This window comes from Pan troglodytes, chromosome 6, assembly GCF_028858775.2.
Source record: "Pan troglodytes isolate AG18354 chromosome 6, NHGRI_mPanTro3-v2.0_pri, whole genome shotgun sequence".
Taxonomy (NCBI): Eukaryota; Metazoa; Chordata; class Mammalia; order Primates; family Hominidae; genus Pan; species Pan troglodytes.
Genome location: NC_072404.2, coordinates 71,659,583 through 71,712,034, shown reverse-complemented (window position 1 = coordinate 71,712,034; position 52,452 = coordinate 71,659,583). Strand labels below are relative to the sequence as shown.

At 39.5% G+C, this 52,452-nt stretch overlaps 1 protein-coding gene across 1 annotated transcript; it reads right to left on the bottom strand.

Annotated features, from left to right (window-relative positions):
- Window positions 1–7,342: 7,342 nt before the first annotated feature.
- On the bottom strand, window positions 7,343–47,171 carry ZNF727 (zinc finger protein 727). Its single transcript, XM_016946078.4, has 4 exons — window positions 46,977–47,171; window positions 23,576–23,702; window positions 22,985–23,080; window positions 7,343–15,327 (listed from the first exon to the last, which is right to left on the bottom strand). The coding sequence occupies exons 1-4, from the start codon at window positions 46,977–46,979 to the stop codon at window positions 14,054–14,056; spliced, it is 1,500 nt and encodes a 499-aa protein (XP_016801567.1). The 5' UTR covers window positions 46,980–47,171; the 3' UTR covers window positions 7,343–14,053.
- Between the last annotated feature and the right edge of the window lie 5,281 nt (window positions 47,172–52,452).

The window sequence follows — 52,452 nt, the reverse complement described above, 5'->3', positions numbered from 1 at the left end:
AAAAGCACATGCCATCACTCCCAGCTATTTTTTTTTTTTTTTTTTGAGACGGAGTCTCACTCTGTCGCCCAAGCTGGAGTGCATTGGCACAATCTCAGCTCACTGCAACCTCCGCCTCCCAAATTCAAGTGATTTTCCTGCCTCAGCTTCCTGAATAGGTGGGATTACAGGTACGCGCCACCATGCCTGGCTGATTTTTGTATTTTTAGTAGAGATGGGGTTTCACCATGTTGGCCAGGCTGGTCTCAAACTCCTGAGCTCAGGTGATCTGCCTGTCTTGTTTTAAAACAAAATGTTTTTAAAATTATCTGGATATAGGGCCAGGTGCAGTGGCTCATGCCTGTAATCCTAGCACTTTGGGAGGCTGAGGCGGGTGGACTACAGACGTGTGCCACCATGCCCGGCTAATTTTTTGTATTTTTAGTAGAGACAGGGTTTCACCGAGTTAGCCAGCATGGTCTCAATCTCCTGACCTCATGATCTTCCTGCCTCAGCCTCCCAAAGTGCTGGGTATACCGGTGTGAGCCACTGTATCCGGCCAGATTTTTTTTTTTTTTTTTTTGAGACAGAGCCTCGCTCTGTCGCCCAGGCTGGAGTGGAGTGGCACGATCTTGGCTCACTGCAAGCTCCGCCTCTCTAGTAGCTGGGACTACAGGCACCCGCCACCACGCCCGGCTAATTTTTTGTATTTTTAGTAGAGACGGGGTTTCACCGCAGATTTTTTTAAAATAGAGATGGGGTGTTGCTATATTGACCAGGCTGCTCTCGAACTCCTGGCCTCAAGAGATCCTCCCGTCTTTGCCTCTCAAAGTGCTAGGATTACAGGTGTGAGCCACCATGCTCAGCCCATATATATATATATACACACACACACACACACACACACATACGTGTTTATATCTACAGAGATGTCACTTGATATTTTAATTGCTATTTAATATTTTAATATCAATACCATGACAACAATTATCAAGCAAAATATCCAATTAGAGTAACAGGCATTTCCGATCCTCTGGCCTCAGCCGCCCTCCTGCGTGGTTTTTGAGGTTAAAGGTTTTTTGGTTTTGGGGTGTTTTTTTTTTTTTTTTGGCAAGGTCTAAAACTAATCTCTTAATTCTGAATGTCTTCAAAGACCGCCCTCCCCTTTGTATAAATACTTCCATGGACTGTTGTTTCATTATTTAAAATAAACTTTATTGAAGTATACATACAATAAAATGCATCATTTTAAGTGCATAGGTTTTTTTTGAGACAGGGTCTCACTTTGTGCAGTTTGATGAGGCTTAGCAAATGGATATACCTCAGTACCCACTGCCACTATCAAGATACAGAACTTTCTACTGGGTGCAGTGGCTCATGCCTGTAATCCCAACTTTGGGAGGCTGAACCGGGAGGACAGCTGGAGGCCAGGAGTTCCAGGACAGCCTGGGCAACATAGGAGATACGTGGCTGCAATTTTTAAAAAAAAATTAGCCAGGCATGGTGGCATGCACCTGTGGTCCCAGCTTCTCAGGAGGCTGAGGCAGGAGGATCACGTGAGCCAGGAGTTGAGGGCAGCAGTGAGCTATGACTGCAAAACTGCACTCCAGCCTGGGTGACAGATCAAGATGCTGTCACAAACAAACAAACAAACAAACAAACAAAATTTAAGGCCAGGTGCGATGGCCCATGCCTATACTCCCAACACTTTGAGAAGCCAAGGTGGAAGCATTGTTGACCCCAGGAGTTCCAGACCAGCCTGGGCAATATAGTCATATATCATCTCTACAAAGAATATTTAAAAATTTAGCCAAGCATGTTGGCAAAGGCCTGTGGTCCCAGCTACCTGGGAGGCTGAGGTGGAAGGATCACTTAGGCTCAGGTCAGGAAGGCTGTAGTGAGTTGAGGCAGAGCCACTGCACTCCAGGCTGAGCAACACAATGAGACCCTGTCTCAATACAAAAATACAAACAAATCAACAAAAAAAAACTTTCCCTAGGCTGCTGCGGTGGCTTGTGCCTGTAATCCCAGCACTTTGGGAGGCCGAGGCAGGCTGATCACCTGAGGTCAGGAGATCGAGACCGCCCTGGACTACATTGTGAAACCCCGTGTCTACTAAAAATATAAAAATCAGCCAGGTGTGGTGGTGCACACCTGTAGTCCCAGCTACTCAGGATGCTGAGGCAGGAGAATTTCTTGAACCTGTGAGGCAGAGGTTGCAGTGAGCTGAGATCGAGCCACTGCACTCCAGCCTGGGCAATAAAGCGAGACCCTGTCTCAAAAAAAAAAAAAAAAAAAAAACTTTCCCATTACTCCAGGGAGTTCCCTCTGACCCCTCCCAGTCAATCCACCTTCCACCCCTGACCCAGGCAACCACCGATCTGCTCTGTGTCACTGTGGATTAGGTTTGGTGTTTCTAGAATTTCACATCAATAGAATGATATGGAATGTTCTTTTGGGTCTGGCTTCTTCCACACAGCATGTTTTTGAGATTCATCCATTTCCTGCATGTTTCAGTATCTTGTTCCCAAGTACCGTTTTTAGCAACAGAAAACAGAACAAATTTCATGAGTATTTGAATTACACACCTTATTCAGATAAGATTATTTGAACCAATTTTATGACATGAAATGGTGTCTACCACTTTGCAGCTTCTGAAAAGAAGAAACATACCCTCTTTTTTTTTTTTTTTTTTCCTTTTGAGATGGAGTTTCACTCTTATTGTCCATGCTTAAGTGCAATGACACGATCTCGGCTCACTGCAACCTCCACCTCCTGGATTCAAGCGATTCTCCTGCCACAGCCACCTGAGTAGCTGGGATACAGGCATGCGCCACCATACCTGGCTAATTTTTGTATTTTTAGTAGAGACAAGGTTTCACCATGTTGACCAGGCTGATCTCAAACTCCTGACCTCAGGTGATTCACCCACCTCGGCCTCCCAAAGTGCTGGGATTACAGGCGTGAGCCACGTGCCCAGCCTCTCTTTCTTGTCCCCCTGAAATTACCTTTCTCCCACAACATTCCCAAGCTCAGTAACAGTTTTCCATAAGCAGAAAAAAAAAGAGAGAGAGAAGGCCAAGGAGCTCAAAACCTAACATATGAAAAGGGAAAAGGCAAGAAGGGAATTACAAACAGGAGGAATGAGGGGCACATAATGTGTTTCGCGGTTTTACCTGATATAAATTTGTATCTGTAACCTGGGCAGCATAGCAAGATCCCGTCTCTACAAAAAATACAAAAACTAGCCAGGAATGCTGGTGTACACCTGTGGTCCCAGCTACTTATGAGGCTCAGGCACAAGGATCTTGAGCCCAGACTGAGGCTGCAGTAAGCCGAGATCACACCACTGCACTCCAGCCTGGGTGACAGAGTAAGACACTGTCTCTAAAAAAATAAATTAGCACGTGTTCCACTCAACTTCTGCTAGGGATGGGCCCCCAAATTTGGCCATAAACTGGCCCCAAAACTGGCCATAAAAAAGTCTCTGCAGCACCATGACATGTTCGTGATGACCATGATGCCCACGCTGGAAGGTTGTGGGTTTACTGGAATGAGGGCAAGGAACACCTGGCCCACCCAGGGTGGAAAACCGCTTTAAGGCGTTCCTAAACCACAAACAATAGCATGAAGGATCTGTACCTTAAGGACATGTTCCTGCTGCAGATAACTAGCCAGGCCAATCCCTTTGTTTCGGCCCATCCCTTTGTTTCCCGTAAGGAATTCTTTTGGTTAATCTATAATCTGTAGAAACAATGCTTATCACTGGTTTATATGTGGGCAAATCTCTATTCGGGGCTCTCAGCTACGAAGGCTTTGAGTCCCCCGATTCCCCACTCCACACACTATATTTCTGTGTATGTGTCTTTAATTCCTCTAGCACAGCTGGGTTAGGGTCTCCCCAGCTGAGCTGGTCTCGGCACCTTCTCACATCTCCCTGATTAATCTTTGAAATTTAGCAAATCCAAAATTACCACTGAGCAGGTGTGAGTGCTCACGCCTGTAATCCCAGCACTTTGGGAGGCTGAAACAGACCCTGAAATTGTGGTTCAGGGTGACCAGGCTGAGGCTGCCCTTTAAAAGACAGAACTGCCAGGTCTATGTCTTATTTGCCTTGTCATTCTAATGTATCTTTTGGTATGGAGACCAGAAAAAGAGTCTGAGTATGTGACAGCCCTCCTGCTAGACTTGGTACTATTTATACATGACTCTTAAGAGTCAAGGTAGGTTGAGAGATCTCTCTTTCTGGCACAGCCTGAATAGGCTAGAGCACTGTGACCCTTAAAGCTTAGCTCATGCAGTCTTCAGAGGAATTTCAAAAACCACAGGATGTGGGGGGTAGAGAAAGAGCTGGTACAAATAACAAGTTGCAGGTGAAATAATTGGAGCCAGGAAGAGAACAGGACTTGCTTGGGACAATACACACACTGCCTGGGTGCAGCTGAACAGTTAAGCCAGTTTTCTGATTTGGGCCTTGTGCCATGGAATTAACAGGCCCACTTCTGTTCTGGCCTGGGTGCTGAACTCTTTGGTTCTAGAACCAAATGTGAATTCTGGACCCTGGAATTCCAGCTGGGTTTCACAGGCCACTGGAGTGAGGTTGCCCAGGTGGGCCCACAAAAGTGGCTGTGGGTGGGCTTACCTCACATGATTGGCTGCTTCTACGCCTACACTCACAAGGAAGAGGGATCTTCTTCCTCAAGGCATGCCTAGGGAAGCCTGAGGCTTATAGGAGCCAGTGAAGAAAAAAGGTGATGCCTCAGCCCAGTGCTTTTGCCCCTCCCAACTTGTGCAGCTCCAGGTACAGCCTGTGCTTCAAAAGGCTGGGGGATCTCTAGGCTGAGCTCAGGGCCCTGAGAGGGTACTCCCCTTCAGGAACCGCTCATGCCTACCCCTCTGTGCCTACCCGACAGCTCAGCATGTCTGCTGTATGCCACCCTTATTGCCTGCTCTTGCCAAGTCCATGTCTCCCCAGACTGGCTAGGGGTACATGCTCACTGAAGCCCAGTCGACCTGTCCATCCTTCTTCCAATGCACAGCCTCAGGCAGGTGCCACCCAGGGTACCTCCTAGAATGTGATCTCAGGGGGTCACAGCCACACATTCTGCTCTTACTTATTGACTAGTTAATCAGTAAGTTACTTAATGTGCCAAGATGAGTGTGGGCCTTGACACTCTTGATCTCCTTCCTCTAGTGGGGCTGCACTGAGGATTGCCATCCTGATTTCTGTGGAAAAAGCTAGCAGGTGAGGCAGGACTTAAGGGCCAGGGGCAGGACTTAAGGGCCAGGGACAGGACAGAGCACCTAGGCTGGCCTCACCCAGGGCCCTCTGAGGCCCCATGCAGGCAGGAGGGCTCAGTGGAGCTCCAGGCCCCTTTTCTAGGATGGTGCCCATGGCCCCTTCCTGGACCTCCAAGAAGGGCCCACTCTTTCTGCAACCTGCACCCACTGGTCTCTAGGAGGTGAGCACCCATTTATCTTTGTGGACATGGCCTTCTGCTTCATTTCCATTGATGTTCTCCTGGAAGAAATGCCTAGGGAATCCTGGGCCTGTGCTGGAGGTTCTCTAAGTGCCAAAGTCAATAAGAAAGTCTCAAGAATATAATTAATAGTACTTTCTGCACATTACTATCTCAGTGCTACTTTTGTGCAAAAATGTGTAAAAACAAATATTAAGATTTTTATCCTTTACATTATTTTAATTAGGTCATCATACAAACCTTTTATTTTCCTGAGATTTATTTTCATGCCAATCATTGAATTTTTGTTTTCCTCTTTGTTCAAATTGTTACCTGTTTTAGAGGCAAAATCTTAAAAATATATATGCTTCACAAATACTAACAGGTGACAGCAATTTATTTAAAATGTAATTAGATTTGTTAAATAAATAATTTAAGAAAACATAGTTTATATTACTTGTATGAATTATTTTTACATCTTCAACTTAAAATTTTTTAGCTAGGTATGCAATTCAAAATTGACATATTTTAAAAATTATTATTTTAAAAAATCACCCAATTCATAGTCCAAAAAAATACCAATCTTACTGGATTTTACTACTAGCAGAAGCTGAGTTGCCTTAGGACCTGATGCAACATAACCACTCTATCTATATATCACCCAATTGCCCAAAATCTACCCAGAACTGAAGGCTGATTCTGCCAGTTCCTAAGAAGACAGTCTTAACACACACCCAATTTTCATTTAGGATCGTTTCCCACTTCTACCTTCTAGTAATTTCTGCCAGAACTACACTTCTGACAGCCCAGGACAGCAGGGCAGAAATAAAATCTCCTTGAGCTATAACAAATGTTTGGTTTTGTTCTTCCATATCACACAGCTTTTCTATTCTTGGAGACAGTAAGTTGAGGATGTGCTGTGTCAAGATCTAGAACCAAGGCTGGGTGCAGTGGCTCACACCTGTAATCCCAGCACTTTGGAAGGTTGAGTCGGGCAGATCATGAGGTTAGGAGATTGAGACCATCCTGGCTAACATGGTGAACCCTGTCCCTACTAAAAATGCAAACAATTAGCCAGGTGTGGTGGTGGGCGCCTGTAGTCCCAGCTACTTGGGAGACTGAGGCAAAAGAATTGCTTGAACCTAGGAGGTGTAGGTTGCAGTGAGCCAAGACTGTGCCACTGCACTCCAGCCTGGGCAACAGAGTGAGACTCCATTTCAGGAAAAAAAAAAAAAAAAAAAAAAGATCTAGAATCAAATCCACTTGAAATAGCTTGATAATTCTGTCTAAGCCGGAATATAGAGGAGGAAAACTAAAACCATATTTTTGTTAATCTAAATGAAAAGAGTTCAGGGCATTTTAGGCATCAATACCTGTGGAGCATACCTTTAACATCTGTCAGCAATTCCAGGTTTGAACTGCATAGAATTGGCCTCTACCTCCCCCAGTAGATGTTTAAATGTAGAAACATAATCCGAAAATTTTACAAGGTTTTCACTTAGTTTTGCTAAAATGTCCATCTCTTTATCTTGTTTCAATTGTGAGAGTCAATTGTGCAGCATGGATACGATTATACTCTCTTCATATGCAGAATGTCACCACTATAGATACTTTCAATTTTTCACCTGAGACAACAGGCTGATTTCAAAAAGAAGTTATTTCTAATTATGTAGCTTCTATTACATAGCTAGTATTGCTTTTGTTGGTTTATTTCATGTATATGCCAAAATAAAATGTTCAACTCTTTACTTGAATAAATTGACCCAATAAATTTAATAAAATCAATTATATCAATTTTACAAAGTAAAATGATCAATAACTAAACGAAAATTGGATTAAATAGCATTCTCTAATTGAAACAAAATGTAAAATATACTAAATAACACACAATAATACACTCAGTGTGAAATTACATGTGAAAATTATTTTATGAACACCATTAAATTTTATCAGTCACTTTCATAATCTCTGAGGGGATAGTACAAATAATGTTTTCTGAAATTAGATGACGAGAAAATGATATATTATGCCTATGGTGAACAACAAGAAAACAGACAAACAAACAAAAAAAGAATTTGCAAAAGATGATTCTAAGTCAGGAGCAATAACATTTTAGATAAATGAATTTAATACAAAGCAGAGAAAACAGATTTTCTTTCAAAATCTTTGAAATTACTGGTTTGCTGGCAAGATATCAACACATGTAAAATTATCTGTTTCATTCTAATATTTTTCTTTTCTTCTCAAAATAGGTATACAACCATAAACAAATACGAATACTTTCTCTATAAATCTGTTACACTTAAAGTTTATTTTACAGTGATACATTTGTATATTTAAATTGATGTAAATCAAAACTAAAGGTCTGTACGTGTTTAGCAGACGAGAGAAGTCATATTTTCAACAGAAAAAAGTAGGATAAAATTTTGTAAATAGTTGTTCAGAATTCAGAAACATATAGCTCCATTATACTTATCTTCATTACAAACATCATAATAACCTGTAGTTACAAGAAAAACAAAAATGTTAATTTGTAGGAATCATATTCTCCAAATTATGTTAAGTTAAAGACCACCGACAAATCACTAGAGATGTTATTCCACAGTCACACAATAGTATATTGTTACCATCTGTTGACCTACAACCTTGGGTAAGATGGGATAAGTTAACATTAGTGGCAAGATACACATTCAATGTAAAATAGCCTTAACTCAATAACAATAATTTTGGTTTATTAAAATAAATTAAGTTCATACATTGTCATTAAAAAGGCATTTTGAAATTCACTGTATTTTAATTACCTTAGTTTGCAAATGGTAAAGCAATTTCCTTCTAAAATTCAAATTGTTTCTCTTACTATGCAGAATATTATCCTAATCACTTACCACACTTCTATCACCCTGTCACTTATAATGCTGTTGTAAATCAACCACTAAGTGGCCTTTCCACTTAGAATTTCTTCATGTATCTTAGATTTCAGTTCTCTTAATCTTCCATAGGAAAGTATATAAATCTTTTTATCTGATACGGAAGAACTTCTCCTAACTCTGGTGCAGCAACCATTGACCATGTTCTTTCACATAAATTCTAGAATGAAGACATAGCATCAAATGTGAGAGTTAAATTACATCAATATTTGCCTTTGAAAATAAATTATTTTAATATAAAAAAGTAGAAGGAGCTAGACTGTGTAGCTCTCACAGAGAAGAATGCAAGGTGTGCACAGATACAGCACCTTCAACTGAAACATCCAGGTACTTGCATTGGAACTAATGAAAGAAACAACTTAACTTACGGAGAATGGAGTAAAGCAAGGCAGGACAATGGGCCACCAGGGAACAACATGGAGCCAAGGGAACCTCCCCACCCAGTAAAGCAGTGAGTGCATGTGTGACCCTAGAAACCCATGATTCTCCCACAGATCTCTGCAACCTTCGGGTGAGGAGATACCCTCATGAACCCACTTCACCAAGGCCTTCAATTTAACACACAGAGCTACATGGAGTCTCAGCAGAGCAGCCACTGAGGCCTGTGCAGAGATTCAAGAGCCTCAGATACTCTGGCTTTCCAGGCTTCCCAGAAAAAGTAGCTGCAACTCAGCAAACAGGAGGTTATAACCTTGTACATACCCATAGGCAAGAGGCGAAATCCAGGGGGCTGAGCAGTGATGGTCTGCAGGACCCACTTCCACAGTGCCCCACAGGGTAAGAACTACTGGCTTAAAATTCCAGCCAACCATTGGTAGCAGTACGGTACCTCCCTGGGATGGAGCTACCAGAAAGAGGAGTGGGCCGCCATCTTTGCTTCTTGGGCAACTTAGCCATTCCAACCTTCATGTGTTGAAGAGCCCAAGCTGACCGGGGACAGAAAGGATCTCCTAGCACAGTACAGGCGCTCTAAAAAGACATGGCCAGACTGTCTGTTAAAGCAGGTCCCCAATCTCATTCCTCCTCACTGCAAAGCAGTTCCCAACCAGGGTCTCCAGCTACCACCACAGGTGCTCTTTGATCAATGGAGTTTTGAATCCTCTTTGGGATACAGCTCCTAAAGGGAAGAGTGAGCAGCCATTTTTGCTGTTTGTGTGACTTAGCTGTTCCAGCCTTCTGGCTTTGAAGAGTCCAAATAAACTGGGGGTGGAAGTGGTACTTCTGCACAGCAGAGCTGTCCTACAAAAATGTGGCTAGACTGCATTCTTTCTTTTTTTTTTTTTGAGACGGAGTCTTGCTCTCTCACCAGGCTGGAGTGCAGTGGCACAATCTCGGCTCACAGCAACATCTGCCTCCTGGGTTCAAGCAATTCTCCTGCCTCAGCCTCCTGATTAGCTGAGACTACCGGTGCATGCCGCCATACCTGGCTAATTTTCTTTTCTTGTATTTTAGTAGAGGTGGGATTTCACCATGTTGCCCAGGCTGGTCTTGAACTCCTGAGCTCAGGCAATCCACCTGCCTCGGCCTCCCAAAGTGCTAGGGTTACAGGCATGAGCCACTGCGCCCAGCCTACATTGCTTTCTTAAGTGGGTCCCCAATCATGTTCTCCTCACTGGGTAAGACCTTTCAACAGGGGTTTCCAGCTACCTCCTACAGTTGCTTTGGGGCTGGAAACAGGTCTATACCTCCCTTAGATGGAGCTCTTAGAAAAAAGGGCATGCTGCCATTGTTGCTGTTTTACAGTATTCACTGGTGATAATGTCGTCAGGTACTGGAAAATCTGAGGTGACTAGAAACTGCAGTGGACACCCAGCATACTGCAGCAGCCCTTCAGAAAAGTGGCCAGACTGTTACGTGAGTGCCTGTTCTCATATATTCTCACTGGGCAAGTTCTCCAGGCCTGGGGCACTAGCCAATCATTGCCAGAGCTATTGAGCCAGTAGCAACTTCGCGACTCCCTAGACAGAGCCTCCAAGAGCAACTGAAAATATTTTTGCCATTGCCTCTGCAGTAGAACTGTCCTTGCTACCCTCAGACTAATGAAAAATCCAACACCCTAAGTGCCTTATTCACACCTCAAACGAGCTATAGTTTACCCAAGGAGAGAGGGCCAGTCCATCCTCCATGGGTCCCACAAACTACCCACTGCTCATTACCAGTGAACCCCTAATTTGGCCAAAAGCACAGATCCTCCATCCTGGTCGGACTGCACTGAGTGATTGCTGGCCTACACGTCTCTGAGATGCAGCAACCAGAAGACAGGCAAAGAGGTGGGGCAGCAACCCAGCTCATGTGGTACCCAGAGGGTTTAGTGCAAGAGCACCTGTAGTAGAGTGTGGCCATTGACGGCCATTTCCATAGGCTCAACTTTCTCCCATAAGAGACTTTAGCCCTAGGGGAACTGTTGGACCTAATTTCTGCAGGATGGTCTTGCAAATCAGAAGAAGCTGATCCAACTGAGCACTCCTTGGTCTGCTGGCCTCTCCCAGGGATCCAGTCTGGCCACAACTGCTTACAGGGCAGTCTCAGGTACCCTAGGAGCCCATACCATAGCATCTGCACTGGTGGGCCATGCCTGACCCATGAAGAGCTCCAGCAAGGCAGCCCCTGTGACTGTACCAGCTCACATGTTTCTTCCCTGTACTCCAGCTTCCCCCAAGACCATGGCAACTCCCCATATTACTTTGCTGGCACATGTCTGCAAAGGTGAGTTTGGCTTTGCTTGCCCCACCAGCAAATGGAAATGTAGTATGCCCCTGCCACTCCCAGCAATTGCCATTGTAGATGAAGCTTTGGTGGGTAGAGAGCCAGAAAGCCCCACCCTGGCCTTTGTGGTAAAACTGTGCGGAGAACAGGGTATCCTCCCACACTCTGAACAATCATTCCTTCTTGGGGGGCACAGAGAAGGCATCAAAACCTTTACTGGCCAGTATCCTGCCCCAAGCCAACACTACCTTTAGTGAAATAGCACACAGTCTCCAGCAGGTAACCCCCACTCCCCTCCCAGCTGCTTTGCTCCTGCCACTGAAGTGAATACCCAAAGACAGGCAGAAACCCCATATCCACTAGCACTCTGCAGCAGCTGTGGCACCTTAGTCCCACAGAGTGGCAGACTCCAAATCACAAGGAGCCAGAGAACACAGTTGGGGCTCAATACAACTCCCCCAGAGTTAGAGTATGCAGACTCTAAGTTGTGAGCTGAGCATTTAGAGTATGCAGCCTCTGAGTTGTGAGCTGAGCATTGCCCCCTCCACCACCATAAAAAAAAACAAAAACAAAAACAAAACAAAAAAAACTCCCAGGAACAAAGCCTGTTGGCTGAATCCACCTTTTACCACAATCAAATACTCAAGACCATCAAATAGGATCAAAAAAACCAAACCCCATTCAAAGTTCAGCAACTTTAAAGATAGCCCACAAAGATGAGACAAAATCAGTGCAAAAATGTTGAAAACACAAAAAGCCAGAGTGACTTCTTTCATCCAAATGACCAAATTACATTACCAGCAAGGCCTAAGATGACAGAAGCAGAATTCAGAATATGGGTAGAAGCAAACTTCATTGAGCTACAAAGGTAAGTTGCAACCCAATGCAAGGAAGAAAAAATAATTGCAGGAAGTGATGGAAAAAACAGCCAGTCTAGAGAAAAATATGGCCAACATGATAGAACTGAAAAACACAATACAAAACCTTTATAATGTAATCACAAGTGTTAATAGAAGAATAGGCCAAGCAGAGGGAAGAATCTCAGAGCTTCAAGACTGGCTTTCTGAAATAAGACAGACAAGAATAGTGAAAAAAGTATAAAGAGGAATGAACAAAACCTCCAAGAAATAACAGATTATGTAAATAAACCAAACCTATAATTAAAGAGAGTGCTTGAAAGTGATGGAGAGAATGAAAACAACTTGAAATACATATTTCGGGATACCATCCATGAGAATTTCCCCAACCTAGAGAGGCCAACATTCAAAGGCAAGAAATGTGGAGAACCCCAATAATATACCCCACGAGAAGGTCATCCCCAAGATACATAATCATGAGATTCTCCAAGGTCAAAATGAGAGAAAAAAATATGTTAAAGGCAGCTAGAGAGAAAGACCAGGTCACCTCTAAAAAGAAGCTCAGACAACAATGAACCTTGCAGCTGAGATCCCTCAAGTCAAAAGAGATTAATGGCCAATATTCAACTTTCTTAAAAAAAGAATTCTAATCCAGAAGTTCACATCCGGCCAAAGTAAGCTTCAGAAGCAAAAAATAAATATGATCGTATTCAGATAAGCAAATGCTGAGGAAATCTGTTACCACAAGACCTGCCTTAAAAGATCTTCTGAAGAAAGCCCTAAATAAGAAAAAGACTATAAACAGTCACTACAAAAACAAACTAAAGTACACAAACCACTGGCACGATAAAGCCACCACATAAACAAATGTGCAAAATAGCCAGCTAAGATGATCATGACAGAATCAAATCCACACATATGAATACAAACCTTAAATGTACATGGGTTAAATGCCCAAATTAAAAAACAGAGTGGCAAATAAAGAACCAAGATCTAATGGTATGCTGTAATTGAGATACCCATTTCAAATAAGCTCAAAATAAAGGGAAAAGTCTACCAAGCAAATAGAAAACAGTAAAAAAGCAAGGATTACAATCCTAGTTTCTGACAAAACAGACTTTAAATCAACAGATTTTTTTAAAAAGACAAAAAATGGCATTACATAATAGTAAAGGGCTATATACGCACCCAACACAAAAGCACCCAGTTATGAAGCAAGTTCTTAGAGACCTTCTAACATGTTATTAAATGTTCTTCAAGTCATTACCTTTATACTACATTTGTTCAGTAGTAAGTCTCTGATGTTGAACACAATATGATGAATTGTTAAAGGCTTTTCCACATTTTTAACACTTGCGGAGCTTCTCTCTAGTATGAATTGTCTTACGTCTAATGACGTGTGAGAACGAGCTCAATACTTTGCCACATTCTTCACATTTCTAGGGTTTCTCACCAGGGTGAATTCTCTTATGATTAGTAAAGTCTGAGAGCCACATAAAGGTTTTGCCACATTCTTCGCATTTGTAAGGTCCCTCTTCCATATGAATTCTCTTGTGGTTAATAAGGATTGAGGAGTAGGTAAAGGCCTTGCCACATTCTTCATGGATGTAGGGTGTCTCTCCAGTATGAATTCTCTTATGTTTTCTAAGGGCCGAGATCCACATAAAACCTTTTCCACATTCATTACATTTGTAGGGTTTCTCTCCAATATGAATTATCTTATGTTTAGCAAGGTCTCAGAACCACCTATAGCCTTTGTTACATTCTTCAGATTTGTAGGGATTCTCTCCAGGGTGAATTCTCTTTTGATTAGTTAGGTCTGAGACACACAGTTTTTGCCGCATTCTTCACATTTGTAAGGTCTCTCTTCCATATGAATTCTCTTTTGATTAGTTAGGTCTGAGACACACAGTTTTTGCCGCATTCTTCACATTGTAAGGTCTCTCTTCCATATGAATTCTCTCGTGGCTAGTAAGGGTTGAGGAGCGGATAAAGGCTTTGCCACATTCTTCACAAATGTAGGGTTTCTCTCCAGTATGAATTCTCTTGTGTTTACTAAGGGCCAAGAGCCACGTAAAAGCTTTTCCACATTCATTACATTTGTAAGGTTTATCTCCAGTATGAATTACCTTATGTTTAGTAAGGTCTGAGAACCACCTAAAGGCTTTGCCACATTCTTTGCACTTGTAGGTCTGTCTCCAGTATGACTTCTCTTGTGTTTAATAAGGCTTGAGGAGCAGGTAAAGGTTTTGCCACATTCTTCACATTTGTAGGGCTTCTCTCCAGTGTGAATTCTCTTATGATTAGTCAGGTCTGGGAACCACTTAAAGGTTTTGCCACATTCTTCACATTTGTAAGGTCTCACTTCCATATGAATTCTCTTGTGTTTAATAAGGTTTGAGGAGCAGGTAAAGCTTTTGCCACATTCTTCACATTTGTAGGGTTTCTCTCCAGTGTGAATTCTCTTATGATTAGTCAGGTCTGAGAACCACTTAATGGTTTTGCCACATTCTTCACATTTGTAAGGTCTCAATTCCATATGAATTCTCTTGTGGCTAATAAGGGTTGAGGAGTAGGTAAAGGCTTTGCCACATTCTTCACAAATGTAGGGTTTCTCTCCAGTATGAATTCTGTTATGTTGACTAAGGGCCGAGATCCACATAAAAGCTTTTCCACATTCATTACATTTGTAGGGTTTCTCTCCAGTATGAATTCTCTTATGTTTAGTAAGGTCTGAGCAACACCTAAAGGCTTTGTGACATTCTTTACATTTGTAGGGTTTCTCTCCAGTATGAATTCTCTTATGTTTAGTAAGGTCTGAGCAACACCTAAAGGCTTTGTGACATTCTTCGCATTTGTAGGGTCTGTCTCCAGTATGATTTCTCTTGTGTTTAGTAAGGGCTGAGGAACAGGTAAACGTTTTGCCACATTCTTCACATTTGTAGGGTTTCTTTCCAGTATGAACTCTATTATGTTCAGTAAGGTTTGAGAACTTTTTACAGGCTTTGCCACATTCTTCACATTTGTAACTTCTATCTGCAGTATGAATTCTCTTCTGTATGGTAAAATCTGACAACCTACAGTCTTTGCCACATTCTTCACATTTGTAGCATTTCTCCCTGCTAAAAATTTTCTTATGTTCAGTGAAGATTGAGCACAACCCAAAAGCTTTGCCACATTTATTATATTGACAGGTTTTGCTATGGGTACTTGACAAACATTGATGAATGCCATTATAACTGCTTTTCTGCCCCTTGCAATTACCCACACGTTGGTAGTCTTTCTTTAAACGTAAAGTATTAAGGTCACAGCTTCCAGATTTTCTCAGAATCACTTTTTGAAATGAATCGTTTATGTCATGCTCCAGCAATATCTCTGCAGTAAAATGCAAAGAGCCAGCTGAAAAAAAAAAAAAGAACCACAAAATTTCTCCCTCATCAGACTTAGGTGAATACACTTTACAAATATATAATTATACAAAGCACATTAACAAGGTGACATAATAAAATACCACAGGCTCTACTTCCTTTATAGACATATAAGCTTAACAGAAATATACTGACCAAAATGCCTTTGTGAGAAGTGTAAGAACCAGTTAAGCATTTGCAGCACCTCGTGAGAAAAATGCCAAGAACCACATAGAAGTGTAATAAAAGTATTTCATATTTACCCACCACAGCCATTCTTCATCCCATGATGACTTTAAATATAGACTCCCAATTCCTGTCTTCCCCCTCCAAAAATAAATAAAACAGTGGTACATGTGTTCATGTTTCTGGCTTTTTGAGACCTTACCAAAGACTAATTTCTGTATTCCATGACAGTGTTGAAAATAAAGGTGGTATACTTTGACAGTTTCAGACAGCAGAGACACTTCAGTATCATAGACAGAGAATGGGTATAGCAAGTGACTACAGGCAGAAGATCAAAGAAGTAAAGAAATAGAAACTGGAACAGAATTGCAAACCACCTAGAACTCTCTACTCAACAATACTAGAACACACATTCTTCTCAAGTACATATGGCACATTCTCAGAAGAGACTATACAACACATAAAATAAGTCTCCATAATTTTTTTTTTGAGACACAGTCTCTCTCCGTCACCCAGACTGGAGTGCAGTGGTGCAATCCAACCTCCATCTCCAGGGTTCAGGCAATTCTCCTGCCTCAGCCTCCGGAGTAGCTAAGATTACAGGCGTGCCTCACCTGGCTAATTTTGTATGTTTACTAGAGATGGGGTTTCACCGTGTTGGCCAGGCTAATCTTGAACTTCTGACCTTGGGTGATCCGCCCGCCTGGACCACTCAAAATGCAGGGAATACAGGTGTGAGCCACCACGCCTGACCCTTGTAGTTTTTACAATTAAGAATAAAACAATCATTGACTAATAACCAAAAAATAAAAAAGTAAATATACAAGTCATAAAATAGGAGTAATATTTTACACAGGCAAACAAACACATAAATAATTATAATGGCAATATACGTATGACTGATTCATATCTGACTTCTGTCCGAATATTGTTTTAATGTGTACAGAGTTGAATATTGGCATAAAAATTATACACAAATAAAAACTAAAAGCACAATTAATTAATGTGACATAGCCAACTAAAACATGAGCCACTAAAATATAAAATAGTGAAACAAAATTTAACCAAAAAATTAACCAAAAAATATTGAATCAACATAGTGTACTACTAAAAAATAATTATTCTAGATAGCCATGCATTTTAAATGTGACTGCACATTTATAAAGAGCACATATTTTGGTATTTTTGTTCAATTTCAACTTTTCCTACATGTTCAAAGGCTACATGTCTAGGTCTGTTACATTGGTATATTATGTACTGCGAAGTTTTGGGATATTGCTACTACTACTCAGGTAGACGGCACAGTACCCCATAGGTAGCTTTTCAGGCCTTGTCTCTTTCCTCCCTTCCTCCAGCATCTATTGTTTCCATCTTTATATCCATGTATACCCAATATTTAGCTCTCACTTGTAAGTAAGAACATGTAGTATTTGGCTTTCTGTTTTTGCATTAATTTACTTAAGATAATGGCTTTCAGCTGCATCAGTGTTGCTACAAAGAGCATAATTTTTTTTTGGCTGTGTACTATTTCATAGTGTATAGGCACCACATATTCTTTATCCAATCCACCACTGATAGGCAACTAGATTGATTTCAGGTTGTTGCTATTGAAGACAATAAAGTTTGAATCACTAGTATATAGTGAAAGCAATAACATTTTATAGAAAATGCATTATAATCATTTATAAAAAGCTTTGATGAGAAAATATGATGAAATAGGCACTTAAATAATACTGGACATATTTATTATGTCATTAATATATAGCTACTATTTTTGCACAAAATGTAAAGGCAATAAGGTGACCTTTGGAAGCAAAGCATTATATTACTAAATAATATAAACAATATAAATACAGTACAATATGATATAAAATAAAATGAACAATTAGAAATAAATTTATACAATTATGTAGACAAAGTCTGAGAAAAGTTGATGAAAATGCTGATAACATTTTGTATGCAGTAAACTTAGACATATAAATCAAAGATTTTAATATATGGTGTGCCTATTAATTATCTAATTCACTTTTTATATAACATATACATTTGAGCACATTAGCTCAGAACCTGTGAAATTACAGGCATAGTTGGTATACAGCAAATCAGAAAGAAAGAAAAAAATATATATAGGACACAGCCCTAGTAATCTTCATAGTAAAGAAGATAAAATTTAAAAATAATGGTTATTAAGAAAGAGGTAACAATTTCGAGTTTATTATATGCTGGACAGTGTCCTATGGTATTAGTGTTTTCATGCGTTCTGTGAGCTGAGTAGATCAAATCAACTATTCCACAGTACAGGCATTTGTCATACAGCATTTAAATTTCTAAGCTTAGTTCCTACTAAAATAAAGATACTTTTGAAGTGAAATAGATGTTTAGATTTTCTTGTACTTAATCAGATGCTTTGTACTCTGATAAAAGTTATCACTTTCATTTTCTGTATGATCAGTTGACTGGAAATTATAAAGCAGAAAACATATGACATCTGTCCCTGGCCTCTCTCAAATCTCTTGACCAAATCTCAATGTCTCCCCTACTCCTCTCACAGATGTCTAACATAAGGCACAAACAGATTTTTAAAAACAGCTTAACATAGTGGTCTCCAAAAATCTGCACAAATTTTCCAAATCCCTCAAAGCAACAGAAGAGCAGTTACATTATTTAGATCCTCACAGCAAAAATATGAGTTTGTCTCTCACTGTGAAGGCACCAGCAGATTATTAAATAAACTGAAGATTTAGAGAATTCAAAAGCCTAATAAGTATGCATCAAAAAATTTTCCTCCATGACAGTAAGAGGCTTTTCAAGAATCAATTCCATTGGAGAACAGCTTCCCAATCCACAATTTAAACTCTTGTTTTCTCCTTCGCCTTTGGACATTTCACATGTGTTATCTACCAAATCATTCTGAGTGTAAACTATTCTTTCCACTCTTTTCACACTCCAGTAATATTTTCTATGATGCAGAAGGTAACCAGGTCTAGCTTAAAGACTTTCCAACACAACCTTTCTTTCCCTCAACACCAATTGGGCTAAGTAAAGCACAATCAACTCCCAGTACTACCCTCAGGAGAGATCTAGAACAGTGGGTCTGTTTAAAGTTATGAAATTACAGGAGACTGTCCAATTAATAGAGTCTGTCTCCCTTAATATGAAAATGATGGAGTAATGAGAATTATAGTTTGTATGTGCTAGAAGAAAGGTGAATGCTTGTTACAATACTAGAGGAATTGCAATGCCACAGTCAACTAGGGAAGCAAAAGATTATAGAATCTGAAAAGAAAATGAGGAAAAGTCTCTTTATCTCAGAAATTACACACAAAAATCCAAAGACAACTGAGAACATGTTTGTGAAGCACTGAAAATCTATAGCCCGGCCCATTGCTATAGCCAGTCTTTAAGCAAGTCTTTAAATATTAGATTAGATGGCTGTTTTTAAGTTTCCAAATTTCAAAAAAGGATGACATGACATAAAAAAGACAGAAAACATACCCTACTTAAAGAAATAAATTTCCAAAACTCAATCCTTAAGAAAAGAAGATCTTTGCATTATCTGACAAAGATGTCAAAATAATGATACTAAGTATGCTCAATAACTCAAAAATAGAACAAAGAAAAAAAAGAACCCAGTAGAAATTGTGGAACAGAAAAATAATTGTTGAAAAATTTTGTAGAGTCACAATAGAATAATTGACCAGAAAACAAAAATCAGAAAACTAAAGACATGTTACTTATAAATATTGAGTCATGAAAAAAAAAACACACACACACAAAATTGAAAAACATCAACATGGAATATGTAACTTATTAGATACCATTAAGGAGACCAATATATTCATGAAAGCAGTCTTTGAAGAAGAATGCAGGGGAAAAGTCATACAGAGGTTATTTAAAGAAAAAAAGGGCCTAAGAACTTCCCAAATTTCAAGGTGATGAAAAAAAAAATGCTACCAATCAAGGATACTTAATCTGGGAGAAATTTACTTTAAAAAATAAGAAAAAAATAAAGACTTTCTAATATGAACAAGGTAAGGGTGTTCATTACCCCTAGAACAGTCTTATAAGAAATAGACAGACTTGGTGGTTCACACTTGTAATCCTAGCAACTTTGTAGGGTGAGTCAGAAGAAGAATCATTTTAGGCCAGGAGTTTGAGACCAGCCTGGGTGATACGGTGAGACCCCTTATCAAAGAAGAGACCTTTATCATAATTTTGTTTTTCAGGGAGAGGGTTTTAAAACCTGCTAGAACTAAAGATTGATTGGAGTCATTTTGAAAAGGCAGGCCCTCATTCAGGCGGCAAACTTGAAAACGCTTGGTCTTAGCTACAGACCAAGAAATGGTTCACCTATTTTGACCCACTTAAAATTCTGCAGTGACTCTATAACTATCTCCGGCTCCTTCCAGCCATAGTCAAGGAGTGGTTCTGCACATCCAGAGACCCAAAGAAAGATGCCTATTTGTGGTTACAGCAGTAGGTCTGCAGACCTTGGCCTTTACTGTGCTCTCTGAAACAGTTCAGTGACTCAGTTTCAGCACCGATAGTCACAGTTTGTGGCCAGTTCTGCCAATCTAGGTGCCCAGAGAGTGACCTGAGGAAATCCTGCCACATACTCAGTAAGAAACACACATCAGGCACACCATATGCCAAACCTACTGCAGAACTCTGCCCTAGTGCTAGCCCTACAGATCAAAGTCCTAAAGGCAATTCAGTCTGCCAAGAAATAAGACAGGATTAACAACTACCCAGGCTCCTGGTAACAAACTCACTAAAGGCAAACTCCACAACAGACCAAGAAGCAGCCATGTGACCCACGTATAACCCCTCTCCACTGCATACCCAAAAAGATTCTATCAGCTAACTGACCCAAGAGAAGATTTGTACCTGCTGAAATCAGTCTATAAAATTGGAAAATTTAGATTCAATAAATCCGCTATTAAAATTTTAGTACAATTTTTCGAAGTAATAGAAAATTCAATCTTAAAATTTATATGTAATTACAAGAAACTTTAAATAGCCAAAGCAGTTCTGAGAATTAAAAACAAAGCTAGGGGCATTATACTTTCTAATTTTAAACTACATTTGACGGCTATTGTAATAAAAACAGGATGCTCTGTGGATAAAAATGCACACCGATATCAGTGGAGCAGAATGGAGAGCCCAGAAACAAATCATGTAAGATCAACTCATCTTTGACACTGAGCCACAGAGAACACACAGTGCAGAAAGTACAGTCTCTTCCATGCTTGGGGCTGGGAAAAGGGAATACCCAGAAGTAAAAGAATAAAATTAGACCACTTTTCTTACACTGTATTTAAAATTAACTAAATATAAAATAAGGACTCTAATGTATGACAAAATTCTTAATAATCTTAAAAGAAAACATATTTTAAAACCTTAATATTGGTTTTGAAAATGAATTTTGGGATACAACAGAAAAGTACAGCAATGAAAGCAAATATAAACAAATTAAACTGCATCAAACTAAAACACTTCTGCATAACCAAGAAAAAATAGAATAAGAAAACCATATCTGATAAGTGGTTAGTATCAAAAACACATAAGAAACATAAGAAACTCATATAAATAAAAGGCAACTATAATGATAATAGCAGTAATAATAACAAGATTTAAAAATAAGTCAAGGACTAAATAAACGTTAATTAATGAAAACATATAGTTGGGCAACAGGTATGTAGAAAGGTGCTCAATGTCACCAATCTGGCAGATGCAAATTAAATTCATGGTGAGATATTACTTTATACCTGTTAGGACTGCTAACACCAAAAAGAAGATTTATAACAAGTGTTGACAAGAATATATTAAAGAAAAAAAATGATGTACATTCTTGGTGATGTGTAATTTCTTAGAGACATTATGAAAACCAGTATGTTCTTTAAAAAAAATTTTAATAGTACTATTGTACAATTTTGCTATCTCATTTCTGCATATACAATAAATTTACTATCTCAAAGAAATACCTGCACCTCCATCTTCATTGAAGCATTTTTCACAATTGTCAAGATACAAAAGCAATCTAAAGTGTTTGTGGAAACTGACTGCACAAAAAAAAAACATGGCATATATACAAAATAGAATATTATTTAGCCATAAAAAATAATAAAACCCTGACATTCTACAACATGGGTGGACCTAGATGACATTATGCCGAGTGAAACATCACAGAAACAGAAAGACAAATACTGTATGATCTCACCTCTATGGAGAATATAATAAGGTTGGACTCCTAGAAGAAGAGAGTATAGAGGTGAGTGCTAGGTCCTGGAGGTGGGGAAAGTGGGATATGTTGTTCAAATGGTACAAATTTTCAGTGAAAAGACATAAGTTATGGTAACCTAAGGTACAGCTTTATGATTATAGAAAGTAATACTGTTAGGTATGCTGAATATTTGCTGAGAGATCTTAACTGTTCTCACTACAAAAAAGGTAAGTATGTAAGGTTATAAATTTGTTCATTAATTTGATTGTATTAATCATTTCATTATGTATACAGATATAAAATCAATACATTATATATAATATATAGGTATTCAATTATTTGTGAAAAAATTGACGTTACTGGTATTATATGTCTCTGTCATACACATTCATATATACACATGTTTATATACATACATATGAATGACACAGTCACAGTAAGCTTTATACTAAATAAAATCACAAAATGATGTCATTTAAAATAAAGATTGGGAGTTTAATATGTACTCAACAATGTTGCAAGCTCCCCAATGACACAGTATATTTAATAAATGTATGAAGTAGATACACTGAACTATATTACAGTTGAGGAATTTGGCCACATTTGCCAACATTTGTTTATATGAAAAGAATAACATTTGAAGTAATACTATTTTAGAGTTTGTTTCATTTAGGGAGATGCTTAGTGTTTTAATATAATTACTGAGTATAAATTTCTGTAAAATCACATTTGAAGCCTCCATAGAATAGAAAATTATAAACCAGGAAGCACACATCTTTTTGTGGTGTTCCTGGGATTTCTGATCCAAATTGCAGTATCACCAAAACTTCTACATTTAGACATTATCCAAAAACAGAACTTAAAAAAATGATTTAATATAGTTTCTCAAAAATAGATACTGCTGTTTCCCCCAAGCAATGGAAAAGCAGTCAAATCACACATTTTCTTTTAAGGCATGAAAAAGACTTTATCACTGTAAACTCAAAAAACCCACAAAAAACAAAAAAAAACAACAGCAGCAACAACAACACACATTACTGAAGGGGATGTACAGTGCTTAGAAAATTCACAAGAATGGGACAAAAAATTCCCCTATGTTAAAGCAAGAGAAAGAAATGAAGGCTTCTCAGAAACGATTTCCACTGGAGCAGAGCTTCTGGAAGCATGTTTCAAGGTCTGGCTTCCTCCTTGACATTGGGAACCGTCATTTATGTCATTTGCTTCACTCACTCCCACCTACCTGGGTGTTTGGCTACTGTCTTCTGTCTCCTCGCATTCCAGGGCTCTTTTCTTTGCTCCAGATAGGTAATCAAGTCTGGCTTAAAGATAGCAAGACCTGTTTTATTAGAAAAAAATAACATGACTCTTGCTAGGATAATCTGATTACCAATCTAGTACTATGCTCAGTAGAGAAGAGAGAACATTATAGAAGACTCTAGAAAATTAATTCCAATCTACTGTTTTGTAACAGAAACTTCAGAATATTTAGAAAGTAAATTTGTGGGTTATTAGCTCTATTACCCAGTAATATTGCATCAAAAATCAGTTGTGAAAATTGCATTTTTAGGAGTGGGTAACAATATTTTATGCTATCAAATTTCTGATATTACCATAATTTAGACTGAAATATACAGATGAGCTCAAAAAAGGGAAAGATTAATGTTAAGATGAAACATCTTAAAGATTATATTTACTACCTAAACAGATACCCAATTTTTTCTTTTTGAAGCAGGATTCTGAAACTCATTTATGCAAAGCAGAACTTCAAAAAAAAAAGAGGAAATAAAATATTTAATGTAGAATATGAGTTGTATATTGAAGTTATTCTCACCCAAGGAGAACAGGTTTCCATAGTTCTCTAACATCACATCCCTATACAAATGCTGCTGAGCAGAGTCCAGGCATTCCCACTCTTCTGGGGAGAATTCTACAGCCACATCCCTGAATGTTAGCACTCGCTGAAAAACAAAACATATTTACCAAGTGACCAAAGAAATAATTCTTGATTTGACATCAGGTAAAATGAGAGTAAAGAGAGCTGGTTCTGACTTATATGAGTTACTGGAGTTATCCAATAGGATACTTTCTAGCACAGAAATATTCTCTAATGTATTTTTAACTCTGAGAAAAAATGGCATAAGATCACGAAACCAGTGTATATACAATACTTTTCTTGATGATACAGTATAAAATGAAGGACATTAACACAGGCATGTACATTACTTAATGCTATATTTACATAATACAAGATGAGCTGTCTATACTTCCCACATGGAAACTTCATGGTGAGTTAAAAGCATACTTCTCAAATCTTATTGTGCATAGCAATAAACAGGAGATCTTGTTAAAAAGCAGATTTTGACTCTGAAGATCTAGGGTAAAGCTTGAGTTTTTGAATTGATAAGAAGTTTGCCAGTGGTATCATTGCTTCTGGCCCAAGGAGAATATTTTGTCAAAAATTCAGTAAGTGGCACAGCCTAGGTTTTTAGTTTATTTGACCAGTAAAGAAAGATGAGAGCCTTCACTTTCCATAGGAAGCGATATGCAAAGAGAAGGTAAGAAGAAAGAAGAGCTGTCAGATTAAATGTGGCTTAATCTTGTTTTTGCACATCACTTGATAAAACTCCTCAAGGTACCTATTAAAAATAAAGAGTACAATAATTAACTCGAGTGAAAAAATATCTGTCAGAGAGCATTTTTACCAAGTAAATAAATGAAGATCAACTATATTAAAAGAAATTTGTATCCGGTGCTGATTAACAAAGGATACGACACTACTGTGCTATGATTAACATTAACACAAAAAAGGGTCAACTTAATCTGAGCCTAGTCATGAAGAAACATCAGTTTTAAGCAAAATTTAAGCTACAAATCTCTCTCATGTTCTGTAATCTCTAATGGTGTATATAAATAAGTCTTTCTCTTTTTTAGTTAAACTTTTTTTTTTAAAGCTTTAAGTTCTGGGATACATGTGCAGAACACGTCGGTTTGTTACATAGGTATACATGTGTCAAGGTGGTTTGCTGCACCTATCAACCTGTCGTCGAGGTTTTAAGCTCCACATGTGTTAGGTATTTGTCCTAATGCTCTCCCTCCCCTTGCCCCCAATCCCCTGACAGGTCTCAGTGTGAGATGTTCCCCTCCCTGTGTCCACGTGTTCTCATTGTTCAACTCCCACTTATGAGTGAGAACATGCGGTGTTTGGTTTTCTGTTCCTGTGTTAGTTTGCTGAGAATGATGGTTTCCAGATTCATCCATATCCCAGCAAAGAACATGAACTCATTCTTTTTTATGGCTGCATAGTATTCCATGGTGTTTATGTGCCACATTTTCTTTATCCAGTCTATCACTGATGGGCATTTGGGTTGGTTCCATGTCTTTGCTATTGTAAATGGTGCTGCAATAAACATACATGTGCATGTGCCTTTATAGTAGAATAATTTATAATCCTTTGGGTATATACCCAGTTATGGGATTCCTGGGTCAATATTTCTGGTTCTATACCCTTGAGGAATTGCCACACTGTCCTCCACAATGGTTGAACTAATTTACACTCCCAAGAACAGTGTAAAAGTGTTCCTATTTCTCCACATCCTCACCATCATGTTTCCTGACATTTTAATAACCACCATTCTAACTGACATGAGATACTATCTCATTGTGGTTTTGATTTACATTTCTCCAATGATCAGTGATGATGAGTTTTTTTTCATGTTTGTTGGCTGCATAAATGTCTTCTTTTGAAAAGTGACTGTTTGTATCCTTTGCCCACTTTTTGATGGGGTTGTTTTCTTCTGGTAAATTTGTTTAAGTTCCTTGCAGATTCTGGATATTAGCCTTTTGTCAGACGGATAGATTGCAAAAATTTTCTCATTCTGTTTGTTTAGTTTTTTCTGGTAAATTTGTTTGTTTCTTATAGATTCTGGATATTAGCCCTTTGTCAGATGGATAGATTGCAAAATTTTTCTCCCATTCTGTAGGCTGCCTGTTCACTCTGAGGATAGTTTCTTTTGCAGTGCAGAAGCTCTTTAGTTTAATTAGATCCCATTTGTCAATTTTGGCTTTTGTTGTTATTGCTTTTGGTGTTTTAGTCATGAAGTCTTTGCCCATGACTGTGTCCTGAATAGTACTGCCTCAGTTTTCTTCTAGGGTTTTTATGGTTTTAGGTTTTACCTTTAAGTCTTTAATCCATCTTGATTTAATTTTTGTGTAAGGTGTAAGGAAGGGGTCCAGTTTCTGTTTTCTGCATATGGCGAGACAGTTTTCCCAGCACCATTTATTACCTAGGGAATCCTTTCCTCATTGCTTGTTTTTGTCAGGTTTATCAAAGATCAGATGGCTGCAGATATGCGGTATTATTTCTGAGGCCTCTGTTCTGTTCCATTGGTCTATATATCTGTTTTGGTACCAGTACCATGTTGTTTTGGTTACTGTAGCCTTGTAGAATAGTTTGAAGTCAGGTAGCATGATGCCTCCAGCTTTGTTCTTTTTGCTTAGGATTGTGTTGGCTATATGCACTTTTTTGGTTCCATATAAAATTTAAAGTACTTTTTTCTAATTCTGCAAAGAAAGTTAATGGTAACTTGATGGGAATAGCATTGAATCTATAAATTACTTTGGACAGTATGGCCATTTTCATGATACTGATTCTTCCTATCCATGAGCATGAATTTTTTTTTTCAATTTGTTTGTGTCCTCTCTTATTTCCTTGCTTTAGCATCCTAGAGAGGAAGTCTCTTCTAATTATTTTTTATTCAGAACTTTCTGACTTATCCTGGGCAATAAAGACCATTCTCATTAAATGTGCATTTTTATAAGCAGTTTTGCACAGATTTAATGGAAGCTAAACAGAACATGTTCTCCTTCTTCAGTGATAACCAAGGACCTGATACAATCTCAAACAGGAATCTTGGGCATCCACACCTTTCCATGTTCAACAGCCACAAAAGGAACATTTGTAATGCTGCAGGTTATAAATTCATGGTGACAATTTTTTCACGGCTTATTAAAAGCTACGATGTGGAAAATAAAGAGAAGGCTCTGGTATACAAGAAAGAAGTATTTCTCAGAGCCCCTTGACTATCAGGAGAATAAAAAGTGGAAAAGGAGTTAAACTGATTAGGCAAGAACATCACAAGTGGAGAAGTTAACATTTGCAAGTTCTACACACGTGATATTTCAGAAGAAAAAGTGGACACAGTCTCTGACTTCAGACACATTCACCTCAGAATAAGCCATTTCTTTATTTTTCTTCTCCTTCTCTGTGATCCCTTCCAGGTGTGATTATCTGCACAAATTAAACCTGTTTCTTGAGAATATGCCTTTGAAGCATGAGCAAAACTCCTTCCCTTGAAATCACCACACTCACAGGCAGAAGGTCCTAGAATTGCAGATAAAGTCTGCCTTTGTTTGTCTTTTATCACAGGGGAGGTTTGGAACCAGTAAACTCCTAAATAAAAACCAAAATGTGAGTTTCCCCTTTCCAACACTCAGTTGCCCTTCTCTGCCACAGATGCCAGAAATTTCTACTGCAGCAATGAGAATATGGGCCGCAGTGACCTGCCCCTACCAAACCTAAGCAGAGCAGTCTCTATGATCTTTATCTGGGACTAAAACTAAACTCACCTCTCGTGAAAGTATCTGAAAGCACTCGTGGTTGACCCTGGGCTCACCTTAGCCTCACATGTGGCACTTAATTCAAACAACATGGCTGCAGGGGGTAAGTGGAGCAAGATGACTAAATAGCACCCTCCAGCAACCATCCCCCAGATAAAACACCAAGTAGAATGACTATCCAAATAAGAAGCATCTTCATAAGAACCAAAACTCTGGGGAGCGATCACAGGACCTAGTTTTAGCATCACATGAAAAAGCACTGAAGAGGGTAACAAAGCTGTTAATTGCCAATAGCAGCCCTCCTCCATTCCCTGGAAATGCACCTTGGCAGAGACAGAAAATCCATGGGCTTACAAAAGGGAGAGTGCAGTAATTGTGAGACTTAGCAGTAAAACTCAGTGCTGCCTGTCACAGCAGAAAGCAACATGGGGCAGAATTCAGCCAGAGCCTGCAGAGGGAGCACTCAGACTAGCCATAGTCAGAGAGGAAGTGTCCATTTCAGTAATCAAAACTTTAGTTTCAGGTAGCCGCATCACATGGGCTAAAGCACTCTGGGGTTCTAAATAAACTTAAAAGGTAAGCCACTGGGACTGCAATTTCTGGGCAAATCCTGGTGCTTTGTGAGATGCCAGCTGGGATGGCCAAGAAAGTGCCTGCATCATCCTTACCCCAGGCACAGGCAGTGCAGTTCACAGCTCCAGGAGAAAATCTTTCTTTCTACTTGAGGAAAGGGGAGAGAAGAGTAAAGAAGACTTTGTCCTGCAGCTTGGACATCATCTCAGCCACAGTAGAATACAACATCAGAAAAAGCCCTGAGGCCCCCTTTCTAGGACTTAGTTCCTGGGTGACAGTTCTAGACATACCCTGGGCCAGAAGAGAACACACTGCCTTGAAGGGAAGGTACCAGTTCTGGCAGGATTCATCACCTTCGACCTTGAATAAACATCAGCAGTAACCAAGTAGTACTTCTTGCAGCCCTTGGGGGTTGAGACCTACTGCAGTGCAATCCAAGCTGTGGCAGCCATGTGGAGAGACTGCTGCTTGAGGAAAAGAGAGGGAAGAGTAAAAGAGACTTTGTCTTGAAGCTTGATTACCAGCTCAGTCATAGTGAGGTAGCAGTAACAAGATAGCTCCTGAGGTCACTGATTTCAGGCCTTGGCTCCTGGATGACATTTCTGGAACCACCCTGAGCCAGAGAAGAACCCACTGCCCTGAAGCAAAAGAAGCAGGCCCAGCAGAGTTCACCACAAGCTGACGCAAGATCCCTTGGGTCCTCACTGGATATCAGCAGTAGCCTGGAAGTACTTACTGTGGGCTCTGGGTGGTGGTGACAATGGGGAGTGGCTTCTTATGCTTGAGAAAGGAGAGAAAAGAGTAGGAAGGATATTGTCTCATGGCTTCGGTGCCAGCTAAGCCACAGCAGAATAGGGCACCAAGTAGATTCCTAAGGCTTCTGACTCCATGTTCTTCCTACCAAATTGCATTTTGCTTCCCCCAGCCCAGGGTGGGTAAGAGCTCACTGCCCTGAAGGAAAGGATATGAGCCTGGCTTGATCCACCAACTACTGACTGAAGAGAACTTGGTTCTTGAGTGAACATCAGTAGTAGCTAGGTCACTGTGGGCCTTATGTGAGAGCCAGTCCTGTGCTGGCTTTGGGTATGACTTAGTGTAGTCCTAGTGATGGTGGCCACAGGGGTGCTAGTGTTACACCAGCCTCAGCTCCAGGCAGCACAGCATGGAGAGAGAGAGAAATTCCATTTATTTGGCAGAATGTAAAAAAATAGAAAAAGAGTCTGCCTGGTAACCCAGAGACTCTCTTGGATCTTACCTACGACCACCAAAGTGGTACCTCTACAAGTCTGCAAGCATCACAGTGTTATTCAGGTTGGGGTGTCCCCTAATGCAGATATGACTGCAATGATCAAAGACTTAGATTACAACACTCGATTCCCTTTGAATACTTGGAAAGCCTTTCTAAGAAGGACAGGTATTAAAAAGCCCAGAATGCAAAAACTAAAATAAATACCTAACTCATTAATGCCCAGACATCAATGAACATCCACAAAAATTAAGACTATTCAGGAAAACGCAACCTCATAAAACTAAATAAGGCACTAGTGTGCAAATCCTGAGAGACAAAGATATGTAACCTTTCAGACAGGAAATTCAAAACAGCTGTTTTGAAAAAGCTCAGCAAAATTCAAAATAACAACAACAAAAAATAAGAAATTCAGAATCTGATCCAATAAACTTAATAAATTGATTAAAATCATTTTGAAGAATCAGGCAAAAATTCTGGTGCTGAAAATTCAAATGACATTGAAGAGTGCATCAGAGTCTCTCAACAGCAGAATTGATCAAGCAGAAGAAAGAATTAGTGAATTTGAACACAGGCTATTTGAAAAGATACAGTCAGATGAGACAAAAAAAAAAAATAGCCTCAAGAGGGCAATTCTAAAAGTTATGGCCTTCAAGAGGAGGTAGAGAAAAAGTTCTGGGTAGAAAGTTTATTCAAAGGGATAATGAGAACTTCATATATATATATATATATATTCAAGTACAAGAAGGTTATAGAATGCCAAGTACAATTCACTTAAATATGACCACCTGAAGGTCTTTAATAATAAAACTCTCAAAGGTCAAAGATAAAGGTTTCTAAAAGCAGCAAGAGAAAAGAAACAACATTCAAACAAGCACCAATATGTTTGACCATGGACTCTTGAGTGGAAATCTTACAGTCAAGGAGATGGTGACATGACATACTTAATGTACTGAAGGAAAAAACTTTTATCCTAGAATAATACATCCAGCAAAAATATCCTTCAACCATTAAAAAAACTAACAAGCTGAGAGATTTTATTAACACCCCCAGACCTGTCCTACAAAAATGCTAAAGGCAGTTCTTCAATCTAAAAGAATAGAACATTAATGAACAATAAGAAAACATGTGGGACAAAACTCACTGGTAATATGAAGGACACAGACAAACACAAAATTTTCTAGCACTGTAAATATGGTATGTAAACTATTCATATTTTGAGAAGACTAAAAGATTAGTCCATACTTATAATTATTAAAAATAATAACTCTTTCTCTACCTCCTTAAGGCCATAACTCTTATATTTCTACTTTTGAGGCTTAGTTATTCAAAATACTAACTACACAAGTTTAAGACATAGACAGCATAATAAGATATAAATAGAAACGACAAAATGTTAAAAAGTTGGGAGATAAAGTTAAGCTGTATTTTTTATTAGTTTTCTCTTTGCTTGTTTGTTCATTTTTATAAGTGTTAAGTTGCCATCAGTTTAAAATAATGGGTTATAAGATGTTATTTGCAAGCCTCATGGTAACCTCAAATAAAAAAACTTATAATAGACACACATACATAAAATCAAAAAATAAAAAATAAAACACACCACTAGATAAATCATCTTTACTAAAATAAAGACAGGATAAATGGGAGAGAGAAAAGGAGAGAAAAAGAGAGAGAAGATACTACAAAACAAGAAATCAGATAACAGAATGGCAGATGTGTCTTTATTTATTAATAATAACACTGAATGTAAATTAAGTTAACTCCTCAATCAAAAGACACAGATTGGCCAAATGGGTAAAAATAAAAACGAGACCCAACAATCTGTTTCCTACAAGATACATACTTCACCAATAAAGACACAGAAAGACTGAAAATAAAGGGATAGAAAAAGATACTCCATGCAAATGGAAACAAAAAAAAAGAGCAGGGATAGCTATACTTATATTAAACAAAACAGATTTCAAGAAAAAAAAACTATAAAAAGAGAAAACAAAAGTTATTATATTATAAAAAAGTGGTCAATTCAGCAAGAGAATATAACAATTGCAAGTTTATATGCACCTAACACTGGAGAACTCAGATACATGAAGTAAATATTAGAGCTAAAGAGAGAGAGATCAACCCCAATACAATAATAGCTAGAGACTTCAGCAACCCACTTTCAGCAGCAGACACATAATCCAGATAGTAAAATCAACAAATAAACATTGGACTTAATCTGCACTATGGACCAAATAGACCTAATAGATATTTACAAAGAATTTCATCAAAAAGCCACAGAATACAAATTCTACACCTCAGCCCCTGGGTTATTCTCAAGGATAGACCATATGTTAGGTCACAAAATAACTCTTAAAATAAGCTCTCCCAAAATAAAATTATATCAGGTATTTTCTCTGACGATAATAGAATAAAACTAGAAATCACTAACAGAAAAAACTTTGGAAACTATGTAAACACAGAGAAATTAAAATATGCTCCTGAATGACTGGTGGGCCAATACAGAAATTAAGAAAAAAATTTAAAATGTTCTTGAAAGAAATGAAAAACGTAACTATGAATAAGTGAAAGAAGTACTAAGAAGGTTTATAGCAATAAGTGCCTACATCAAAAAAAGTTTTAAAAAAAACTGCAAATAAACTATTGATGTATCATATAGAACTAGAAAAGAGCAAACCAAACCCAAAATTAGAAGAAAAAAATAAAAATTACAGCAGAAATAAATGAATACAAAACAAAATATCAAAAGATAAACATAATGAAAAGTTAGTTTTTTGAAAAGATAAACAAAATTTACAAAACGTTAGCCCATTGGCTAAAGATCTGGGATCCAGGTTCCCATGGTGTTGGAATTACTTTCAGGTCTGAAGGTGCCAAGTGCATTGAAAGATGGGGCTGGAATGGCTGATTGCTCTGCTGTGAAGCTATTTTTCTACAAATCTGGCTGAACTGCTCTGGAAGGGACTGTGTATCACAAATAGGCACAGAAATATTCTGCCTGCAGATTTTGGGGCAAGCCAAAGAGAGAAAAGCCTCTCTGAACTAAAGCCATGTGCGTTATCTCTGTGTTTATATCCTGTCTGGTAATTCTCTACAGTGTTTGGAAAGCATAATTAAAAACAAAATTATCTCCAACCTCAGAGACACTCTAAAATGGTAGAAGAAAATTGTTTTATTACATAATTAAACCAGAATGTGATATGCATCATAGGCAATCTGCTGAGATTACAAAAGCAGAAATAAAAATCACCATATTTAGTCTTTAAGTAGAAGACTTAACAGCATACTCTGTCATATATAGTTTATCCTAAATAAAACTATTAATTGAGAAGCCTATCTATATATTGGGTATATTCAATGAAAATTTAAATTGGCTATATTCAAAAGCAAAATAAGCTTTCCTTGGCTTCATAATATTTTATGAAGTTACCTACTGTCCAACAGAAATGTAAACCATTTACATTTCAAAGCAATGGTTTCCAGGTCCTAGAGAAAGACATTTCTAATTTAAAGAGACTGACAAAGTCCTATTTACCTATTTAAATGATTTACATATATTTAATAGAGACAAAACAAATTTACATATAAAAATTTTCTAAAATTATTTTTAAAGAGGAGAGCAAAATGTCTTTTATCTTCAAGTTGGATAATTAAGTCTGGTATTTCTAATTTGTATTTGCCCTTATAACAGCCAAGTCTAAGGCCATGACCTTGAACTCATGGACATCTGATTTCCAGTAGGCATTTGAATCAGGCACCTGAGGAGTGGCATTGGGTACAATTTGTTCTCATGAAAGAGGGTTTAGTCAGGAAGTAAAGGCAGAAGAAAGATGTTATGAAGAACTGTTAATCTGAAATAATCTGAATAATCAATAAGGCCTCAACATCCAGTTTTAGAGAGTTTATTCAAGTGAAAAGCTAGAAACAGTCATCCAGGAGACAAAGGCTCTAGTGAAATGAGATGAGTGCTTCATAGCTGAAAGTTAAGTTCTTATTTCTACAGGCGAAAAACAAAGAAATTTAAGAAGACTACAAGTTTCTATACAAGGCTGGTTTAAGATTTACAAAAAAATTAATCAGTTACACTGTATTTTTTCTACCTTTTTTTTACAACTGGTTTTTCTTTCCTTTACAACCTAAGAGTGTATTTAACATTTTCATCTTAAGACAATGCAATAGCCAGCCAGGTGCGGCGTCTCATGCCTGTAATCCCAGCACTTTGGGAGACTGAGGCAGGCAGATCACAAGGTCAGGAGTTTGACACCAGCCTGACCAATATGGTGAAACCCCGTCTCTATTAAAAATACAAAAATTAGCAGGGTGTGGTGGCAGGCACATGTAATCCCAGCTACTCAAGAGGTTGAGGCAGGAGAATCACTTGAACCTGGGAGGCGGAGGTTGCAGTGAGCGTAGATCGTGCCACTGCACTCCAGCCTGGGCAACTGATCGAGACTCCGTCTCAAAAAAAAAAAAAAAAAAAAAAAGACAATGCAATAGCCATAAGCAATAGGTTAATCTACAATGAAAGTCAATAGTGAAGGGTAAAGAGGTCTTCCATGGGGCACTTCAGCCGTTTACAACACCTGACAAAAGAATACAGATGTAGACGTAGGTATAATCCATAAACAGAAAAACAAAGGTTACAGCTGCCTTGTTACTGCTGCCTGTCGTATTACCCAGATCTTGTGTTTACATTCCTTTGAGGCCTGGAATAATTTAGAATATCAAATAGCTTAAATTTTGAATTATTTAGTTTTACAGGACCTATGGGCAGGGGAAAGTCCAGAGTTAGTAGAAAGACTAATTTGTGCTACACAGATGGTGGCTCAGAAAGGGTTAGGCTCTGGCTTATTTCTGTGTCTATGCAGGTAGAAGAGACTATGATCAGGTGACTCAGAAGCCCAGTTGCGTGGATGCACCAGGTTTAGGGTCTGGGGACAGGGATAAGTCTAAAGTCCTCTAGGCCCTTGTATTTGGCTGAAAACTCTAGGAGCAAAGAAAATGTAGATGCAATTTGTGAGCATGGAGATTAGTCCTAAGAGGGTTGTGAGCACATTATTATATAGTGTGCATGTGTCCAGGTGGGCAGAATCACATACTGGTAGCTAAATGGGAGAAGGAGTCTGACATCATAACTCACTTCCTATGTGTCCTCAGTTCCTGTTGACCTTGGGAGAAACATGGCATCCCAGAACAATTTACAGTGTGACAGTCTGTGTGCACTAGAGCAGAACCTCCCTTTTCTGAGACACCTGGAGTCTCCCTTCAGCCCAGGGCCTGCCTGACACATGCTGAGTAACTCACAGGCACGCACATGTCCTTGGCTTCTGTTACTTGTTGATGATTGACCCAAGTGTCAAAAACATGAGCAAAACAACTCCATTTTCTTTTGAGTAACCCAGGGCATATTGTGAGAAGTTATTATAGCATGAGCATGAAGATGCTTTTATCCCAGCTTTGTTGGAAAATTAACAAATCAAAAACAAAAAAAGAAAATGAACAAAATCAGCAACAATGGATATGTGGTAGGAATAGATGGAAGCCTTTGACAATTATGCCATGAATCTATACTTTATTAAGTAATAAAGGAGAATATAACTGCATTAAGAGATCAGATTATGATGTTTTCAAATAGTTTGTGGGTATGCGTTTACTATGAATTTTTGTACCACAAATACCCCTGCTTTTAGGTATTTTTTTTTTTTACTTTTTAAAAAAAATCAACTTTTATTTGAAGTCCTGGGTCACATATGCAGGATGTGCAGGTTTGTTACATAGGTAAATGTGTGTCATGGTAGTTTGCTGCATAGATCAACCCATCACCCAGGTATTAAGCCCAGCACCCATTAGCTGTTCTTCCTGATGCTCTCCCCGCCCCCTGACAGGCCCCAGGGTGTGTTGTTCCCCCAAGGTGTCCATGTAACTCATCATTCAGCTTCGACTTATTAGTATGAGAGCATGCAGTGTTTGGTTTTCTGTTCCTGTGTTAGTTTGCTGAGAATAGCAGCTTCCAGCTCCATCCATGTCCTTGTCAAGAACATGATCCTTTTCCTTCTTACGGCTGCATGGTATTCCATGGTACATATGTACCACATTTTCTTTATCCAGTCCACTGTTGAAAGGCATTTGGGTTAATTCCATGTCTTTGCCATTGTGAATAGATTTTTGTTTTACTTTTTAAAACAGTATACTGCCTAAGGTTAATTAAAAAATACATTGTAAAAACATACTTAGAGAGCACTGAACCTATTGAAATGTAATCATAAGTGTTTCATGCGCAACAAACTGTAGTTTAATATTTGTTATAAATAATTCTTTGGGGGCTGTTTCAACATTTCTTATCTAGTATTTTTTAAATGCTTATTACTTCAAATGAGTGCTCATAATATGGTAAAGATATAGGAGATTTCAAATAAAAAAGAACTCACAGAATTTACATGTTTTGAGGAAAATGTCACAGCTATAATTGGTTAGAATTTACACAAAGGCAGATGTCTTTATACAAACACATACAACAGAAAAGCAGAGCAAAACTGTGGTTTGCACCAGGCAAGATAAGGAAAAAAGGAGCTAAAGAAGGGAATCCTGATAAACAGTGTGGTTAAAGACTGTAAGTTTAGGTGGCCCTAGAAAGGCCTTACTAAGAATTAGGAGGTTTTAGTAATTAATAGAGAGTGACTAAGTAGTTTTGTAAAGAGTAAACAGAAAGATGTACATTTTTTGTAGGATGAAAATGTTGATGCTCCTACTAAATAAACTATTATCTAATCTATTCCAATAATTGACATATTCTTATTACTGTTACTCAGTTAACTACACTGATATTTTAATTTTCAAGTCAGGATATTACTGCCTCTTAACATACTCAACAATAAAATAAATAATATGTTATTATTTCTGTTTCACAAATGAGAGCTGTGAGACACAAAGAGCCTGTTTAACTTATAAAAGTTGACTTTTTAATTGTTGGGATAAGTTTCAGGCCATTTTTAAAGCCAACTTTTTTCTCTATTAGATGTCTTTTGTCACATTCTCAGCTGTAATTTTAGAAATGTCCATATCTTCACTCCTGCTCACACTGTATTTTGATGTCACGAGTTACTATCTTAGCACTTCTTAGAATAGTGCCTGGCATATCGTACATAGCCTTATCAAACATGATTCCCAAAGGAAAAAAATAAAAACATAATTTCTACTTTTAGATGATATCAATATACCTAGCAACCCAAGAGATTCAACAAATACCAAGATTTAGCATAGTGGCAGGATATAAAATAAACCTGTTTATAAAATAAATATAAAAATCAATGCTCTATCATATTGAAATACCACTTCACACACATGACAATGGCTATTACACAAAAAACAACATAATCCCTAAAAGAGCAAGTGGTGTAAAGAGGAGGGAGAAATTAGAATGCTTTTTAACTCCTGGTGCAAATGTAAAATGGTGCAGCCACTATAAAAACAATGTGGACATTTCTTGAAAAAAACAAACATAAAATGAACATTCTTCTATTTAGAACATAGAATTATATGATCCAGCTATTTCATTACTAAATATATATCCAAAATAATTAAAAGCAGGGGATTGAAAAAATATTCGTATGCTTGTGTTTATGGCAGCACTATTCACAATAGCCAAAAGCTGGAAGCAACCCATGTCTTCAGCAACGAATAAACAAAATGCGTTATTTACATGCAATGAAATATTATTAACCCTTAAAGGGGAAAATAAATTTGACACATGCTGAACCTTGAGGACATTATGCTAACTGAAACAAGCCATTTCCAAAAGAACAAATACTGTATGACTCCACTTACATAACTGACCGAGAATGGTAGAATTCAGAGAGAAGGAAAGTAGAATGGTGGTTATAAGACAGTGGACAATGGGAAATATATAGAGTTTCAACTTTGCAAGACAAAAAGAATTATGAACATCAATGGTGGTTATGGTTGCAAAACAGTGTGAATATACTTTATTGTCACTTTATGTACACTTTTTTTTTTTTTTTGAGATGAAGTCTCACTCCGTTGCCAGGCTGGAGTGCAGTGGCGTGATCTTGGCTCACTGCAACCTCTGGCTCCTGGGTTCAAGTGATTCTCCTGCCTTAGCCTCCTGAGTAGCTGAGACTACAGGTGCACACCACCAAATCCAGCTAATCTTTGTATTTTTTAGTAGATATGGAGTTTCACCATATTGGCCAGGGTGGTCTCAAACTCCTGACCTTGTGATCCGCGAACCTCAGCCTCCCAAAGTGCTGGGATTACAGGCCTGAGCCACCATACCCGGCCTATGTACACTTAATAATGGATTAAAATAATATATTCTATGTTATGCATATTTTACAATATTATTTTTAATAATTTTCATATAGAAAACCAGTGAAAATTTAGCAAATATAATGAGGGGGAAAAGATGGCATTACCAAAGCTACAATAAATACATCTAGGAGAAAATTTTAAAGAGATATGTAAAACATATAAAAGAACAACCTTAAAATACTTTAAAAGACACAAAAATCACCTAAAAAATTTTGTAACATCCTAGAGACATCAATTTTAACACAATTTTAGGTATTTAACACAATAGACAAAAAGTTGATGAATAAAGGCAGTTGGCTCATAAATTTGAAAATAATATCATAAAAATGGAAATGTACACTAAGACTACAGAGAGATACCTATTTTTACATCTCAGTTATAAAAAATTCCACAATATTCAGTGATGCTGTAAAAAACAGACAATCCTGTGCAATCAAATTAGAAGAGAATATACAAAATACCTAAGCATTAACTTTGAAGCCTGGAAACTCAATTCTATGACTATACCGTGCAACAGAGCTTTACAAACATTAAACAAATATTTCTGAGGTTATTCCCTGTGACCTTATTTGTCATAGCAAAATAACAGACAGAGCAGCTATGTTTATTCACAGGGCAAAGGGTGAATAGTCTCATGCCACCATCTATATTAGAACACTCAGCAGCTATTAAGATAGAAGAGAGAGACCTCTATGTGCCTGTAGGGAGCCTTGGTCATAGCATATCGTAAAGAGCTGTGTCAGTGTGAGAATGCGATTATAGCAAGAAACATATATTGGTCTCTACCCCAGCAAGTTTAATTCCTGAGGTTCTAAGCAACCTCATCTTTCTCTCCTTTTGAAGACAAACCTGAAGATGAGTTTTTCTTTCACTGCATAGACCAACCAGAAACTGAGGTGTGCTTTCAGACATGTGTGTGCATTGAGGGAAGGCCACCCTCATATCCAGGGCATGGCTTTCGTTGCAAGCAGAAGCCAGCCCAAAACAGCTACTTACTGAGAGAGCCTCTGCATATACTAATTCCTGCTGTACATCTGTGCCTCCCTCACAGAGCCTGGCAGCTCATGGTTAGGGTATTTATGCCCAGATGGGTGTTCCAGAACAGCCTTCTCCCCCTACTGCTTCCACCCCTGTGCTGGATACACATAATCTATTAACAATGAGAAATTAGACACAACTTTTTTATCTGATTAATGTGAGTTAACCTCTAAATAATTAGGCCCAGAGACACAGGAATGAGGAAGCAGTCATGTCCCGCCCACTCCGTGTATTAGTGTGTTTTCATGCTGCGGGTAACAACATACCTGAGACTGGGCAATTTACAAAAGTAAAAGGTTTAATTGGACTTACAGTTCCACATGGCTGGGGAGGCCTCACAATTATGGCGGAATGCAAGGAGGAATGAGTGACATCTTACATGGATGGTGGCAGGCAAAACAAAAAAAATGTGTGGAGGGGAACTTCTCTTTTTAAAACTATCAGATCTCAGCCCAGTGCAGTGGCTCACGCCTGTAATCCCAGCACTTTAGGAGGCTGAGGTGGGCAGATCACAAGGTCAGGAGTTTGAGACCAGCCTGACCAACATGGTGAAACCCCATCTCTACTAAAAATACAAAATTTACCTGGGCATAGTGGCACACACCTGTAATCCTGGCTACTCAGGAGGCTGAGGCAGGAGAATCGCTTGAACCCAGGAGGCGGAGATTGCAGTGAGCCGAGATTGTGCCACTGCACTCCAGCCTGGGGGACAGAGTGAGATTCTGTCTCCAAAGAAAAACAACAACAACAACAAAAAAAAACCTATCAGATCTCATGAGACTTATTCGCTATCAGGAGAACAGCATGGGAAAGACTTGCTCCCATGATTCAATTACCTCCCACCAGGTCCTTCCTACATGTGGGACTTCCAGATGAGATTTGGGTGGGGACACAGTCAAACCCTATCATTCTGCCCCGTGCCCTTCCTAAATCTCGTATCTTCACATTTCATAATCAGTCATGCCTTCTCAACAGTCTCCCAGAGTCTCAACTAATTTCAGCATTAACTTAAAAGTCCACAGTCCAAAGTCTCATCCAAGACAAGGCAAGTCCCTTCTGCCTACGAGCCTGTAAAATCAAAAAGCAAGTTAGTTACTTCCTAGTTACAATGGGGGTAAAGGCACTGGGTAAATACAGCCACTTCAAATGGGAGAAATTGGCCAAAACAAAGGGGCTACAGGTCTCACGCAAGTTTGAAATCCAGCAGGACAGTCAAATCTTAAAGCTCCAAAATGATCACCTTTGACTTCATGTCTCACATCCAGGTCACACTGATGCAAGAAGTGAGCTTCCATGGCCTTGGGCAGCTCCGCCCCTGTGGCTTTGCAGGGTATAGCCCCCCTCCTGGCTGCTTTCATAGGCTGGCATCCAGTGTCTGCAGCTTTTCCAGGTGCACGGTGCAAGCTGCAGTGGATTTACCATTCTGGGGTCTGGAGGGCACTGGCCCTCTTCTTGCAGCTTCACTAGGCAGTGCCCCAGTAGGGACTTTGTGTGGGGGCTCTGACCCCACATTTCCCTCCTGGACTGCTCTAGCAGATGTTCTCCATGAGGAGGGCCACACCCCTGCATCAAACTTCTGCCTGCGCACTCTGGCTGGGGAGGCCTCACAATCATGGTGGAAGGCAAGAAGGAGCAAGTCATATCTTATGTGGATGGCAGCAGGCAAAAAAAAAAAAAAAAAAAGAGAGAGAAATTGTGCAGGGGAACTCCTGTTTAAAAAACCATCAGATCTCATGAGACCTATTCACTATCTGGAGGTGTTAGGATGAGTTTCAGTGATGTGTACCAGTCTCACAGGGTCTTCCCAAAAGAAAAACACCTGCAGAGACTTTTAGCTAAGCTGGAAGGTAAACATAAGCATTGCTCACCCAGCACTATAATCAGCAACTCTTGGGTGACACCTTGAGGAGTGATGCTCATACACAGCACACTTAGCCCTGGTACACTGCTCTGGCCATGATCACCTTTGAAAAGTTTCTAAATTATGGAAAACTGATCATCAAAACCATGCCTTTCCTTCTAGGTAACATCCCTTAGAAACATAAGCTGAACTTATGTATAATACCTATGGAGCTTCACCTTGCAAATGCCTGGGTAAATGGACCGACATGACTTCAGATGACCCCAAAATGCAATGACAAAAATGAAGGTCTTTTGACAGTTCTAAATTAATATCTTTCCATGCACAATTGGAAAAGGCAGGTTTTAGAATGAAATTTAATGAAAGGCCTTCTTTCTGTTTTGCCTGGCTAAATTCTAGTAAGAGATTTCAAAGTACATTTTACAATACATACTTTAACTTTTTCCAGTCTTTTCTCAGCCTCTAGGAGACGTAAATCTTACCATGTATTTGAAATGTTAACATCCAGAGAATTAGCAAAACAGCATTCCAGCTAAGATCAAATTGGGAAAAAAAAATTGAAGTTTTTTAGACCAAACCTCTAAATTTTATCTCAGTGAATATCTCTAGCTTAGGCAAAAAACATTACCCACATAATAATTAATTAATAATGTATTTGTTTTCATTATTTTATTATTACTCTTGATCTTTTGGAGTACACGTTTGTAAACTTGTCTACTCCCATAGACAGCTTTTTTTTCTCCTGTTTTACCAACCATTTCTTAAAATCTTGTGTCTGGCCTTTGTGGGCAGATGGTAAGCTGAGAAGCTGAGATGCTAGAAAATATGGCCTGAAAATAAAGACTGTACCCCATTTGCGGTAAGCTGTGCTTAGGAGAAGTTTTGATTATACCAGAGCTACAATTTTTTTTGTTCTTTCTCTGAAGTTTTAAAGCCACACAGGATTTCTTGGATTTGGCCTCATGAATGTGTTGGTTTTTAGTCACTAGTTCAGATATGCCTTCAACTTAAAATTTCAGTTTATGTTTAGAGTGTAATAGAAACTTTTGTTGCTTTGTTTGTTTAGTCTCCTCTCCAGGACTAAATAAAACTGTATACTGTGGTTTGGAAAAAAGAAAACTATTTACTCAAAAATTCCAAAGATAAATGTTCAAATATTAAATAGTTTTAAATATTTTAAATACAGCTTTAAATAGTGATCACCCTATACCTCCAATAAACAAAAATGTCCCATCTCCAAAATTTCTTCTTGATGTAAATTTTAGAAAGAAAAAGTAAAGAAATGTTTTCTATTTACCTGGGTAAAATCTAAATTTAAAAAATTTAAAAGCTCTACAGTCAAAAGTCCATTTATTTAAAATTGACAATCAGGCTATATATACATACACACACACACACACACACATATACATACATATGCATACATACACACACATATTATACATACATAAATTTGAGGCCTATGGTTTTTTCATATAAGGTCTTTTGTCAACTGAATTTCTCTCTCCCTAAACTGGTATCTCTATGTGCCTGTTTCTTCTCTTGCTGACATGATTTTTGCCAAGGATAATGTAAAACTTTACCGGCTGTTTGGAAAACAAAATCTCAAACTGTCTCATCTAGAATTAATTCTTCCATTTACTTCTATCTTTCTCATCTTCCACTTAAAACCTTTTGTCACTAAGGAGGACACCTAAAGGAAACTTCTAGCAGCCTGGGACCCCTTGAAGAACACAGATAAAGCGCCACAGGCTTCTCCTTCTTTGGCAGGGTACCTGTTTTTCCTCATGAAGCCCCGGAAGTTGTGGGTAAACAGGTTTTTTTGGGGCCTGAAGCTCTACTCCCTTTTACAATGAACTCCCTCTCTAGGGCTGTTAGATACAAACATGAGTAAGTTATATTTTGTGTCTACATGTATGTATATGTCTATAAATGTGTTTGTATATTATCTACATGGTACTAAATTAAAGATAAATAAGTTTTCATGAATTAAAAAAAAAGCCCAAATATTTTTCAAGAATATGTGAATTGAGTAAATCTTTTGGCAAATATGACTAGTTTGTTGATTTAATAAAAAACAGTGTCTTCTGACTTCTCAGCAAAATATATATATATAGAAAAATATATATGTAGAAAGTTTATTGCTTTTATAACTTGTCCAATACAGTAATACAAAAATGGATAATAGAAAGTTTAACTTCAGATGAGTGTATCAGTCTAATGTTTCATGAGATTTTACAAAAATAATTAAGAATAAATAAATAAAATAGATGTAAATGGGACAAAAGCTTAAAACTTACAATACTAATTGCTTTGTAATGTGTTTAAATAGTTTCTCAAATCTTTATGGAAACTATAATCTTAGACTGTTGCTAACCTACATTAAATAATGGCTATTCATTAAACATCTAGATTATCTCTAAATAAGATAAAATGCTAAGATATTAATTTTTAAATATAAGTTTAAGCTAAATATTTTTGGTTTCTTCACAGAAACAAAAGATATTTAGATCTGTTTGTAAGTATGTCCTATTCCACATTAAAAATGTTTCCATTTAAAATCCTATGTTTCTAAAAATTATAAAATATATATTTCTAAATGTTTACTACATGACTAATAGTTAAAATTGCTTACTTCTCAGGCTTTCACTATATATTCAGATTACTAAAAATTAAAATTCTGGCTAAGATATAATAACTAAAACTATTGTTAAGGAGAGAAACAATTTTACATACAGAGTGTACAAGGAAAATAAGATGTGTTTCTTGGTGAAAAAAATTATTTTAGAAAGAGACAAGAGGATGTGGTTTTTCTTAAAGAGAAGGCAATTTTGCTGGGTTTAGAGGTTAAAGAATACATAAAATTGAAAGAATAAAAGATAAAGAAAATGAGGTAAATTCAATGGATATAGAAAGTTGGAGAAAGAGAATAAAGAAAATTTTAAGGGGTTATAAAATGTTTCTAGAAATCTTATCTTGTATGGTCAGCTGACTGAGATTGAATACATCTGTTTATAAGGTTTTCTTAAAATTAGCTTTAATAATAATATAATAATACAAGAATAAAATTTGATTTTCTTTTTTAAACAAGATTTTTATGAAGAAAAAGATTTACTTCAAATTTGTTGGAAGGAACCATATTAGATTTTCTTGGCCAATACCTATGCCACTAAATTGAAGACCAATATCTTTTAGAATATTTGGTCACCGCCCTCTCCATACATAGCTCTGCAAAAACCCAGCACTGGACAAATTCTCTCTAACTTTCTGCAGGCTTGGCCACCAATCTGTTTTAGATGAAGATTCTATTTGAAAAAAATCCGCTAATTATCTGCCTGGCTTTCAAAGAACACCTTCATGCATTTTATTGGAAAAAATGCTTTTGCCTTGGTGAGGTGTCACTTCCCATGAACATATGATTTAAAATATTTTTATAAGCTTAGAAAGAATTACTGATAAAATTGTTGCATCCATTGCAGCTTAAAAAAAAAAAAAGCTACTGATTTACTGGCTACAATTATACTAGACAATCATATTGCTTTAGGTTACGTATTACCTGAGCAAAGATATGTATGTATAGTGGCAAATACTTTTTTATTGTGTACACATAAATATTTCCTATGAAGTAGAAATTTTTCTAAAAAATAATGAGTTGCCCACTACCACAAATTCTCCACTCTGCACGAGACAGAAACTGATGTTTTCATGAATGTTTGTAATTTACGTGTTAATCTACCACGCTTTCTTGTAAAAATGTATTTATTTTTCTGCAACCATCATGAGACAGACATTTCCTCTGTCTTTTCCCAGGTAGCATTCCCAAAGCTAAGCCCTGGGATTCTGTTTGAAATCATGCTAAAACAGAACAGACCTCAGAATCTTACTACATTCACTGTGCAATACATAAAAGGTAAATGAGAATTTTTAACCAATGGAATATAAACTATTTTTTTTCTGAAATCTACCTCTTTTCTCTTAGAAAACATTTGTGGTTTTTTTTAATCTTTCAAGCTCTAATGATAAAATCCATTATACAATTAATGAAAAACTGAAGTTGAAATAACTGAACATATATATTCAAGGCAACAAACACGGGGTGAAGTAGTGCTGACTGGAACACAAATGTTTTAGATTCATGTGTCAATCACTTGAGAGATTCTCCCACCCCCATTCTGCTCACTAAAGTACTTGATCATCACTCTCCCAAAAGACACTGCACTTGCCCCCTGTGTGGCAGCTGTGTATTTTGCTTTGCAAATTTATACACGCCCTCACTAGGGTGGGTCTTTCCTATACTTTGGGACAGTTATTCTCCTTCACAAGCCTGAGAGAAACCAGAGGGCAAGATGCATTTGTGCCTTTTTCCCTCAATACCAGCACCTGATTGGTTGAGCACCAATGTGTCTGCAGAAAGGAAAGCTAGGGTTGAGAGGGAAAAAATCTTAATGTTAAAGCAGTTAGCTTTTTAGAGGAAGGGTGTATCAGGAAACTGCTCTCAGCACGAGGGCATCCAGCTGCTCCCCTGAGAGGCTCCACCCAATACCTCAGGCTCTTCTCTGAAAGGAGATGACCCAGGGGTTAATGTTTGCTAGACACTCCAAGAGATATGGTCCTTGTGGGTATCTTGGGTCATCCCCAGAAAGCTGTAATACTTGGAACCAGGAAAATACAGGAGAGTGACTGAGGACACATCACCCTGCAAAGGATCCAAAGACATGCTGGGAAGGTGCGCGTGCCTAGAGAAGATGAGAGGAGATGCGCAGAGCGTCAGGTGATTACTCTCTGCTTTCCTGTTATGTGAAATGTTCACGAACAGACGAAATTAAAAAGAGCCACCTACTGCTCTCTTAAACAAAAATAAACAATTAAAATGCCACGTCCGTTTTGAAATTAAATAAAGGACTAATAGCTGATAATGTGATTTGGACAGGGATAGTCGGCATTGGGGAATGTGGGAAAGAAATTGGAAATGTAGAATTTTCTACAGTCCCTATAACAGTTAGGCTGGGAGAAGTTTTGGATTTGAGACTCTGCTTGCCAAACATTTGAAAATTGCAGACAAAACCAACGACCCTGTAGAGCATTAAAATAACTAAATAGCTGGCAATTAGGCTGAAATGGCCATGATGCTCTGGGATTCTGCCTAAGGAAACCTAACTACGTCGAAGGAATTTCTTACAAATTACTAACTTTGAGAAAAAAAAAAAAAAAACACAAAACTTAGGCTTAACCAACCACAAGCTGCCAATAAAGCTCTAAGTACATAACCAGGACATTTCCACCGGATGGGTGCAAATGCAATACATAACTGTAACCAATCAAATACTGAATCTGGTTTGCTTCCTCATACCTCTTACAAAAGCCTTTTGTTCCAAGTCTCTCCTTTGAGCCCCCAGACCATAGTTGGGTATTCTCTGATTCATAAATTGCTGTTTGTGCAAATAAACTGTTTGTATTAATCGGTTCTGGCATTACTATAAATGCCTCAGACTGGGTAATTTATAAGAAAGAGGATTAACTGGCTCATGGTTCCACAGGCTGTACAGAAAGCATAACACCAGCATCTGCTTCTGGGGGGGCCCCACCCAGGAAGCTTAAAATCCTGGTGCAAGGTGAAGCAGGAGCTTGAAAAGAAGGCAAGGGGGTTGCTATACACTTTTAAATAAGAACTTCGGGGAACTCACTCACTATCGAGAGGTCAATACCAAGAGGAATGGTGCTAAATTATTCATGAGAAATTCACGCACATAATCCAATCACTTTCCACCAGGCCCCACCTCCAACATGGGGTATTACATTTAAATAGGAGAGTTGGGCTGGAAAACACTTCGAAACTATATCCTAAAGATGCCTCAATTTAGGCTACGACAGTGGCTCATGCATGTAATCCCGGCACTTTAGGAGGCCCGAGGGGGGCGGATCACCTGAGCTCAGGAGTTCGAGACCAGGCTGAGCAACATGGCAAAAACCCGTCTCTACAAAACAAACAAACAAAAAACAAAACCACAAAACCAGGCGAGGTGGCGGCGCATGTCTCCCTAGTCCTAGCTACTTGGGGAGCTGGGGTGGGAGGATCATCTGAGCCCAGGAGGTGGAGGCTGCAGTGAGCCGAAATCTTGCCACTGCACTTTAGCCTGGGCACAGAGTGAGACACTGTCTCCAAAATAAATAAATAAAATAAGCCACAATTTTTAAAAGGAGAAAGGAGGGACTGGGGACCCCAAGGCCCACTGCTTCTTCCACGGAGGAACTCCAGACCCTGAATGAGGATTCTCGTCTTATGACGTCCCCGCACAATCTGGAGGAGACTCGGGATTGCGACACAGAGCTGCCCAAAAAGGCTCTGGGCTGGAAAGAAATTCGCGTTTATGGACAAAACAAGACGCTCGGGTTTTGGCTGCTGGCTCAGCTCCTAATCTGCGACGGAGGGAAGTGAGGACTGAACTGTGCCCACGGGGACTCGGAGCTGCTGCAGAGCTGACCGCGAGGCCAAGATCCCACCGCAGCCAGTTCCGGCCGGATTCAAACAGCCTCTTCCCCCTTCTCCGGACACCCACTACGCGCACTCACCATTTCCCAGCCTCCGGATGTTCCGCCTTCTTCCCTATGGATCTCCCAGTACCTGCAGGTCACAGGATAACAGGGGCTATGGTGGAGTCACCGAGGAGCTAATGGAGCGGAAGAGATGGAATAGTACAGACGGGTACTGGACTCAGAGCCTAGGAGCTAGGAGACAAAGGCCTTGCCCTATTGAAGAGCCCGCCTCTTCCTCTCTAGCTGCGCACCTGATTGGGCAGTTTTCACGCTAGCACCACTGATTGGCTGGGGTTCTCCGCCCCACACATTTAGACCCTGATCGACAGGAGATGTAATGAGACACTGGGCTGAATGAGGAAAGAGTGACAGGTTTTTGCCTGCAGCATGTTCAGGCAGCGATTTATCCTTGTGTTGGGGGCCTGGCCCTGCCTGAGGGACATTTGTATTTAACGTTGCATATAAGATTATATCACTTTCTGATTATATTTACGTGTGTGTATATCAATTTCTGAATTATAGTTATGTGTATGCTGCAGGCCCTGTCTCAGCATCCTGTCTTTCCCTTTAGCTGCAGGAGATCAAAGTCCTCCAGGAGATGCAGCTGCACCAGCTGGCTGCAGACAATTATCACCTTCAGTCTGTGAAGCAATTTTGGGTCTGCTTCCAATTAATGGAGTGTCTCAGTGAGACTGAGAGGTGAGGGCCTAGCAGATTGGTTAGTGGTGCCACTCACCCAGACCTCCCAAAACACCCTGTTTCTTTCCCACCAAAGCTGAGCCTGCCTGAGGACCTAAACAAGCATGGAGAACGAAGATGGGACCCTAGTCAGGGATAGTGCTGGGCTGCGGGGTAAAGTCAGCTGGGTCAGTGCCTCCAGGTGTGGGAAGGAGCCGGCCTCTTCTCTAGGGCCCTGGGCAAGTCACTGCCCTCTTTGGGCCTCTGTTTTCTTATCCAAAAAATGTAGGGATGATGAGACTGAGAGGGGCTAATGATGAGCTTCAAAGGAGAAAAGAACTTTGAGAGTGCTTGTGCCTGGCTCTTCCTGAGATGATGAGAACAATGGTGACAGCTACATATAACTGAGTCCTCACAAGGCCCAGTGAGGTAGGTGGTTCCCATCACACTTTCAAGTTGAGAAAACAGTCTCAGGGAGGCCTGGCTGCATGCCCAAGGTTCCACATACAGGGAGTGTTGGAGCAGGGAGTCAATCTAGAATCAGAACTTACCGGAGATGACAGGAGCATTGGACCAGCTTACTCACACCAGTTATCCAGGATACCAGGTCAGTGTAACTGGGCATAACTGGGTGAAGGGAGCATAGTATCACTGACCTTTTCTTTGACTCTAGCAGATGAAGACATCCATGTTGGCCACCCTGGAGACGAAACCACAGAGAGGCCAGATGGGGCTAAAGCAGCAAAAAGGCAGTGTCCCTGTGATGGGGAGGAGCTCCAGGGAGTCAGAGGGAAGAGCTCCTCCCTCACAGCCGGAGGCCTCCACATCAAAAGAGCAAGGGGCCTTTCTCCCGTAGCCCTTCCCTCCTGTGGCAACAGTCCCTGAAATGCCTCTATAAGACAAATCTGAGTAAAAGCCTGGAAGAGCTGGATTTGGGAAATAGTGGGGGCAGGGACCACATAACATTGTGACTTGTAAAAATCTCACCACACAGTTAACATGGGAACATGGGGGTTCATGTTTTTGGAGGCCAGCTAGGAGGAGGGGAGAGAGTTGGGGAGAGGCAGCTGAGTGTCTTTGGCTTTTTTAAGTGGAAGATGTAGATAGGAGGGTCCAGGAGACAGGGGATTATGAGACTTCAGGGGACAGGCCTTGAATGGACACCCAAAATTGGATACTCATCCCCATCACCACCCGATGGCACAGGGTGTTGCCTCCATCCTGGGCACATTTTCCAGTTATCTGGTGATGGGAGACCCTGCCAGAAAGGATTATATGGATGGGAGTGAGCCTGGGATGGGCAGGGCTGGAACCAGGATCCTGAGGCTTGGGAAAAGAGAATCCAGGACTACACCCTTAGATCTCAGCACTTGGCAAACCTCCTTTCATGAGAGCCTCACGGCTGCCTCTGTGAGCTGAGGCATCAGGCCCCTCTTCCCTATGAATGTTGAAGATTCCACATCAGCCGTCAGTCCCTGTTCCCAGAGTGGTGAAGCTGCAGAGCTGCCTGCTTGCAAAGCTCAGTGAGGTTTGGCCTGAGCTGGACTCAGACTCTCCCTCAGGTGGTTCCAATGGAAGGAGAGTAAACTTAGACCTCTCTAAGAGCAGGCAGCTCATATGAGCCTGAGCACTTTTTTAATGGGAGCCTCCAGTTTTTCTGTCATCAGAGAGAGTTGGGGTGGGAGGTCCCTGAGCCTCAGCTCCCATTGTTCCGTTCTTTGAACCCCAGAACCTGCTGCAGACCCAACTCCTGCTTTGTGCACATGCCCTGACCCTGGTGGCCCTGGCAGTAATGCAGTATGAAGGGAGTGGGGAGGGGACCTAGTCTAAGGGGCCTTTCTAATGAACACTGGCTGTCTGACTTCCAGGGAAATGTGAATAATACCAAAAAAAAAAAAAAAAAAAAAAAAAAGGAAGGTGAGTAGCTGGGGCAACACTGGGGGAGAGTGGAGAGGTAAAACTCACAGATGCCCCTGGGGAGAATACTCTGTGTATCTAACTTATTTATCTATTTATTTTGATATAGAGTCTTGCTCTGTTGCCCAGACTGGAGTACAGTGGCATGATCTCTGCTCACTGCAACCTTCACCTCACGGGTTCAAGCGATTCTCCTGCCTCAGCCTCATGAGTAGCTGGGATTACAGGTGCATACCACCACATCTGGCTAATTTTTTATATTTTTGGTAGAGATGGGTTTTCACCATGTTAGCCAGGCTGGTCTTGAACTCCTGACCTCAAGTGATCCACCTGCCTTGGCCTCCCAAAGCGCTGGGATTACAGGCATGAGCCACTGCACCCAGCTTAACCTTTTCAGTAAATCTGAGATGCAGAGGATGGAGCATCTCAGAGGATTTAGATTCCATCCTCTGCATCTTAGATTTATTGAAAAGGTTTGATACACAGATAAAGAGACCCATCACAATGGAGGGTGTGAGTAGGGGACTGAAATCAAAAACCAGTTCCTGGAGGAGGGGCTGTCTGTATCCAACTCTGAAAATAGGTTGGGGCTGCCTGGCATTAGAGAACAGGAAGAGGCCCTTAAGAGAAAAGCCCCAGAAACCAGCCCATGTTACCTCTCTTCCCCACAAGTTCCCTTCAACATTTTTCACCCAGGCCTGGTTAGTAGGAAGTTTACTCTCCTTCCATTGGCACCACCTGAGGGAGAGTCTGAGTCCAGCTCAGGCCAAACCTCACTGGGCTTTGCAAGCAGGCAGCTCTGCAGCTTCACCACTCAGGGAACAGGGACTGGCGGCTGATGTGGAGTCTTCAACATTCATAGGGAAGATTCATAGATTCATAGGCCTGAAGCCTCAGTTCACAGAGGCAGCCGTGAGGCTCTCATGAGAGGAGGTTTGCCAAGTGCTGAGATCTAAGGATGTAATCCTGGATTCTCTTCTCCCAAGCCTCAGGATCCTGGTTCCAGCCCTGCCCATCCCAGGCTCACTCCCATCCACAAAATCCTTTCTGGCAGGGTCTCCCATCACCAGATAACTGGAAAATGTGCCCAGGATGGAGGCAACACCCTGTGCCGTCAGGTGGTAATGGGGATAAGTACTCACTTTTGGGTGTCCATTCAAGGCCTGTCCCCTGAAATCTCATAATCCCTGTCTCCTGGAACCTCCTATCCACATCTTCCACTTGTCCTTCCCTTTAGCTGCAGGAGATCAAAGTCTTCCAGGAGAAGCAGCTGCTTCAGCTGTCTGCAGACAATTATCACCTTCAGCCTGTGGAGCAATTTCGGGTCTGCCTCCAGTTAATTGAGTGGCTCAGTAAGACTGAGAGGTGAGGGTCTAGCAGATTGTCAGAGGGCATGGAGAATATTTGTTTTGGGCCAGCTGCCAAGAGCCTGTGGCCATGGCTCCCTGGTCAGTGTCAGGCCCTGCTGCGTGATGACCCCTGGGACCCAGCACTCCAGCTGGGCAGGCACTGGGAAGGAGGCCAGGGATGTGGATTCTACTAGCCTCACATCTGCCTCTGTACTGTAGCTACAACCTGCCTGCCAGCTGGATCTCTTATCCCAGTAGTCCAGCAACACCACCCTCCTGGCCATGGAGAACATGCCATGATAAATCTTAGGGAACACTGAGTGCCTGGACCAGCAGGAGGAAAGTACCTTAGAGCTCAGTGACATTTGGGCTAGGCATGGGATCCGGGTGTCAGACAGCTACACTGGGCTTCCAGCTCCACCACTGACCAGCCCTGTGACTGGGGCAGAGGACTCACTACTATGGTACTTGAGGCCCCATTGTCATAAATACAATGCACACTGCCAATTCCTTTTTCTCATTTATCTGTTTATTTATAATCACCATGTACTACTGATCTCTGTTGGTGTTTTTATTCAAAATTAATAAGCATGTGATATGTTTTTATCATTCTTCCTCATGATTTCTTTACTATATGATTCCTCTCATGTGTGGTACTTAAGAGTAAATCCATAGAAACACAAAGTAGGAGAGTGTTTCCCAGGGGCTAGAGGGAGAATAACAAGGAGCTGTTGTTTAATGGGTACAGTTTCAGTTTCAAAAAATGGAAAATGCTTTTTATACATGGAAATTATGGTAGCAAATTAATGAGTGTCCTTAATTCATGTCAACTGAAACCTTTAAAATAGTTAAAATAGTTTTATGTGTAATTTAACATCATGTATAAAATTCTTTTAAATTTTTATATATATATTTTTTAAGAGACAGTCTTGCTCTGTTACCCAGACTGGAGTGCAGGATTGTAATCATCACTTCCTGCAGCCTTGAACTCATGGGCTTAATTGATTTTTCTGCATCAGCCATCTGAGTAGCTGGAATGACAGACACATGCCACCATGCCTGGCTAATTTTTAATTTTTTTGTAGAGAGAGGGTCTCACTATATTGTCCAGACTGGTCTAAAATTCCCAGCCACAAGTGATCCTCCTACCTTAGCCTCCTAAAATATTATAGGCTGAACATGTTGGCTCATGCCTGTAATCTCAGTGTTTAAATATCTGCAGCAGCACTGATGAATATTACAAATGTGATGTACAAAAGAAAGTAGATGTAAAAATATACATACTATATAATGCCATTTATGTAAAATCCAAAAAGAATATAAAATTGAAGTTTTGGCTTTCAGTAATGGTGGAGTAGCTTGTTGAACAATACTCTTACAAATAACAATGGTAAAATCTGGATACAATGTCATATATTGTTATATAGAAACACACATCTATATATCATACATAGGATATATGTACAGATAAGAACCGAATGAGAATTTTAGCTGTGCCCACTGAAAGGGAGAAGGGTATCTGAATTTGAATCCAGCCAAATTAACTCCCTCTTCAAAAAATAACAACA

Bases quoted from the DNA above. Each gene is read 5' to 3' on its own strand.
- ZNF727 (XM_016946078.4), bottom strand. The intron at 23,081-23,575 runs GTGAGAATAACT...CTAATAAAACAG, and splicing joins TGGAAACCTGTTCTCCTTGG to GTCTTGCTATCTTTAAGCCA. The intron at 15,328-22,984 runs GTAGGTGGGAGT...TTTTTTTTTCAG, and splicing joins GACAGTAGCCAAACACCCAG to CTGGCTCTTTGCATTTTACT.